The sequence below is a fragment of the Adiantum capillus-veneris genome, chromosome 6, assembly GCF_014529385.1.
Source record: "Adiantum capillus-veneris isolate H3 chromosome 6, ASM1452938v2, whole genome shotgun sequence".
NCBI lineage: Eukaryota > Viridiplantae > Streptophyta > Polypodiopsida > Polypodiales > Pteridaceae > Adiantum > Adiantum capillus-veneris.
Window position 1 is genome coordinate 163,309,676 of NC_140936.1, and position 72,089 is coordinate 163,381,764.

The 72,089-nt window shown below is 40.8% G+C and overlaps 1 pseudogene; it reads left to right on the forward strand.

Annotated features, from left to right (window-relative positions):
• Window positions 1-8,943: 8,943 nt before the first annotated feature.
• LOC147456641 (uncharacterized) lies at window positions 8,944-38,553 on the forward strand (annotated as a pseudogene).
• Window positions 38,554-72,089: the final 33,536 nt, after the last annotated feature.

The following is a 72,089-nucleotide window of genomic DNA, read 5'->3' on the forward strand; positions in this document are numbered from 1 at the left end:
TTATGCAGAATGTACACCTTTTCCAAATACCAAAACAAATTTGAGGCTCTGATTCCACCCGCATTCTTCACCCTATAGTATGCCTTCGTCCCAACTAGATTTCCAAATTCCCCCTTCATCTGGGAATCAATCACCTTCCTCCCCGTAGCCAACACAGGTAAACATGGAACTTTGAAGACTTTAGACACCAACCTTGGTTTCAAGCGTACATCCCCTGTAATCATTCCATCACTCTTCTTAATCATGTTCCACTGTTGCTCAGCGAACTCATCCTCTGCCCATGTGTCCCAAGGTAGAAATGCAAACTCATAAAGGCCTATGCGCTTGAGCCATACCTGGGTTTCCACCTCATTTGGGTCAAATGCTGCCACCGCCGTCTCCACACTTCCCTGATCACTCAGAGACTCAGCCTCATCACTCTCCACCTCGATGTGCTCTTCCTGTTGCCACGCCTTGAATAGCTCCTCCATCGCCATCTTCATCGATTTAGTGTTCGGCATCGATTCTGACGCATCATCCTGCATACCCGCCATCAACTTTCCCTTAATATTTTTAGAAAACATTTCACCCTTCTTCTCCGACTTAACAGTCAATGAACTGCGACATTCACTTGGATGTGATCTCCAACTCTTCTCACCACCTTATAATGATGAATTTTCTCCTTGATTCGGGCACGCCTTTCAGGATTCGCCCAAAAAATATTCGTCCTTAAGTGAGTCACATCAGCACTAAGCAATTTTTTAGCCTTAAAATGAGTACCCCCACTTATGAGTACCTCCGTACCCTTTTGCCCAATTCCATTCCTCTGACTTTCCTCTTTCTGGACTTCAAATCCCACAGTCCAAATTCCAACTTCCAATCCGCAATCCAAATTCCAAATCCCTTTACAGATTTTGAATTGCCACAAAAAATTGCCAATTTTGCCTCTGAATATTCCACTGCAATCCACAAAACACCAATTGTTAACAATTTACTACCAACATCTTCAGCTTTATTGACCATCCACTTGGGAACCTCAAGCACCTTTCCATAAAATTTCTTCAATCTGGATCCATTCACAGGTTTCAAAATCTTGGTTCCGAAGACATCTTTCAACAAAAATGTTCCTTGGCCCTGTTTTGATTCAATCTGAAAAGGTCCCAAATATCTCAGCTTCAACTTACTCGGATGTGGTCCCAATTTAGAATTATATAACATCACCCAATCTCCCTTCTGAAAAATTTTGAATTTCACCTGCCTAGACATCCATGCTTGTCTCCTCTTCTGCCCAACTTCCACCAAATAGGCACTCTGAATTCTATCCTCTTCCAATTTAAGCAGCTCCTTTTGTCTATGGGAAATTGATTCCTCCGGACTTAACTTATGCTGAACTGACAACCTCAAGCTTGGAATTACATATTCCATTGGCACCACAGCTTCAATTCCAAACACCAATTTGAAAGGTGTCATTCTAGTCTCGCCACCTTAAAAGCCGTCTGAAAAGCCCATAGTGCTTGTCATCCCAATTTGATTTGTGTTCCGACACAATCTTCTTCAAAATTCTCACTAGCACTTTATTAGAGCTTTCTGCCTGCCCATTTTCTTGCGGATGATATGGAGTAGATTTCTTATGCAAAATCATATGTCTAGATGTCAAGTCCTGAATCACAGAATTAAAAAAGTGTATCTGGAACCCATCCTCTTTGCCCGTGGTTTTATTGGGCCTAAAAATCTATTTCCCACTTCTAAAATGGTTCTAATGGCAAGACTGGATGATCCTGCATCCTATCCCCTTGTGTAGGGTGCCCCATCTTCTGACATTGAACACATTCCTTGGCATAACTATGTGCATCTTTCAATAACAAAGGCCACCAAAGTCCAGCTTGTAAAAATTTTTGACCTGTAACTTCCCTTGAGAAATGTCCTCCAGCTGATCCCCAATGTGCCTCCTGCAACACTGCTTTCTGCTCTTCATCTGAAACACATCGTCGTATAATCTGATCTGCTCCTCTTCTATATAATGCTCCAGCTATAATCAGAAATGGTCTACTCCTCAATGCAAACTTCTTCCTCTGATCCGGAGACATTGTCGAAGGTAAAACTCCATCTGTCAGAAACTGAACCATCTGATCATACCAATTATCAAAAAACTATCCTTCCACACGGAATAAATCCGCATCAGGCAATTTATCCGATACTCCTAGTAATTCCTCCTTATGTTCCAATTTGCTGAGGTAATATGCCACTGCATGCTGAGTTCCTGGAGTATGGACAACTGTATAATCAAATTCTTGCAACATGAGCATCCACCTTGCTAGTCTGCCCTCCAATTTTGTCTTCTTTACCAAAAACAATAAAGCCTGATGATCCACATGAAAAACCACTTTATTCCCTAGCAGATAATGTCGAAATTTTGCCAAAGCAAAAATCATTCCCAGAGCTTCCCTTTCCATAACTGTGTAATTCTTCTCCAGTGCTCTCAACATTCTACTAGCATAATAAACCGGTCTAAACCATCCCTTAATCTTCTCCTGCATTAAAACAACTCCTACTGCCATGTCGGAAGCATCAACATACACATGAAATGGCAATTCCCAATTTGGTGGTTGAAGTATAGGTGAAACCATCAACATCTTTTTGATAATTTGAAAAGCCTTTTCTTGTGCTTCTCCCCAAACAAATTCCACTTCCTTTTTGGTCAAATGACTAAGTGGTGCGCTCACATCCGCCAAATATCGTAAATACCTACCATGCCATTTGATATGTCCAACAAACCGCATCACTGCCTTCAAATTGTTTGGAGCTACAACTTTTTGAATTGCACTAATCTTGTCCCCATCAATCGACATTCCTTCTTGAGAGATGATATGTCCCAACAATTTTCCCTTTTGTACTGCTATTGCACACTTCTGAGGATTAAGTGACATCCGAAACATCCTACATCTTTCAAAACACTTCCTCAAATATTCCAGATGCCTGACTTTTTTCCCCAAAAACTGAAAAATCATCCATAAAAATCCTCATAAAATCTGTCAAATGTGGCTCAAAGGTTTTAAAAGCTGCCTTCAAAAATGATGGTGGTCCATTCTTCAAACCAAAGCTCATCTCACTGTATATGCAAAAGCTCCCCATTCTCTGATAAAAGCAATTTTTTCAATATCCTCCTCAGCCATTGGTATTTGATTGTACCCTGAAAATCCATCAAGGAAAGTTTACATCTGATGTCCCACTACATCATCCAGAACTAAATCAATAAAAGGTAATGGAAATGGATCTGAAACTGTTGCTGCATTCAATTTTTTTGTAATCCAAACAAACCCTTAACTTCCCAAACTTCTTAGGTACACGACAATTGGTGACAACCATTTCGCCTGATCCACTGGCACAATGAATCCTGCATTCAGCAATTTGTCCAATTCCTCTTTCACCTGCTTGGCATAATTTGGATTCATCTTATATCTTTGTTGAATCACTGGAACAACATCCGTTCTCAAATTTATATGATGCTTGTACACTTGAAGATCCATGCCTTTCAAATCAGAATAATCCCATGCAAAGACATCAATATACTCCAATAGTAATTCCTTCAAGTCATTCTTGAAGCCATCCTCCTTAACTCGAGAAACTTTCTTTATCATTTTATCATACAGAGCCTCCGCTCTCTGAATTTCCTCCTTTGGCTCCAATTCCAAATCCTCCATCACAGTTTCTTCTTGGATTTTCCTCTCTTCTGAATTTTCCTGTTCCACACCATCTGTATTCCTCTGCAAACGACTGATCAATTCCCAAACTGTTCTCTTTCACTGCATATTTGTCAATGATCCGCTCCACATCTACCTCAAATACCAGAACAATTGTTGGATTTGCTGCTAGGAAATATGCCTCTTCATCATCCTCCAATCCTTCAGACATGCTAATTGCTTGTGCCAACATTGGCTTCGGCGATTCTGACAATTCCTTCTTCAGCCCCATTGATAATGTAACTTCTCTCCTTCCTTTCTTAACCGTCACTTCATTTTTTCCCCAATCCTGTTTTAACTTAGTCGTGCAAAACCATGGCCTCCCCAACAACAATTTGAATCCTTCATCCTGATGACCACAAAGTTTACCATAAACTGCAATCCATGAATGATAATACTTTGCCTCGTTAACATCCCCACTATTTGAACTCTACTCTGATCAGCCGTACGCACTTGAGAATGGATCTGGTTCCAACCTGACAACTTGCATCCTTAAAAATTCCGATTCCGAAAGTATGTTGAGCCCCGATCCACCATCCAATAGAACATCGGAAAATTTGCAGTTATTAAATTCCAACGACAGTGTTGGTACTGAAAAATCCACATCCTCTGGGCTAATCTGGCAACTCTGAATTGTCTGCTGCACCTCATTCATACCCGGAACAGTCTTTGACCTTCTCATCACTGTATATAATTTATCCCTGAAAATTGGAACTAATGAAAACAGCTGATCCAAGGTAAAATATATAGAGGAATTAGTTAACTCTTCAAACAAGGCATCCGTCCTTTCTCTTTCCTTCTCCTCCTTTTTTACCCCTTTCTCCTTCGATTTCAGCTTGATCTGCTCTGTTGATCCTTTTCCATCAAATCTTCAGCTACCTCATCCCGAATCTCCTTCTGCTCCTCCCAGTCCAGTGGAGGTTTCGACCTTGCTTTTGACCTTGTTGTCACTAATAGATCTACTTCCTCTTGCAAACATTTAGAACAATCACATTCCGGCTGACAATCAATAGCCACTTCATTCACCCCTTGATCCTGAAACGATTCTACTACTATCAAACTACTTGCCAGCTCTTTGTTTGCTTCAACTGACTGTGTTGGTGGTGTTGGCAACTGCGGCACTTTCCCCCTTGGCTGTTGTTGATTCCCCCCTTGATAATTCCAAACCGAATGATTCCATCCTTGTGGTTGTGGCTGCCAACACTGCTGCTGCTAATCCCAATTTCCCCCCCATGGGGGTCTTGAATTCTGCCATCCTCCATATCTCGGTCCTTCTCCAGAATTGAAATTTCCTCTAAATGATGGTCCCCCTTGATTAAACTGTGGTCTCCACCCAGAATACGGTTGTTGGCTTTGCCAACCTTGATTATTGAACATCCTCTGCCTTCCTACTGTCTCTGGTAACACCCATGAGTTTGAGGTCCATGTTGCTGTATCTTTTGCTGAATCCTTTCTGGTACAACACCCCTGAAATTCGGATTAAACCAACATTCCTTTGTCCAATGCCCATCCTTAACATAAATTTCACAACGAGGGGATTTTGATTCCACAACTTTCTACACTCCCAACTTCTTCAATTTCTTTTCCACCAATTTTTCCACTCTATCATCTTTCTCTTTAGACTTTTTCTTCAAATTCTTCTTGTTTTTTTTCTTCTTATCCTCATCACCTTCTGAATCCGCATCATCACTGAAATCCTCTTCACTATCGGAATCCGTTTCCGTGTCTGAATCAGTACCAGTTTCCGAATCCGAATCGTTGTCCGAATTCGAATCATCTGACCTCTTCTTTTTCTTCAACTTGCTTTTCTTCTTTTCTTTAGATGACCTCTTGGCTGCTCTCCCATGAGAAACCCCAAACCTTTTCTTTGTCTGCTCTTTGAGTTGTTTCCACTAATGCTTGTAATCCACCCGCAACATCAACTCCAGCAATAGCATTCTTCAATTTCTTAATCCATTCAAAAAATACCCAGCAAGCATTTCATCAGTTGGCCTTTCTTGAGCAGTCAACCTTCTCACATTTTGGTTAAACTTTTGTGCATAATCCTCAATAAAATTTTTCCTTTGTTTCACTTCCCTAAGCTTGGTCAACACATCATGTGGAGTCTTTTCCCTTCTGAATCTATTCAAAAATGCTGCTTTTAAACCATCATAATCAGCAAAATGACCTGCTGGAAAATTACTGAACCATTGCATAGCCTTCCCATCCAATGTAGCCTCAAACTGACGCATCTTAGCTTGGGCATCGTACACTCTGGCAAATCCTCTAGCCTGCCATCTTGTCTCATATTGAGATATGTGGCAATCGGGGTCTTCCTTCGACTTTCCCGAAAAGGTCTGGAATTTGACGCGCATATCATGCCTAGCCGCCGCCATATTTGTAAGCCCACTTGGTTGTACAAGATTTCCTACACTAGTACTTCCCAACGGATCAAAAATCAATCTCCTTCTCGGCACTAATGCATGCTGAACAACCGCAATCGCCAACAGCCACGGAAATATATCATGTTCTTCATTCGCTACTTCTTCTTCCCACCTATCACTCAAATAATCTTCTACACCATCCAAATCCTCCACAATATCATCTGAATCTTCCCCTATAGAAACTCGGTGCATCCCAGTATAATCCAAACTTCCCTGCAGTTCCGAACACTGACCATCTTGCCCATAAAACTGCCAAAACCACCTAGCAACTGACCTTGTCCAATACGGGAATGTATCCTGTTCCGCTTTCTCCAGAGTGCAGCCAACCACCCATACCAACTCGCACTATTCTGAACATCCTCCCTCCATTCAACTAAACCTTTCATTGCTATAGCACTCACTCCTACGAGAGAAACTTGAATCCGTCCATGCTACGTGTTTAAGGCACAGACATTCAGAATAGAAAAACACGAGAATCATAATGGAACAGAATACAAAAACTGAAAATAGACTAATTCCGCCATAACTTCCGCTTTCACATTCCCAAGAAGACAGTGATCGACAGTTACATAGTTGTAGAATACTAATAGGCAATGCCTTTTCCCAAGAACACCCCTTGGGATCCCAAAAGAACAAAAGTTGATATTCCAAATTCCACTAAGGTAAAACATCCAAAATTTCCTAGGCTTAACAATCATAAATGTAGGTCATATATTTTTAAAGTTAGCTTTAAATCCATTTTTAGGGGTCCTGTAGAGTTATGGAGCTTCTACAATGTCTCAATAACAATTTGATGGAATTCAATACTCATTTAATCTCAAATTGGAATTGCAACATAGTGCATAACTTCTATTTTTGAAAAACATCCTTCTTTTGGGACCTTTAAAATCAAATATGAGTCTTATCTTTTTTCCACATATCTAAACTATATTGTCATGAATATTTCATAGTGTATACAAGAGTTATGATCAAGTCACCAAAATCGATCATAAGCTACGTGGTCGAAGCTATGAACTTGATCGAGGGGAATTTTTATACATATGTCCTAAGGTCTACGACTAACCTGGTCCAAGGAACTTTTATACATACATCCTAAGACTAGTGTTAATAGACCCCACCATTCTAACCTTTGGCTACTAAAGATTGATTAAGTTTCAAGCACTTCCTTAAACTACCAATTAAATAGGTCCTCACATACGACACTCTTTCTAATTTCTATAAAAGTTTATTGCACTATTAGTAGAAACTACGTGGTTCATGTCTGCAATCTAGATTTAGAAGTCCTTTTTATGGAAATACAAATAATGATCTTTCCTTTGTTTTATGGTGCCTTGTGACTTCCCTTTCACTAGCCATTATTGACATCCATATGACACTCTTTCTAATTTTTATAAAGGTTGATTGCACTATTAGTAGAAACTATGTGGTTCATGTCTACAATTTAGATTTCGATGTCCTTTATATGGAAATACAAATAATGATCTTTCCTTTGTTTTATGGTGCCTTGTGAGTACCCTTTCACTAGCCACTATTGACATCCATTTATGTACAAGAACATGCAGTCAACTATAAGAGTTCCTGGTGGTTGACTTGCACTTCAACATACATTTTTGTGGGGCTTAGAAAATGGGAAAACCTTTAGTATTTCAAGACAAGTGCACACAATTAACCACTAATTGAATGATAGCTTAAAGTACTTCAAAACAATGACAAAAAGTAGTGTAAGCAGTTAGATGACACTATAATATGGAAAAGAATACATTGTATTAATAAAGTACATGAGCCCACTGGCTAAGCATATGATTTTTCTACATAAATGTTGAGTAAATGGGAAATAGAGCTAGACTCTCAGGTCTCTCTCGTAGCACCGTTATGAAGGGGTCCTCTCTTTTTTGTTCTATTGCTCAACCTTTTTGACCCCTTTGTATTGCCTTTCATTTGTAGCATCTTTTTTTGTTTTAACTTGAGCAAAAACTTGCAATTGATTCTTGGATGCTGAGGGTTGGTTCCACTGTTGAATGTCCATGTGCTTGGTTGGTTCTTGGTGTGCAACTGACCACACTAAGTGATTGGTTATATCTCCCAAGGGTTTGAGTATTCAAATGCTGCAGGCATGAAATTGCACATAATTTGCTTTTGCAATACTCCTTTTGTAAATCAAACATGAACACAAAGATTTATATTATCAAAAATTAAATACAATGTGAGTCTCTTAAATCCACAACACTTTACCTCTTCCAAAAGTATTGACTACCAGCTTACAAATGACTGTTTTGGAGGCACTAGTACTAGTTTCCAATGTTGAATAATATATAAAATCTGCTAAAGAAGAGACGATTAATAAAGAATACTTCTAATTTCAAAAATAATCTTCAATAAGCCATTCATTTGAAATTACACTAACCCCACATGCTTTACAGGAACAAGCACTTACCTAAGGATCCTTTGACAACATTGAAAGCATATGACCCTTGAAAGGTCTTACATACACCCCTTGCATTTCACTGCATTGGCACCATGTACAGTAGATCTCTACTCCATTGTAATCCTTTGGTAGCTATGACCTAGTACACTCCTTTGGTGCCTAGTTCAGAGAGAGAGAGAGAGAGAGAGAGAGAGAGAGAGAGAGAGAGAGAGAGAGAGATGTTGCAACAATTTTGGAAAGAGATCTCAAAAGGGATAGAGAACTAGAGAAGGAAAGCTGGTGGTGCAGGTTATGGAACTTGAAAGAGAGGTCCAAGCTTGGGAAGAGAGTGAAAGTGGGCTAGGAAAACTTGGTGAATGAAGGAGATATTGGAGCTATGGAGAAAGAGGTTGTAGATCTAGAAGAGTTGGAGATATGGAGGAAGGGGTTGCAGATCTCAAAGGAGATGTTGGAGCTATGGAGACAGAGGTTGCAAATCTAGAAAAAGATGTTGGAGCTATGGGGAGGAAGGGGTTGAAAATCTCAAAGGAGATGTTGGAGCTATGGAGAAAGAGGTTGCAAATCTAGAAGAATATTTTTGGAGCTATGAAGGAAGGGGTTGCAAATCTCAAAGGAGATGTTGGAGCTATGGAGAAAGAGGTTGCAGGTCCGGAAGGAGATGTTGGAGATATGGAGACAAAGGTTGAAAATCTAGATGGAGATGTTGTAGCTATGGAGAAAGAGGTTGCAGATGTAGAAGGAGATGATGTAGCTATGGAGGAACATGTTGCAAATCTAGAAGGAGATATTACATACTTAAAATTATGTTTGATAGACTACTCTACAAAAAGGTGCCCTAGTATGTGTGTGTGTGTGTGTGTGTGTGTGTGTGTGTGTGTGTGTGTGTGTGTGTGTGTGAGAGAGAGAGAGAGAGAGAGAGAGAGAGAGAGAGAGAGAGAGAGAGAGAGAGAGAGAAATGTCAGGGCATTTTAGAGAGAGAGTGGGGACAAGTATTGCAGATCTGCACTTTTCAACATTAGCAGTTGAGGAGAGAGAAAGAGAGCATGGGTCACTTTTTGAGAGAGGGAAAGAAGAAGAGAGATAAGACAAAGAGGAAATAAGAGAGGGAAACTTTTAATATTTGAAAATTGAAAAAGTACTTTTAGGGGGGAGAGTAACTCCAACCAAATCTTTGCACATATTCTTTAAGAAAATTATCAAAAGTATTTTTATATATGCATGCCTAGGCTATCTACCCCACCATTCTAGCCTTTGGTCAAAGCTGGATTAAGTTTTAAGTACTTCCTTAAACTGCCAAATAAAGAGGCCTAAGTAGGACATCATGATTCAGGATCTAGAGCATTTCATGTATGTCTACTTGCTTGGTAAAGTCATCACAAGTTTGTAAAAGACGCAAAAGTGTGTTTGAAAGCTTAAGAGAAGTCCAAAAGTTACTGTGAGTGTTTCTGATAGAGCTACAGAGCATCAGGAGCATTTCTGTCAAAAAATAAAAAAAAATAAAAAAATAAAATTTTCAAGCCAGGAGACATCCTACGTGTAGGATGTCTACAGGTTAATCTGGTGGGAATTTTTGGATTTTGAGTTGACCAGTGTGTTCAGAAGGTGGGGTTTACCCTAATTTCATCTGGAAAGTGGAAATTTGACCATATCTTGACAGGATAAGGCTAGATAGACTGAAATTGCCAAACATCCTACCCAAATTGTGCCAAAACATTATTTTGAGACCAAAACCATAAGATGGCTGCATGAGCATGTCTTGCATGATATATTGAGTGACTGAAAGGGGTTTCATCTGATTTGGGTGAGAAAATTGGGTTCAAAGCAGACTTTAGCACTTTTGACTAAAAAAGGCAAGAACAACTAAAATTGGGGACTTTTGAAATCCAAACCAAAATCTAAGCATACCACTGGGTTGCTGACATCAAGGGAAAGATGTGGGTTAAGTCTGGGGTCAAACAGGCCAAAAAGACATACTACGCGTAGGATGTCTTCTGTGTGATTTTGGACTCCAAACCAAATTTTGAGTATACCAAAGTGATCAGCAACTCAAGGGGAGCCTGTGCTTTGAGTTTGAAGCCATTCTGATGAAAAAGACATCCTACGCGTAGTATGTCTAAAGCAAGAAATTGAAGCCAGACATTGACAGTGGGCATAGCAAGGTGTTGTATAGCCTAAGGCAAGCCTCCTAGTCAATTTTGGTCCAAATTGGAGTTGATTAGATTAATCAAGATCAGCAACAGGCTGTCAGAACAGATTTCTGACTCATTGATCAGCTAATAGGTGTCCAAATCAAAAAGTAAAAACAGTTGTGGGTTCAGCACATCAAGGGGAAACCATAGTGCAAAGATCCAGGCAAAACAAAGTAGGAGACATCCTACGCTATAGGGGCTTACTGAAGAGAAAATTTGATTGAGCTTAGACAGTGAGATTCCATTTGGCTTAAGGGTTCCAGAACTTCTTTCAGAAGTGAATTTGGACCTTGTTTATCCAATTGACGGAGCAAAGACTGAATTCAGACTTTTTTGTGTGAATTGACCAATGTACGAGGGAAGTACAGTTCCACAATAGAAGACCTAGTCCAGAATATCAGCATTGTATAAAATATAGTAGTGGTTGAGATTAACTCTCCGGTTATACCAATCATTACTAAGATAACCTCTAGCAGATAAATGCTTTGATTCGATTGCCGAAATTAAACGCTTGTATACAGGTATATTCAGCAACAAAGCAAGAAGTTGTGCAGAGACTGATCCTTTGCCAGGTGAGTGGTTGGATTTATGATAAATTGCATTGATAAGTTTGATGAATTTAAGATTAGGAAGATACATTGTTAGAGACCAGAAGGTGGTAGGTGACCAAGGTAGCTTAGTGTCCACCAAGGAGAGTGTAACTCACGCAAGGTTAGATCCGCTAGCATCGATTATTGAGGAAGGTAGTGATACTGACACTTCGTCAGACAAATCTTTCTTCATGATGGGTAGTCAACAGCCAGGAGGTTTCACCTATGATGGACCAATGCCAAGAGGAAGCACCTCCCAAAATCCTTTGAATGATTCCAAGCTCACTGTGATCTTCTTAGAGGGAACAAACTCAAGAGGAGCCCTAGTCTATTTTGACTATCGAGCACGCAAGTGCATTTGTATTGAAGAGAGGCCAGCACAGAGATTGGAGATAATCCGAGTCTATGATGATGGAGATAATTCCGAGACGAAAGGGAAACCACTATCTGATAGTTAGTAACCCTGAGATTACAATAGATATGGAGATAATGTAACGAAAGGGAAAATGGTTTCAGAAGCTTAAGAACCGCCACCAAACATTGATCGGCCCGAAGCTATTTTTATGTATGATAAGAAAACAACCAGGGTTCCAACTTATAACGAGAACGTGGAAATCTACAAGCATGAGAGTGAGGGTATAGTCACTTACTTTCGCAGCAAAGAACCATACGTAAACGAATTAAGCAAAGACAAGGTTCTTTACTTATTCTCTTATGAAACTGCTATGGGGAAGGGTATAGTTTTTGTTGATAGATACGGGCGAGAATACCAACGTATTCTCCCAGAGGAGGTAGAAAGGGCAATAGGTCCAGGAGCATCAACGTATGCCCCTGAAGAAGTGCCAAGAGCCACCTACACCCCAAGCAAGTCGACAAATCCTTTTTCAGAAGATTATGACGCTACCTCACATTCCACCCAATCGTAGGCATTCAACAACCAAAACCAACCGGCAAACCAGCCATCATTGCAGGCATGGCTTCGACAGAGTGCTACAATGGAACAAGACCAAAATCGGGATGGTTATCAAGCCGCGCGAGGGCTAAGAGATTTGCAAGAACCACCACTAAGGAGAGAGTAAGCCAAAGACTCAAGGCAATAAGGAGAGAGTAATCCAAAGACTCAAGGGTCAACAGAGCCTAGAGGACCACCCATAGAGCGAGTTCAAAGAGATGAACCATCTCTGGTGAGAATTGTTAGAAATTATGGCTTAGGAGCACCACTAGGAGAGGAACCAGCCTATTACAGAAGACCTGAGGAGGTATATCAATTAGGACGTGGAGATCCAATGATGAGGTTTGTAGACCATCGTAGAATTAGACCTTCTCAAGTGCAAAAATGGGTAAACAAGAAATACACAGGAAGCAGAGACCCAAGAGATCATGTAGCAGCCTTTGTGCGTGTAATTAGAGCCGAAGAGGTGTTAGACTTTCCTACCCAATTTGCAGGGTTTGGACTAACCCTAGAAGATGATGTTGCCACTTGGTTTGACTCTGTAGAGCGTAGAGACTTTGAGTCTATGGAGGAAGTGTTTGAAGAGTTTATTGAGGAATTCTCACAAAGAGGGATAGCTCATAATTCCGTCTCACAAATCCATAAATTCAAACAGAAAGATGTGGAATCTGTATGAAAGGCAGCCCTAAGGCTAAAAAGATATGTTAAGTTCTGTCCTGTGGAAGAACTGCCAACTCAGTCCAGACTCATGCTGATATTCATCCAAGGACTAAGGAATGTGGATCTCCAGAAAGAATTACATATGAAAAGGAGCACAACGTTGAATGAGTTAACCAAGGAGGCTCTTTACCTTGTGGACAATTGTGCGGTCTACAAAGAGGGGGAGTTCAAGGACCTTGATGACGATTCATCTTCACAACAAAGTGAAAGCAAGTCTTCTAGGCACCTAAAGGAGAAGTAGCTGTAAACCAAGAGCTGCTTGTAGTAGATGAAGTGCTAAAAAAGATTAACTTGTACGCCAAACCCCAAGTTAAACAGCCCAAGTGGTGTGCTATTGAACAAAAATGAACAAACCATGGGACCGAGGAATGTTATTATAACAATGGATATGTGAGGGAGAGACCTTACGCTCCCCAAGATCCTGTAGCTTCTCCTTAAGTTCCACCGATGCCTAGGTATCAGGCAGGCAACCTACCAGGACCTGTAGGTGTAGAAAGACCACAATCGGTGTTGGGGCAGCAACCACCCCTACCAGGATTACGACCAGTTGGTATAAGATACACACCAACCGTAACCGAATCAGAGGATAAGGCTTTGGTGCCTATGCATGCATATTATGAAGATCCCAATGGATATGTGGAAAACTCTATCTATTATCCACCAGAAGAACGCTCGACACCAGAACCATGGAGCATGATAGGAAGTACAGGACCACCAACAGCTGCACAAGCAGCAGGAGAAGGGAGATATAGCTTAGATGAACGAACATTGTTGTTCACATCCAACGGAGACATGGACGGACAGAGACATGCATACCAACAAAGAGGAGCTCAAGGAGCACCTCAACAACCCAAGGGACCCTTCTACAAGTGTGGTAGAGACCATTGGCTAAGAGACTATCCTCATGATGAAATCATTAGAGTCAACGCGTATTGCACTGAGTGTGGAGTTACTCATTTGATTCCCGATTGCCCTAAAAACCCGAGCAAAGGAGCAAAAACCACCTTGAACATGCTAGAAACAGTACCTTCCAATGGAGGATCGGAAAATGAAACAATCATACCTATTCAGGCAGTAACACGAGCCCAAGCTAAAAGAATGACGAACCAACCCATAGTTGAAGAGCCAAAAATCGATGCCCAAAGTTCAGAAACGAAAGATCAGAGGAGTACTTGGAAAGCTAGAAAGGCGCATATGAAAGCCAGGAAGGAATGAGAGCAAACAGCTCTATCCGAGGAGTTGAAACATACAAAGGATAGATTAGAGCGGTTAGAGGATCTAGCTAGCTTAAGTTCACACACCACGGCAACCATAGCACCCAAGGAAATGGCAAAGCCCAAGAGTGCAGGATCAGGAGGATCTGTACTGGCAGACAAGGTAAATGAGCAGTTGGATGCACTTCTAAAATCTTATGAAGCTAGACTTAAAAAGAACCAAACCCAGGAGCAAAGGTGGATGACTTATCCATATGCAGAAATAGAAAAACAAAGGTTGGAAATGTGTAAAAAGATGATCAAAACAGCTCAATCATTGATGGAAGACTCGCTAGGTAAACCTCCAAATTGGCATGAGGCACCAGCTCCAACCCCTATCCAACCAACTTTAGAGGAACATGTAGAAACAAAGGAAAGACTCACTAATGCCTATGAGTCCAGAGGAGAGCCTATCATAGTGCCAAATACAACAAATGAGGCAAGTGACGGGTTCCAGCCCAAAACATTGACAGAAATGGGTAAGGACTGTAACGGTCTAGACGATCTGTAGAAGCAAATCCGTGAGTCCAACGAGGCTAATAGGATGAGTAACAACATGAATAGCACGAGAAAAGAAAAGAATGTAACCTTACCTCCTATTGAAGAATTTGAGGCAAGGTCACAAATGAACTTTGAGATACATTCACAAGGGGGAGACCAGGGATCAATTAGTTTGGGGCACAGCCAACCAAACTCGCTGAGAACTTTACCCTCTTACCTAGGAGAGTATGAAGCCAGGTCGGAAGTGAGAGCAATCCCATCTCAAAGACTTTCGTCTAATAAAGCGATGGATTCACAAGGATTGATTGAGTTATTGTCCACACCTGTGGCATGCACAATCACATTAGCAGAACTCCAAAGGTTACGACCAAACATGTGGACCACAGTAGGAAAATGCCTAGAAAAATTTGGAGTGAAAGACCCCACCTTGAGGCTACAGGAAGGGATTAGAGAGTTGGACAGACCTCAATTAAACACTAGGCCAGTACCATTAAACAAGGTTGGAGAGTATTGCGAGGGAGAAGATGGAAACACCACGCTACCAGTAGAATTCCAAGGAGTAGTTTCCAAAGCTATTCTTGACAGTGGAGCGGGGGCTGCTATCGCCACCAAGGAAATCTGGAAAAAATGGGGAAAACCAGCTTTAAGAGCTACCAGAATGAAATTGCAACTGGCAGATGGGTTCATGGAGAAGCCTCTGGGACTCTTAGAAAAAGTGGTTGTTACTTCGTGCGGGATCGAGTATGAGCATACATTTGAAATAGTTGATTTCGACGAAAAGAACAATTATGAGATCATCTTGGGAAGACCATTCATGCGACAATTGAAAATGGTCCAAGATTGGGGTTATGACCACATATACCTCAGACATGGTGAGACAACAACTAAAATACACCTGAAAGACCATAGTTACAAAGATGTGAACCAAACACCTGTGGAAGAGTTTGATTCAGCTACAGTAGCAGGATCAAAACTCCTAGCATGGTTAGGGCAACAAAAAGAGCTATGGATGTGCGGAGCTTCGCATTGTGGAAGCTTAAGAAGAGAGGAATGTGTCTTATAAAGAGAAATTGAGAACAATGAGTATATTCCAGAACCTTTCCTTGAAGATGCCTTGGAACCTCTAGAATGGGAACACATACTAGCAACATTGGATGTCTGTACCATTACAGATAGTCCAACAACAAAAATTTGCGATAAGGATGGCTATGATATGCTACCCTACTACATGGTAAACATCTGGAAGAAAATGATGATGCAGATAATGAGTGTTCTGACACCTCAAGTGAGTGTGGAAGGAAAGCCGAGAATATAAAGTTTTATGATTTTGCTAATCAACACCCTAGACATCAGGAACGTTATAGGAGGAAACGAGCAGGAAACAAAGTGAGAGAGAACCTGATGCCCAGGATAAGAGGTAAACCTCACTATTTGATGCTTGTAAAAGCAGAGGATTGTGTAAAAGATCAAATATCAGGAAGATTCTCAAAAGATCGAAGGGAAAGAACGCGAGAGGAAATAAAACAGGTACGAAAAGCTAAAATAGAAACAAAATCACAAAAATCCCAAAAATAAAAAATAGAAACAACAAAAGACCAAGAGTGGACCAAATTGGAGCGTAAACAGAAATACCAAGAACTGAAACGGTCTTTACGTGAGATATGGACTACTGAAGAAGATAGTGATGGTAAAGGGGAGTCAGAAAAGGGAAACATGAATGTACCATCACACTATCGGAAATTTACCATCTAGGACAGAAAAATCATCATGACATCACCAATCAGGGAAAGAACCAACCAAGAATCTTACGATGGGCTAGAAAATGCAAAAAGGATAGACCTTGCAGAACCAGGTGAAAAACCTCATCCGGTCTACATAGCAAACGATTTAGAGCCTGAAGAAGAAGAACGGCTAACACAACTTCTCAAGAAGTATAAAGATGTGTTTGCATGGTCCTATAAAGACCTCAAAGGAGTTGATCCATCGATATGCCAACATACAATTCCTTTGAAATCAGATGCAAAACCTAGCAAACAACGTACTTATACATATAATGACACATTTGCTAAACGAATCAAAGAAGAGATTGATAAACTGATGGAAGTTGAATTCATCTATGAAATCGAACATACAGATTGGGTGTCACCCATTGTGGTAGTTCCCAAAAAGAATGGAAAACTGCGAGTGTGTGTAAACCTCAAAAAGGTAAATGCAACCACCATAAGGGATAATTATCCCTTGCCAATCACAGAACATGTACTTGAGCGGGTGGCCGAGAAACGGGCTTATTCCTTTCTGGATGGGTTTTCATAATACAACCAACTGGCAATAGCAAGGGAGAATCAACACAAAACAGCGTTTGCCACAGAATGGGGAATTTATGCGTATCGAGTTATGCCGTTTGGCTTAACTAATGTCCCAGCTACCTTCCAAAGGTTAATGACGCACGCATTCAAATAATACCTAAGAATATTCTTAGAAATCTACATGGATGATCTTTGTGTACACTCTCTTCTACGAGAGGAACATATTGACCATTTGCAAAAGGTCTTTGAAAAATGCAGGACATATCGAATCTGTCTTAACCCAAAAAAGTGTATATTCATGGTTAAGCAAGGCCGCATCTTAGGACACATTGTCTCAAGAAATGGCATAACCATTGACCTAGACAAAGTCAAATTCATAGTGGACCTACAAGTGCAATCCTTCATGGGACAGTGCGGATATTATCGAAGATTCACATACATGTATGCAGTTATCGCACAACCTCTGTATCGTTGCTGGTCAATTTTGATTGGACCGAGGAGTGTGAAAATTCATTCCAAAAGCTCAAGGAAAACCTTATATCAGCACCTGTACTTAAAGCACCAGATTGGGAAAAGATATTCCATGTTCACATTGATGCTTCTGCATATACAATTGGGAGTATTTTGGCTCAGCCTGGAGACGGAACAATGGATTTTCCAGTATGTTATGCAAGACGACAGTTAAACAGTGCGGAAAAGAACTACACAACCACCGAACGAGAAGGGGTAGGAATGATTTATGCTGTAAAGAAATTTCGGCATTATTTGCTCGTAAACAAATTTGTGTTCTTCACAGATCATCAAGCTTTTTTGTATCTGGTAAATAAACCATGCAATACAGGGAGAATTGTACGCTGGTTTATTATATTGCTAGAGTTTGACTTCACAGTGGTGGTCAAAAAAGGTAAAACCCATCTACGAGCGGATCATCTTTCAAGGATACACAACGGGGAAGCTCCTGAAGGAGTAGATGATGACATACCAGATGTTTATCTTTTCAATATTGAAATGATACCCAAATGGTCTCAGGAAATTGTTAGCATTCTTTCCTTTGTAAGTGGGTTTAGTAATATGGAATACAGATCCAAACAACAAACAATTCGACAAACAAAAAACTTCCAGTTGAGTAGCAGGACGGATGTATCATCTAGGCTCAGACCAAATCTTACGATTATGTATAAATCCGGAAGAATTCGAGTGCTACCTTGAAGAAGCACATGTCTAGGATTGTGCATTTCATTGTTCAACAGTGAAAACACACCAGAGACTGAAACAGTTAGGGGTTTATTGGCCAACTATGTATGCGGACACACATTCTTATGTTACCAATTGTACTATATGTAGTGCCAAACGACCAGTGGATCACGCGACATTGTTTCAAGTAAACATTGCACCTACATGGAGTCAATATATCATTGATTTCTTAACCACTAGGACATTCCCTGAGAACATCACAAGAGCACGGAAAAAAGCTATAGAGATGGAAGCTCGTGACTTTCATTTGATTGGGAACCAACTCTATAAGCAAGGAAAAGACAATCAACTTAGAATCTGTGCAAGTGAAAGCGAATACCTACTGATTCTAGAACATGCACATAGCGGAATAAGTGGAGGCCATTTTTCGGGTGATAAGACGGCAAAAATAGTCTTAACCGTAGGTATATGGTGGCCTACATTGCACATGGATGCTGAAGAGTTTGTAAAGCATTGTGATGCGTGTCAGTGCATCAAGGTGTCGATAAAGAGAGATGAGATGCCACTACGGCCAATGATGGGAGCAAGAGCATTTGTAAAATGGGGCATTGATTTTGTGGGACCATCTCACCCCCTGCATATCGCACCCATACCCAATATATCATTGTGGCTACGGACTATCTCACAAAATGGGTCGAAGCCAAGGCAACACAAAAAGCAAATGCACGTACCACTGCACAATTTTTATATGAGAATTTTTTTGTATGATACGAGTTAGCAATAGAAATTGTCAGTGAATGTGGGACACATTTTCTTAATGAAGTCATTGAATATCTGCTAGAGGAATTCATGGTCATACATAGGAAATCTGCTCCATACCATCCACAGGCCAATGGACAAGTTGAGGCCACAAATAAAACACTATGCACGATTCTCACTAAAATAGTGTCATAATCAAGAACAGATTGGGATCAGCAGCTACACTCAACAATATGGGCATACAAGGTAGCTTACAAAACATCAATAGGAACAACACCGTACAACATGGTGTTTGGCCTAAATGCCATACTACCCATAGAGTTTTTAATTCCAACTCTACGAGTAGTGAAACGCTTAGAATGGACAGGGCATGAGCTCTCTTTAAGAATAGATGATCTTGAAAAGCTAGATGAACTCTGCTTGAGAGCTGTAGCTTCAATCTATGCTAAAAAGAGAAGACAAAAAGAATTTTTTGACAAACATGTGCGCACTAAAGAGTTCAAAACAGGTGATTATGTACTTGTTTATACTTTGAAGCAACATGCCAAGAAACTTAAAAAGCAAGGGATGGGACCATTTGTGATTAGTGATCTATCACAAAGTGGAGCTGTTAAGCTTGCTACATTAGCAGGTGAAGAAATGCCGAACTAGATTAGTGGATGTCGACTGAAGAAATATCATCTACCACTCACACAGGATATGCTTCGACAAATTCATCAAGGAAAACAACGAATGAAGGAAAAATAGAGAGTACGAGAGGAAGCTCAAGCGGAAGCACAAGAATGCATAGCAAAAAGAAGACTTCTGCGACAACAACAACAAAGTGGAACACCATTGCGAATCGATGTCATTCGACTGACAAAGTTGGATGAAGACACAGTGGAGCCAATAATTGCAGTCAAAGTGGGCAGCAATCAAGTTGAATCGAAGGCATTGCTTGATTCTGGAGCTCAGGCAAATTTGCTCTCTTACGGATTATACCAACCGCTCAAATCCACAGGTCAACTTCATTCTACTCCTCAAGTGCTGGAAAGTAGTATAGCATACCCGTTGAAAGCATTGGGATGGACTATATTGCATGTACAAATACATCAATATATTTACCCACACAAATTCTATGTGGTGGAGGATGAAAGCACACAACACCCAATGATGTTGGGACAACCTTGTCAAAAAGAGTACAATGTGCAGATAGATTGGAATGCGAATGCAGTCAAAATTCAGCATGCACATGAACAACAGGTGATAGCCTTTGCTCAGCAATACCGGAATCATCAGCTGCTGCAAGCCAAGCAATCACTGGAAAAAGAGCCAAAAGCAAGAATGCCACCAAAGAACAACATGATACCCGAGACCAACAGACAGGTAAAAGCCAACCATGCTAATTATAGACATACAAAGTCACCGGCCGCAATGCAAAGATCTAGGTTACCAAAACAAGGGAAACAAGTATGGATGCGGAAGGATAGAAATGACATGGCAGACAAACAACAATGCAACAAAAGAATTCAACCGAAGCAGATAGTTCAACCAAAAACCAAGGGCATAAAACAGATATGGATCCCAAAGAAAATGCTGAGCCATAACCCAAATGTCACCGCATTTGGATACCAAAACAAAAGCAAAAGGAACTCCCTTCAGTACAAGCAACAACTGCATTTGAAAAAGGATAGCCGACTTATGTGGATGCCAATCAGCAACAAAACAGTGGCAACAAAGGAAGTAGCCAAACATCTACAAAAACCGGAAAAACAAAAATACCAATGGAAAGCAAAGGCAATACGGCCCATGGCCATTCCGGCCAAGCCAATCATCTCCATAGAAACAACTACGGCTATATCAACAGTAGCGGCAAAGCAGTTGCCTTTTGCAAAAAAGACAATTAAACAGAGAGCAGTACAGTTATAACTGTTACTTGCAAAGAAAACAGGAAACCTCGACGGCGAATGCCAATAAGCATCTTGCTTATTCCCTTCTCTTGCACAACATTAATTTTTCCATGCATTGACCGAGTATGCATAAAATAGGGCCACATTAATCAGCTAAGCATTAGCATAAAATTTTTCAACCTATGCACGGCACATACTCCAAGGCGATACCTTGTCGTCCGGGAGGACTCTGGCTAGGGGGGGGGGGGAGGCATTCCTCAAATGCGGAACCAATAGCAGAAAGAGCAAAAAAGGGCATAAATTTTGACTATTTTAAGGGTTGTTGTTTGATTGCAAAATTTTCTGAGTAACCCAAGTATATATACCCTTATACAACATGTATCTATAGGTATATGGGGCCAAACGCCAAATCAAGCCCCTAGGTGTGTGTATATAAGTAGAAATAGCCAATTTTTGGGAAAAATATTGGTAAAATGGAGAAATTCGGCCATAAAAATTGCATGTGAGTGTATATAATGTTTTTTGGTGATGTTTTTTATTTATTATGATTTTTGGGGATTTTTTGGGTTTGATTTGCTATTTTCCTTTTAATTTTGCTAATTTTCGGCAGAAAAACTTCAAAAATATAAAAAGCAGGTGAAAAACGATCATAATGAAAAACAAAAAATATGGGGATGATCAGTGACTATAGGATAACCTATGGTACAGTGGGGGTGCAATTATGAGACTGGAGTGGAAAGCGTGTTTTGGCCAGGTTTTGACCGAAATGCCAAATTTCTGGTAAACGGAGCAAATGGAGTCCAAATCAAGAAATTTTTGAGCTTAAACCGCATCTCGCAAGAAGATAGGAGCACATGTCAAATTTCATGAAAAGTGGTTCGGGGACCTCCATTATAAAAAATTTTCACCTCATTTTTAGCTCATTTTCACTATTGACTTTGTGGAGAGAGCTTGTGCCACCTAGAGTGGACGGACCTTCCAGCAGCTTCTACGATGCGCACGACTACCCGACGAGATTCAGACATGAGAGGTAGGCTCACCACCTTGAGTTTTTCGCACATGTTTGTCGTTTTGTCACGAAAGCTAGCGTAGGGTTCACACACAAAGTGGACGGTAGAGACCTACAAGTAGAGACGGCGACCTAATGGCTAACCCAAAAGCAACAAGACTCCATCGGCAACTTACCCTAGCATAGGAGACCAGTCCTGGATGTCCAAAGGCAGTAGAAAACCATCGAAAAAAACCCTAATTCCTAGAATCCTGCAAGAGGCCACCAAATGGGAAATCGGCGAAAAGGCGCCCAAATACTACCAAATTTCATGGGTAGGAGCATCTCGACATGCTCGACAAGTCTATGTAACCCGCATGACCAAAAAGTGACCCGAAGCGGCACTAAACTTCAGAAATGGCATCAGACACACAAAGCGTCAAAATTGCTGTCGCGGCCAAACCGCATGACCATTTGCCACCAAACTTCACGAGCGGCTTTCCTAGACCATCAACAACCAAGTCCTATGGTGGTAGACTACCACAAATCATTGAAGGTATGTAAACGCAACCACGAGTGCTTCTAGAGTGACAAATTGCCAAATGAAGCTCCGATGAAGCCAAAGTCGACAAAAACCATACGGCAAGGATCCCCAGGGGATCGGGAAGCTATGGAGATCAACATCAAGAAATTTCATCGCCAAAAATCACTCCAAAAGTTAGGAAACGGCTAGGAGGCTCTGAAGTCCACACAGGGAGTTAATTTCTATCCATTTGACTTTTTTGTTGAAATTAGGCTTAAAAGGGACTCAGGGGGACCAAAGGCAGGCACTAGGAGCACAATCCATGAAAAATCATCAGGAGACATCCTACGCGAGGGAATTTTTGGGCACAGAATCCAACATTTTTCATCATACACATTTTCCGAATGACCTTTACATGCTATCCACCAAGTCTCATCACAATTGGACCAAAATTAACCTCATATGAATGAAAAAACGCAAAGTTAGGGCATAGAGGCAATAATGGGCCATAGACCTACCAAATCTTGTCCAAATCACATGAAACTTGCACAACACATTCACCAACACATCACCAACCAATCTGTGTGGTCAGAAGCAAAAATTGGTGAAGTAGACATCCTACGCGTAGGATGTCTATTTGACTTTTTGGACCTGCAGAGGATGTTTGTTCATTCTAGATCCAATCCCATCATCATCAAGAGCTCATATATCAATTTTGAAGCCATTCTAATCATTTTTGACCCCCAACACCTTCAAGATACACTTTTGGAGCCCAAAAACACCACACAGGCTCTTACAAGCATCAATCCTTGTCCAAATCCAAATCCAAGAGCATAGCCATGTTCCATAAGCCAAGGACTACCCACAGAACAAATATCATGTCATTTTGATGAAATAGACATCCTACGCGTAGGATGTCTCCAGCATAATTTGGACCTTCTTTGCAAAGAGTGACATCATGGGAGCCAATACCATGGTGCAAAGAGCCCATATACCAATTTTCAACCCATTTGGACATCAATTACTACCTGTTATGGACTTTCTACCCAATTTGTGACCTAAAGCCTGAATCAGCCAAAAAAATCCACTTTTTGATATCCAAATCCATATCCAGGCACATAGCCATGTTCCATGAGCCATGCACTACCAACATATCAAGTATGAACCAATTCTGATGAAAAAGACATCCTACGCGTAGGATGTCTAAATGGAAAATTTTGGCCTGAATTGCACTGTGAGCACATGCACAGCTTCACAAGTTCCTTTTAAACTTTATTTTCAATTTTCAAGTCATTTGGATAGTTAAAACTCAGTTTCTCACAGCTAATATGGAAAAAACGCTAACTTCAGACTACTGAGTGCAACAGGATCTATGGTAGCCGCGAAGTCATCGGCAAAGAAGAAAAGAATGACCATCAAGGTTTACCTAGAAGAACTGGAACCCTTCGTCATTCCAGAAGGAACACTAAAGCCCACTAGCACATGGATCCAAGAAGATCTATTAGAGTCCAATGACCTAAAGATCTACCAAGGAGTATTCAAAGACACTGAAGGCAATGTGATCGAGCTACCAATGCTGCCATGAGAACTCAATGAGTTCGTAAGAAGCAAGATGGCCGGGTACTTGGAGAAGATTGATCTCCACAACTACTTTGAAGCAGTACCGGTAGGGGTGGACATAAAGAGAGTCTGGGAGTTTGTGACAACCATCAAAGAAGATGGAGTGGCCAAAGTAACAGATCTACAAGATAGACCAAAAACAAAAATAATCATCACTGAGCAGGTTGTAGCAGATGCACTAGACCTCTCCAACAAGGGGGATAGTATAACTAAAAGAAGGTATGAGGTCAAGGAATGAGAAGAAAGCAAACTACACCTTTGAAGATATTGCAAACCCAAGAGTGGCAATCATGAGCCAGTTGTACAACCAATACTTCCATATGTGCACGAAGCGGCCACAAAAGTACAGAATGCCACCAGGTGCAATTGCCACAACATTCACTTGGGCAATGACGAAGGGCACCCCAAAGATAATCAATTATGCAGCGTATATACATGACAACTTAGTAAAGATGGGTAACAAGAAGCCAACATATATTGTGCCAGGAGAACTAATCACTAAGGTGATTTATGGGGCACTGGATGCAAAAGGAAGATGGCATGATCCCCCGTCTCAGAATGACTGGCCGAGGCTGAAAGAAGACAAAGAGGACAAGCCACAAAGAGCACCAAGGGTTGCCACAAGACTGAAAAGACGGCTAGAGCCTGTTCAAGAGGAGCAGTCTGAGCAAAAGAAAGGAAAGAAGGAATTTTCCCAAGTGTCGGTGAAAGAAACAAAGTCACAAAAAGCGACAAGATTAGAGAGGCTGATGGAGAGCTTCAGAGCAGAGGGAGCCCTTAAAGGTGATTTGAGTGAACTCTGGAAACCTTCTCTAGAAGCTATGTCGGGATCATCCCGAAGAGTGCAAAGGGATAGATTCGAGGATTATATCAAGAATTTTGAGATTCTTGATGCCGCATCAGAGAATATACCGCATGTACCTTTCATAGAGGAGGAAGTGGAGCAAGGCAGAAACTGATAGATGAGCAAGAGAGCCAAGAGAGAGAAAGAAAAACTAAAGCAGACAGAGATTTAAAGGGAAAGCCTACATCTCTACCGGCCAGCCCTAAACCCAGCCCACCGCCCTCACCACCTCCTCACAGCCCTCCACAAGAAGATAAAGTGGCTGAAGAAAAACCAGAAGAAACGGGAAGAGGGTAAGCAAGAGCAGAGCCAGGAGCCGAAGCCAAAGGAAGAGGCTAAGCCTCGAAGTGAGCAACAAGAGTCGGATGATTCGTATCACACATTTCTGGACCTGCTAGCTGCAGGGTACACAAAAGAAGAGGCTGCCACAGTCGCATTCGACTTGGCAAGCACAGGGCCTAAATAACAAATGCAAGGCATCCGGTTAATAGAACTAAAAGAAATGGCCACAGATACAGTGGACCTGCACCCACCCTCCAATGACTAGGATGTGGTGATGACGAAGCTAACCGGGTTGAGAGCACAGTCAATGGCTTCTGAAGTGAGATGGCAGCTCTCAAGGCCACGGAAATAAAGATAAAGCTGGAAGTAGACTCTCTACAAGGACAAAGCCAAAGACAGAAAGAGAGAGAAGCTGAGCTACAGGCCAGCCTAGCAAGGGCATTGCAAAGATGCCAGGCAATGGAGGAAGAAAATCAGGCAGCAACACAAAGAATGCAAGGAATTGAAGAGGAATGTCAGTAGCTCAGCAAATCACTGATAGATACCGAGAGGGAAAGGAATAACCTGACCCTACAGCTGGCTGAGGAATCTAAAGAAGTTGAAGCCATGAGAAACGCCAAAGAAAAGGCGGAGATAGATCAAGAAGCCAGCCAGGATGAGGTCCTTGAGCTCAAGGACCAGCTCAAAGTGAAAGATCAGACCATCCAGAGGCTGCGAGCATCCCCTGCCAGAGTCAGAGCTACTAGCTCGACTCACATCACTACGGAGAGTCAACTTTATGAAGAACAGATGCAAGAACTTCAGAAGGAGCTGACTCTAGAGAAAAAGCAAAGATTGATGATGGCAGAAGGGTCTATTGTCATGCAAACAAGATTGGAAGAAGACCAAAAAGCCCTACAAGAGGAAGTAGAAAGTATAAAAAGAAAGCTCGAGGAGGCAGAGAGGATAAACGTCGAATTGAATGACCTCCTCCTGAATATGGGCGAAGAAGCTGAATCGGAAAAACAGAAACTCCTAAAGCAGATAGAGGAGCTGAAAGGACAACAAGCAGGAGAGCAAGAGGGCACAGGGCCAGCAGCCAATTAAGGCATTGATTTAGAGAATGTGGCAGATCCGGTGGACACGCCTATGCAAGAGGAAATCCTAGAAGGATCCTCTCAAGAGCCACAGGATCTAACACAGGAAGAGGAAGAAAAGTTGCGTAAAGCAATAGAGGTGTAGATCAGAGAGACAACAAAGGAAGCCTTGGAGTGGGAGCAGAGGGTTTTCAAGTCTATGACCATCCAAAAGATCGACGCCAACAACCTCACGCGCGAATGGCTTCAACCCTCTCTCCCATATCCATTGCTGAAATATGAAGTAGCCACCATCAATAAGTGGATAAGAGAAGAGCCGATTGTACCACTCTACAACGCAGATACCTCCCAACCAGAAGGGATCAAGCTAATAGTTGACTCTCAGCCCAAATGGAGGAAGGCCCGGCTCACAAAGTACCCACAATACCTAATCCACTTGGTAGAGGCACCAAAAAACATCAAATAACAACCTCAGCTTTTGTCCTCTACCAAGGATCAGGACGTGGAAAGCCCAGGAGATCTTGCAAAGGAGCCAACTTACTTGGCTGAATTACCCTAAGCTGCCGGGCTTGAAGGCAGGTGAGAGAATAAGTGTCCAATACATGGTGAAAACCCTAACGGGCGCCATCAAATTGCTCACTGGCTCACCTGACCTTATGTGCATCATGATGAAGAAAATCTGCAAAACACTTTTAGCAATATTTGAGACATTCAAGCCAGGCCAGGTGATAGACTATATCTTCTTCTTCCAAGATACTTACAGATGCGCTTATGATCTGTCTGGTCAGCCTTCCAAGGAGGTGATACATGCGTTGTATAAAAGATAATGTTTCTACCATCCTATCACCTCTAGGCCTTTGAAGAAGCGTTCTACACAGGCTTCTTCACAATAAACACAGATATTTTTGGCCCAACAATGATGAACCTGCATGCAAGATACGAATCACTGATCAAGATGCGTGAAACCATACGATGAAGAAGCGAATCAGCGGTGCCATGTCGGGGACGACATGAGCAAGGAGGGGGGGAGTGTTAGAAGCTGGACACACCCCACGGAGGCTAACTACTTGGAGGATTATCATTTTTTGTAAATATTCATTTATTGAGGAAACCTGATTTTTCACCTCGAAATATTGGGACTTAAAGAAGTTTCCAGATTGTATCCTAGTTTTGATAGATAGATGGAGTAGTTGGTTGATTTTGGAACTTTAGGGTTTGAGAATTGTAAGGTATATATACCACTTTTTGACCTTAATGAAAAAACTTTTTTTCATTTTTAAAAAAAAGTTTTGAAGTCTGAGAGTGAGCGTACTGTGTACGAGAGAGAGTGTGAGCTTCATCTTGACGCTACATGTGAATCGGTGGTCGGAATCAAGTGCGGAGAAGTGCAGTGTGTTGCCCCCGACGAGAGCTACTCGCCGATACCTACATTGCGCGCGTACGGTCCAGTTTTGCGAGCTCCTTCTACGAGCTTCATCTAGTGATTGGGTGAGCATACGTTGTACGATTTTGCATTGCAGCATATCCACACGTTCACATTGAGTAGAGCTACACATTAGGCACTTTAGATTTTGGAAACGAAGACCTGCAGATTTCGGCCAGACATCCTACGTGATTTTGTACCGGGTGTTTTTTGGGTTGGGATTTTGGTTCATAGACCTTAGGGAGAGCGACCTATTGGTAGTTAGTAGGGTCTCCTTCAAGTTCTATGGTGTTTCGAGATTGTTTGATGGGTGTTCGGCTCTAGACAGCGTTGCAGGAAGTTTCCTCTTATGCACTCTTGAAGGCTGTGACTTAGACAATTGGTAGAGACCTCTGTAGAAATTAGTTAGGAGTCGGTCGAGTGTAGGTTGACACCTTATGCTTGCTTCCACGTGCCTGCGGGTCGAGCTTCGTCCTTAGCTGACATTATATGTTAGGTGAGTTCTCGCCTGTGCGGACGTCCGTCGCGGCGTATCCGTCCAACACTTTTGCTCGACAAAGTCTATCTTTTGGAAGACAATATCCTTGAGATGTAAGTCACAAAACTTGTCTACGTATTTGTGGATAGACTCATGAGAGAGAAGCTTCAAAGTGCGACATTCGATAAGCACTTTGTCCTTTGCATCGCTTGTTGCAAGGAATTGCTTCATGATGGAAACTCATACAGGTTTCTATGTCTTTAGGGCTTCACCATTTCCACGAAGTCTAGCCCACCATTGATGAGCCGATTTAAGAAATTGCATAGCTACATGGTGTAGCTTGGAGGACTCCGTGAAGCCCTCGTCTCCAAAGGCCGCATCAAAATGCTAGATGAAGGCCAATATGTTTGGTGGCACCAAAGGTGATAAAAGAGATACTTTTTCCTTCCTTTTTGAACTTTTTGAGCTTTTGTGACCTTCGCCATGCAGGGTATGATTTGCAATTGCCTCCCCTCTTGTATTCTTTAAGAGAACATCCATAGCTTTCATCGAAAGAGGAGGAAGGTGAAGAAGAAGGAGAAGAGGGTGACCTCTTTCTTGCCCTTTTCTTCCTTTGTTTCCTCTCTTCCCTTTTGAAGTGATGCGGAGAAGGACTGTATGTTGATCAGTTCCTCTTGGGAGGAGTTGGCGATCATCTAGACCACCATCTTCATGGAGACACATCTTTAGAGGAACTTTAAGTTTCATTACTTTCTTGCTCATGGGATTTGTCCTCTCATATGGGAGAGAGTCTTCTATTGGGGGTCTCTTCAAGAGGCCTCCTAAGCTCTCTCTCCTCTTGGAGAGGAAGGGGAATCCCATAAGCGTGAAGTTGTTGAGTAACTTCGGCTTGCAAAGCAGGGTTGCCCATAGCTTACTGCAACTTGGTAACAAGATAATTGACAAACATGGGAGCATCATCATTAGCACCTTCATGTGCAAAATCAAAGTTATCAATGTTCATTCTACTCTCTTGGTTATTGTCAGCCATGTTAACAAGATTTGTGTACTTACTTAGTGTATGCTTTGGCAATTCAAAACCTTAGTTGCCACTCCTCTTAGCCTTTGAAAATTGGCACTTAAGTATCTACACCAACGACTGAAATTGGTTAATTATATAGAGTAGTGGACGGGGCCTGATATTGTAGAATTGCCAAGGGCTAGCTCCTTTTGAACTTCTTATGGCTCAATAATGATAAAACCGTAAGCAAGTCTAAAAAGACCCCATTATTAAGTCCAAATCTCCCGAGGAGATGGAGATCTTGCACTTTTCACTTCACACAATGAGAGTATGTGTGAGTGTGTGTGGTAAAGTACACCCCCCAAGCTAGCCCCCTTCTTGCTTTGGTCGACCCCCCCTTGTAGCTGAAGCTTGAAGCTCATTGGACCCCTGCAAGACTGGCCAATCACATACAACATGCATTACAAGAAACAACGGTAGTTTTGGGACAAGTGTCCCCCTTTCCCCTTTGAGAGAGAGGACTTGATAAATGCAAAGACAATTAATTAAATCCACTAAATTATCATCGGACCCCTTGGGAGGCTAACCAATAGGATTTAGGCACACATGACGGCAACATGAAGAGGATTTTGACAAGTTCCTTTTTTCTTTGTTTTGACCAAACTTGCCTTATTTGAGGGTGTGTGTGTTCTCTTTCTAGCCCCCTCTTGTAGGGATCGCCCTCTCCTTGTAGAGATAATTGTTGACTTTTGTGGAACACCTTACCCTCAAGCACCTTAGTCACCAAGCATGACAAAGCACCTCAAGCTTGGGTAATGTTCCCACAAGCATCTCAAGCTCCCTGGTCAGCAAGCACGACAAGCACCTCAAACACCTTAGTCATCAAGCATGACAAGTACCTCAAGCTTGGACCGGGTTCCCACCTCAAGCTCATCCCTAGCTTACCTAAGGCCAAAGGACTTTTTACCACTAACCTTTGGAGGTCTTTAATGAAGCTAACCCTAAGGTATTTTAAGCTCCATTGGTTGGCCTTGCTCTTTGATAGACCATCTCCTATTTGGAACCCTTTACCATTGGCCCCATGGCAAGATAGATTTGTAAGCACATGTCTATATTCTAACCCCTTGTTCCCGTTTATTCTCCCACATGAAATGATGAGTTTAATATGAGAAAATCATTTGGGTTGGTTAGATATTAGATTTTATGACAAGAAGTATCAGAACAACGAATATCATTCAGACCGTATGAATGAGTTTCTTAATTCTACTCGGGGAACGAGAGATCTAGAATCATGCTATCAACATTTCTTGACCCTTACAAATATGCTCCAGTCGGGATGACTCAGGAAGTCAAAATGGCACAATTTGTGTTAGGCCTCCATAATCCTTTAAAGACTAGACTTCAAAGCTTATGCCTTATAAATTTTACAAATGTTCTTGATGCGGGTAAATGGATTGAGCTCAAAATATCAAATGGTAATAAAAGACATCGACCAGAGGATGAGTCTAGGAGTTCGCAGACTCGAGAAGACATATTACATAGAAGGATAATTATAGATCACCTTTGCTTCAATTGTTTTGAGCCCGACCATGTGTCTCAAGATTTTTCATTTAATGATCCAGATAATTATGAACTTACAAGACAAAATGATGCTCGAAGTACGTAACAAGAACCTTAACTATTCACAATATGGACCTAATACAACCAGAGAACACCACAAAACCAAGAGAATTTCAAGCATGGGAATCCAATCTTTACAAGAAATGGACAATCCAATAGACCAGCTCATTCATGAGAAGAAATCAACAACCTTAAGGAGGAACCCAAGCCAATAGAACTTAGAATACTCGAGGTGGAGGAAATCCATCAAATGTTCATGTCCATGCAGCTATTGTAGATGAAGGAGAAAACAAAGAAATTTTGATGCCTTTTGGACTTGCTAATGCTCCAACTCTATTTAATAATGAGGCAACTAAAATCTCTCCAGAACAAGATTATAATTGGGAAATAAAATAGTCAATTTAGCCTATATCTATAGAAGGTTTTAGACTTACTCATTTGTTATTCATGTCGAGGTGAGGACACCTCAAATTTTTCAAGTGTGAGAGGATGTAAGATTCCCAATTTTTGGGTCTCTTTTAAAAATAACAAAATAGCTTTCAATATCTACTTTATCAAATTCTTGTTTAGAATGCTTGCTTGACTGTAAGATATTCCACATACATGTAGATGCTTCCAATTTTGCCATTGTGTGTATATTAGCTCAACCAGGAGACAAAAAAGTTTGATTTTCCTATTTCTTATGCTAGTAGACAGTTGAATGTGGCAGAGAAAAACTATACAACCACCAAAAGGGAAGAATTAGGAATGATCGATGTTATAAAAAATTATAGACATTACCTATTGGCTAACAAAATTGTGTTCTCTTGTGGACCACCAAGCCTTATTGTATTTGGTCAACAAGCCACGCAACACAGGAAGAATACTGAGATGGTTCATTATTCTTTTGGAATTTGATTTCACTGTAGTTATGAAAAAGAGCACTACTGACCAGAGGGCAGATCATTTATCAAGGATTATTTCAGGAGAACCACCAAAAGGGGTAGGCGATGATCCACCAAATGTATATCTGTTCTCCATGGAATGATACCCCGATGGTCAGAAAATATTGTCTCATTGATGACCATGGTTCAAGTGGATTCACAAATACCACTTCCTAATACAACCAAATTAATTGGAAAATCGACTATGTATCAATTACTAGTTGGAAGGCTATATAAAAGAAATCAAGTTTGAATATTTCTTTTGTGTATTAATCCTGAAGAGAAAAACCAATACCTAAGTCAAGCACATATTACCATAGTGGGACTTCACTTTACAAAAGACCAAACTATGCAACGGATCTTGAAACTTGGAGTATTTTGGCCAACCATGAGGAGTGACGTTCACTCATTTGTAAAAAGATGTCCTCAATGCCAGAAACAAGCACCCATACTTCATGTGACATTATTCCAAATATCACTTATTTTTAAGTGGAGTAACTATCTAGCTACTTACTTATCAAGCTGAACATTTCCTGAGGATAGGAGTAAATGCCGCCAAAGACCAATTGAAATTGAAGCAAGAGACTATGCTCTTATTGGAAACCAATTGTATTGAAGAGGGAAGGATCAACATGTGCGTCTTTGTGCAAATGAAGATGAATATGAATTCCCATTATAGAACAAGCACATGTTGGATTAGTTGGAGGTCACTTTTCTAGTGAAACCACCACAAGAGAAATCTTAATGGTAGGCATATGGTGGCCAACACTTTTTGCAGATGCCAAAGAATATGTTCAAATGTGTGATGCATTTCAACGAGAAAAAATGCCAACCCGTGTTGATAGCATGCCTTTAAGACCAATGATGGGGGTTAGAGATTTTGAAAAATGGGGTATAGATTTTGTCGGGCCAATACAACCACCGGCTTATAGAACCCAAGCTCAATATATCATTGTAGCTACGAACTATTTGACCAAGTGGACAGAGGCTAAGGCAACACAAAAGAATGATGAGAGAACCACAACCTCATTCTTGTATGAAAATGTGTTCACAAGATATGGACTGTCAATAGAATTTGTCAGTGATAGGGGGACTCATTTCCTCAATGAGGTAATTGAGTATCTACTTAATGAATTTATGGTCATCCATAACAAATTGGCTCCCTATCACCCACAAGCAAATGGACAAGCTAAGCACACAAATGAAATTCTTAGCTCGGTATTGACTAAAGTGGTTAGTTCAAGATGGACTGATTGGGAAATGAATCTCCATGCCACTCTATGGGCTTATAGAGTTTCATTCAAGACAGCTTTAAATGCTACACCCTTTAATCTTGTTTATGGTCTTGATGTCATATTGTCGATAGAATTTCTATTGCCGACACTAAGGGTAGCTAAGGATCTCAAGTGGACTGGACATGAATTGTCAGAGAGGCTTGAAGATTTAGACAATCTTGATGAGAAAAGGCTAACAGTTGTAGCTCACATCTATGTACAAAAGAAGAAACAAAAACAATTTTTTGATTCCCATCTAATCACAAAAATCTTCAAGAAAGGGGACTTAGTTTTAATCTACTCCCTTAATTAACACATTCCCAAGTTAACAAAAAGGGAAACGGACCATTTATCGTTGAAGATGGATACCCAAGTGGAGCAGTTAAGTTGTCCACTCTAGATGGTGAACCAATGGCTAATTGGATTAGTGGATGCCGTTCAAAGAAGTACAATTTTCCACTAACCAATGAATTGCTAGAAAAGATGCATGCAACAAAGCAGAGAAAGATTAAATGACAGCAGGTCATTGCTGAATCATAAGAGGAAGCTCAACTTCGAGTACTCAAAAAGAAAGCTGCTCTCCAAAATCAACAAATACCTATTTCCATCAACACTCTGGAACTAGATGAACGACTATGGAAATTACAGAAGGATGCAGTGTTAATAGATGATGAATGGTTAGATGGAATGGACCTTCACATCAATGTACAACTGAACAATCATAGCACAAATGCATTGGTCGATACAGGAGCTCGAGTAAACGCAGTCAATTATTCCACGTACAAGAAAGCAACAAATTAGTCTTTAACATAATGAATATCGGCTATCAAAGGATGCAACAAGAACTCAGCACCGGCATTGGGACTCGTCAACTTAAATGTGATAGTACATGGATTTTCATGCCCTCATAAGTTTGTATGCTTACCAGATGAACACATGAATGAAACAATGATTCTTGGAATCTCATGGATGTGGACGTATAAGGTAGTACCATATTGGGATACCAATAAACTCAAGCTATCAACTAAAGATGGAAAACTCATTGTTCCAGTTGCACCAAGCAAAGACGAATGGAAAAGAGATTACTAGCACAAGAAACCATGAAGCAATCAATCTTCGTCATCCTCTAGACAAGCAAATGCTACAAGTAGCATGCAAGGAGTCAAGCATATCTGAGTACCAAAAGCACAACTCAAGGACAAACTGTTTCAAATTTGGGTGCCCAAAACATCATCTACTGGACCAAAGAAGGTTCCAAAGTTAAAAACACAAAGAAGAGCATCTTCGAGCAGGGAACTCAACACAAGATGGATTTGGAGAAAAAAGGAGCTAACTCCACAAATTGTAAAACCAATGAGACAATGGAGAATTAAGACTCAAAACACTCAACCACAACAATTTGTCAAAAAAAAAACCAAGATATGAATGGCGAGTTAAAGCTCAACAATCATCATCATTGATACTGAAAATTGAAATCAGCATGTCGAAGCATCCTGACAGTACAATAAAGCAAAGAGCACACAAGCTACAAGATTTTCTCTTTGGGAAACATCAAAAGAAAATCTCAACCTCAAAAACCCTTGAGTTAATTACTCAAGACCCAAATCTTGCACAACATAATGGTTTGAATTGCATTGATCTTCAAAGCATGGTAGAGCCAACCAAGGCTATGCATAGACATGATTGCTCAACCCATGCACACGATCGTCGTGGAGTACACCATCTAGGAGGGGTGACAGGAGACTAAGTAATAAGGGCAATGTTGAAGAGGGAGGAAAAAGTTGGATATTAACGTGTGTTTTTTTGCAAAATTATCTTAGAATGCCCTTACAAAATCATCAAATATACTATCAAAAAATCATCAAAAAATGGTTTTTTTTGTTATTTTTATCATTTTTCTTGACATTGGGACTTAAAAATGGATAAATTCACCAAAAAACAATAAAGCAATGTTTCTCAATGAATTTTCTTAATTGTTGATTTTTCAAGTTTCTTTTTTAGTGCATTTTATTATTTTCTTTGATTTTTTCAATAAACATGTCAAAAAATAATAATAAATAGCAAATGAGCTCAGCTGGAGAAACTGAAGATACGATGATGATCAAAAGTACAATGCACATAGGCACAAAAAATCTCAATCAAGTCGACAGATGGAAGCGAGAAGTTGATGGCCTACTTTCGCAAATTCTTGGAGAATGAGCTAATAGAGTTTAATTGAAGAAATTTTTGAGTCTAACATAGATTTCATGGCCTAGTAGGACTAACAGGGAAATTTGGTGCAAAAATAGTTTGGTAAGTCCAAGTATAGATATCCAAGGTAGCCCAAAATCATTTCGTTTCCACTAGTCACTCTTGGAGGAGAGAGCTTTTTGCCTTCTTCGCATGCAATTTTTGGAGTCTACAGTCATCCATTTACAGCACTGTCTCACACGAGACATGAGAGGTAAGTTCTAAACTTATCAAAATGAACACTTCTATATGGCTGGGTATCAAGTCTAGGCTCTGGAAAAAACCCTAGAAACCAAGCTGTGCACGAAGTCCTACAACACAAAATTGACCATACCGGCCAGTCAGCTCAACCGAATTGGACGAGACTTGAACTGTAGCATGCCCCAATATAATAGAACACTTTCATATCACCAGATGACCATTCAGTGGGTCCCAAGTAAATACTCTAGGTTTTTGCCATATGCCAAAATTGGATTCTGACTCCATAGGCAACTTATAGACTAGGTCTATACGCAATGTGCGTAGATGGTTTCATGGAAATAGTCAAGACAAGCTTTCGAACAACAAAAAATAGCTCGAAGGCTACAAAGCGTCAAATTTGACATATGAAGTCAAATTGACTCCAAATGGGCCAAAACTGGATGGGTAGCATCAGAACTATGTAGTGGACAAGTCCATAGCGTCAAAAGTGACTAACCAACTCTATAGGCCATCTATTCACAAAAATTGGTGATTTCAGAGTCGACAAGAGCACGAAGTGATACCGACACAACCGAAATTTACCAAATTCATTTTAGGACTTGTTTTAGATGTATTAAATATGTTTAGGTCATCAGATTGTCAATTTTTATAGAAAAAGTGACTGTTGTAAATAATCACGATTATTTACTTTTGTGCTTGTTTTGCTTGAAATTTGATCTCTTCATTTTACCTATCACTTGTACAAATCTATTACATGCCACATGTCAAGTATGAGCCAAAATGATAAAAAAAAACTTTGAAGTGGTAGAAAAAACGCACCAAAGTCTTTTCAATCCAATTTTTTAGTTAACTGTCACATTTTTTTTATCCAAGTCACCCCATAACTCACACATAGACTCTACATCATGCCTAGCACCAAGTTGCAACAAAAAATGTATAATTTGATAAAAAAGTTAATAATCGTGATTATTTACCTTTTTGCCAAAATGGGTGCAATTTGCAACTTTGACCTTATGGGACCAAAAAAACATGATATCCCAAGTCCACTAATCAAGTTTGAGAAGGTTTGGATCTCAAAAACTCAAATCTCTTTATAATTGTTGTTTCAGAGTCTGAAAGACTAAATCTGGCACCATTTCCACCCAGGGTACTCAAATGAGTCCACACTTCACTCAGAGTCCCTAAATGCCATATGGTTCAAGCATATGATGTCAAAAATGAAAAAAGTTGGAAAGAATCCCAAGCTATAAATAATTGCGATTATTTACTTTTGTTGCAATTTTTGCCAGAAATGCAAGATTTAGATCTCTACATGTTTTTTATGCATCTATTCATGCTCTGAAATTGATTTGAAGCCAAATGGACATCATTTGTCGGCAATTCAGAACTAGGACATTTCAGAGCAAAATTCACATAATTTTCTAACTTTGACATTATATTTACTTAACACGAGCAATGCAAAGTGACCAAGAAGGCAAAGAAAAGGGTGTCCCAGAAAGAAAAGCTACAAGAGCTGCCTTTGTTGTCTTGACTGAGCTCGGATCTAATTGGTATGGAAAGCATATGAATTGCTATCCTCAATCAAGGAAGATGGGTCGGCCCAAATCACTGATCAACAAGGGCAAAAAGTTGAAGTGGTGATCACTAAATAAATAGTGGCCGAAGCATTGAAGCTATCAATAGAAGGTATGACTACGCGGGCAAGAGATAGAAAGACAATAGGTACTTTTACCAGAGATACTTTTGCTACCACGTTCTTTGATCTCATACAAAGGCAGTGGAGGAACCAACTCACCTCTACCATCACCATTTCCACTTCCTCTCAAAGAGACCCCCATGGTACACAACTCCAAACCATGCGGTTGCAACTACTTTTGCTCAAGTATTGAAGTTGACAACCACACAAGAAATAGATCATGCTGCACAGTATGTGCTTACAACATTGAAGTACATAAATAAAGAGGGAAAGATCACATATCTGGGCGCTCCAGAAGTGCTAACAAGAATAGCATATCATGCTATTGGAATGGCTGACAATTTGCCACCATCCCCAAATCAGAACACCTGGATTGTATCAATTCAACCTTCTCCAAGGACCATTCGATCAACAAAGATAGTATACAAGTCAGATGAGGAATCTGCAAAAAGTTCCCATGAATCCCATAGCAGTGAAAGCTCCAACAACGAAGAAACCAGGGCAAGGAAAGAATCAATGAAAAAGAAAGCAGTGGCAGCTCACCAAGAGGAGCTACAACAAAAGAAGGCTAGAATTGAAAGAGAAAAGCAAACATATGAAAGGAGCCGCCAAGCTGCAGGTAAAGACCCCGAAAGATGGAGTCCAAGAGATATAAAGGGACCAAGAACAAAGAACCCTGCAAGGAAAGGACCAAAGGATCCCAAAGATTTGCTTGAGTGGATGTATGCGAAAGCTGGAGCTTTAAAGCTAAAGGAAGCTCTAGAAGCTTAAAGAAAAGCAATGGAAGAAGCGGTTGAGCAATAGAGACAAGCAAAATGTGCTAAACAAAGTGAGTCACATAATGACCACAAAGAGATGTCTCCACGACCCTTGTCACCAACCACGGAACAAGAAGATCAGCCCATGCCAAGCCCAAGGCATTCACCAACAGATAGATCTTAGGAAGAAGATGCAGCAAAGGATAAAGAGCCTGAACAATAGGAAGAGGCAAGTTTTGAACAACCCAAGGAAGCTAAAACAGCAAGCAAAAGCAACAGAGGCATCCATGAAGCCTCAAGAACAAGAAGTAGAACCACCTCCATGGCCACAGCCAGAAGCCACTGCACCAGCAAAAGAGCCACAAACCGACACAACCCAAACTTCCAAATAACCCCAAGTCAAGCCTAAAGATAGGGAAACAGATGATGAATTCACCATGCAAGTGAATGAATATGCAAAGCAAATGCAGTTGCTGACAAATAAGATGCAAACAACAGCACTTAGCCATAGTGCCAAGACTAAGGAGCTAGAACTAGTCATTGATGCTCTACAAGGAGAACTAGATGACAGAATGAACATCATTGTAGATCTTCAAAGACATATTAACGAGCTAGAAAATGAAGCAGCAATACACCAGATTGCAAAGGAGAAACAACAAAAAGAGATGGAAGAGCTGGCTCTTAACAAAGTTATCTGATGCATGCAAAAGCAAAGATCAACAACTAACATAAGTAATCAATGAACTTTTAACCACTACTCTATCAGTAGAAAAGATCCAATTGCAGCTCAATGTAGCTAATGCTTCTTTGTAGTACTCCGAGCAATGGATCAATGATCAAGCTGCATTTATAAGATAGATATGAGAAAACCCAGTTGTAGCCTCAATCAAGGGAACTGATGAAGTCTACAAGAATTTAGAAAAGAGGAACAAGGACTTTGAGCTTGAGCTGAAGCTGGGAACAAATGCAAAGACGAGACCTTGCATTGATGTGGGTCCAAAGAGAAGAGAAATTGCTCAAGGAAATAGAGGAATTAAAGAGAGTCAATCAGCTGCTAAGAAAGGGACAAACAAAAACACAGGATGAAGCAAGAACCTCTGAACAACCAACCATCGACATACCCTCACTCTCTTTTGCTGATATGGAAACACATCCATCAGAAGGGCTTGCAGGAGAGTCAGATTTCCAAGTACCAATCACTGAAGCCGAGCAAATGCCAATGGTTTAGCTTTTTAAAGATAAGGAAGATGCACTGAAAGAGAAAATTGTCCAAGAAGCAGATGCTGAATGGAAAGTAGCAATGGATTGGGAGGTGAGAGTTCTCCACTCAATAAATGTAACTCAGCTCACTCCCAACCAAATCAATGCTCAATGGCATCAACAATCACTACCCTACCCATTGATAAAAGTGGAGCTACTACATGTAACATTTAATGGCCTAGTAACTTGTGTGTAGTGGAAAATAACATGAACATAGTGAGCATTTCATTAGAAGATATTCCTAATGAGAATAACAAGAGTGCTTGGGTGGACAGATCAACAAAAAGTATAACACCTAGTTAGATAGAATTAACAATAGTTCAAAAGAGAGAGAAATTAAGCTATTGACAATAGTTGAGGACCGGACTTACATGAAGCCAGTTCCCCCTCCAAAATTCTTTGTATTATGGTTTCTCCCATCAAGAGAGACATTTTACAATACAATTCTTTGTGTTCCTTCAATACTAGCTAGTGAAATGAAGATGGAAACTTCATGCACTAAGCAAAACACTTATCAAAAACAACATCAATCCCCTCATGGTCTCAGACCCAAGACCTCACACACCTTCGAAGATGGTGAGAGCTAGCGGGGTATGAGAGTAGATTGAGAGGAAGAAGGAGTATTCTTACGAGAAAGGTGCACATCTCCTCACATAATCACTCATATTATCATAGCTTAGCTTAGTAATTAGCACTCATCTTCCTCTCAATCTACTCTCATACCCTGCTAGCTCTCACCATCTTTGAAGGTGTGTGAGGTCTTGGGTCTCAGACCGGGGATAATTGATGTTGGTGTAGTCCTCCCTTCTCACAAGCTTGGAGTAGGTGGTAAGCTTTCCATTAAAGCTTGAGAAGGAGAGAGAGAGTCTTCTTGCTCCACACATGAGATTGTGTGAGTGTGTAAGTGATAATACCTTGAGAAAATCAACCCCCCCCTCTCTCTCTCTCTCTTGGTTGACCCTTCTTGCTATTTGCTCATGCTCACACCCTATTGGCCCATGCCAGGCTTAGACAATGAAATTAAGCAGCATAAGTGATAGCCTTCTGACATGTATCCCCCTTTCCCCTTTTGTGAGAGATTTAAGTAAGTAATAAATGCAACTAAACTCTCATTGGACCCCTTTGCCTCCTAGCCAATAGGAATCAGGCAAGCCATTGGGCTGTTGAATGCTCATTGGACCCCTTGGGAGACTGTCCCAATAGTCTTCTAGAGAGCTTAATTCTTATTGGTTGTTTTATTAAGTGTTTTTAAATTAATTAAACTAGATTTACTCTAGCCTAATTCTCATTGGTCCACCTCCATGGCCATCCAACGGGAATTGAGTACACCTTGTGGGCATATGGGCTAGGGAGCTGACATGTGTCCCTCTTTCCTTGTGTGTAAAGGAAGCTTGTGGGTGTGTGTGTGTGTGTGTGTGTGTGTGTGTGTGTGTGTGTGTGTGTGTGTGTGTGTGTGTGTGTGTGTGTGTGTGTGTGTGTGTGTGTGTGTGTGTGTGTGTGTGTGTGTGTATCTCTCTCATCCCCTACCTCTTGGGTTTGCGCCCTCCTTTGTAGGACTTGGGAAGACTTTTTTACACACATACAAAGCATCCAAATTTCCTAAGTCTTTGACCATTGGACACAACCTTTGAATTTTGGAACCTTAGCATTTTTGAAGTCTTAATAAGATGAACCTTAGGGTCTTTTAAGCCCTTTGTTGAACATTGCTCTTTTGCAGATGGCCCCCCTTTTGAATCCCTATTTTCCCTCCTTTGGATCCCTACCGTGGCCGGTCTGCCAGCTTAACAAATATTTTGGCTTTTTTCCCCCGGCACTTCTCGATATTAAATGATCAGTTTAACATGAGAAATCATTTAGGAGAATTAGATATTAGTTATTATGACACTACACGTTAAAGAAGGACTTTACAAAGATATGTAGGCAGAAGGCATAGATGATATCCACGCAAAATGGAGAAAAAACTGGTTGAACAAGAACTCTAGATACCTCATTCTCTTCACAAGAGCACCTACAGCCCTACAAAAGGACCCAACAGTCTCTCATGTACCAAAAGTAAGGACATGACAGCCACACGATGCACTGAAGAAAAAGAGGCCAATATGGATAAATTACCCACGACTACCAGTTCCAGAGCAGGGACCACCAATTGAAGAATACATGGTGAAAACCCTAACGGGTGCCATGACCTTCTTCAAGAGTCTTCATGACCTCTCATGTGCCATGCTTTATAAGATCTACAGAATGCTTCTCACCTGCATTCAAACTTTCACAAGCCTGAGTAAGCAGGAGCACCATGGATGTCTTTCCTTGAAGGCAACAAAGGTCTATGTTATGATTTAAGTGGACAGCCTTCAGAAGAAGTCCTCTACGGCTTCTACGTCAGATGTATGTTTTTGCCGTCTAGCAATATGTTGGCATTTGAAGAGGCATTCTATAAAGGTTTGTTCACATGGCGAACAAAGATATCTGGGCCAATGATCAGCAACCTTACATCAAGGTTTGTTGGCTATTCAACCATTGAACTTAAAAGCAGAGTCACCATGCAATTTTTGCAAGTCCTAGACAAAGAAAGATGAATCAGATATGAAAAAGCCCTACATGCGCTTAAAGACCACCTTGCCAGTCGTCGTCAATCCAAAGACTACTTCAGTCCATGAAGCTGTGTCAAGGGACGACACAGTCGAGGAGGGGGAAATCTTAGCAGCAAGCTAGCTAGGATAACATTTTTCGGAGCTTTTATTGTAAAAATACTTATTATTTTGATAAATCAATAATGTTGTAACTCCTACTTTCCAGATAAACAGTGTAATTGATGAGCCAAGGCCACAAGCTTCCAGATTGTATCAACCTATCTTTCGTTAAAGCTCCCAAATTATTAGTTTTGACCATAGAAACCTTGGCTAAAGTATAAAAGCCAATTTTTGTAAGTATTTTGTTAGTTTTTGGATAATAGAACACAGTGTGAGCTAACGGGGCTCACTTCTCTCCTTCTTGCGCTTCCTGCTCCCTTCTCGGTTGTCACATTGTAGTGTCATCTGTTGTGTTGCAACCACAGGTAAGAGCTCTATGCGTTGACATAATCATTTCACGATAATCTGCATCTTTTGGCATCGCCGACTTGCCGCCTAATTTCATCATAAGTAGGAATTTAATCTTAAAAATCATAAAATAAGTATAGGCAGGGTATTGTGGCATCATTGCTAAGCATTTAGATGCATTCTGGGTTGAAAACGACTAGGTCAAATACTTACTGCTGCTGTTAATAATCGTAATTTTTGCACTTGACCTAAAGTGAGAATTGAGACCATAAGCATATATGCTTAGGTCTTATAAACATGTCCTAGAAGTTTCATAATGTTTGGATTGAGTCTTACCATGCACTGAGCGAGTTTTTCCGAGCAAAGACAAACCCGAGCAAGTGTTTGTACGCAATATAGTAAATTTTACCCTCAACAGAATATTTATTGTTTGCTATATATTGATTGTTTGCTATATATTGATGCACTACAACAAAAAGAGTTTTCAATGGATAGACTACCTCCTAAATTCCAAAAGATCAAAATTTACTTCTAAGAAAAGTAGCACAATATTTGAAAATATTATTATGCAATGAAATAACATCTGTAAGAGTACCATTAACTGAAATTCTAGATGACGTATGATCGATTGTTTGTGAGAAGATATTTTAGAATACATTTTTTTACAATTTTGCAGTGCAGCGATCAGCATCATATCCAATAAGCAATGAATTATTATGATCTTTGAATGTATGCTGGTTCTAGTACTACTTGTAGTCATCTGAAATATTGGCGGCTGCAGGAATCATATCATAGTAGTGCAAGTTGTTGCTCATTCCTCCTAGCCTTGTTGCTACAGTATTGGGTATTGTACGTGCAAGTGCCAGCTCCGATCGCTCAACCCCAGTCAATCCCAATCCGTCTTCTTGCCATTGATCGCAATCCTTTGTCTTGCCATTGATCAGGATCTTGCCCCTGGTCTAGTGTGTGATTGCTCTACATTTTGCATGAGTTGATGAATAGATGAGCAAGAAAGTGCCCGGGGTCAAACTCAAAATCACAAGCCCAGAAATGGCGCTCAGATCCTCTATAGCGTCTCCTCCAGCCTGGCTCCCATCTTGCAAACCTCAGAGACCACGAGGCCTGATGCCCTCAAGAGATTATGGGACTACATCAAGATTCAGAAGCTCCAGAGTAGTGCCGAGAAATCGTAGACCTTATGTGATCCTCACCTTAAGAAGGCATTTGGACAAGACAATGTTAAGGTGTTAGAAGTGCTCAAGTGCTTGAGTCCCTGCTTGTCAGCACATTTTTTTGTTGATGCTATCAGGTTGTTGGCGATGGAGACGGCAGAGGACCTACGTTTTTGGATAAAGAAAAGTAGACGAGAATAAAATGCGGATTCTGCATACAATGAAGTAAAAATGAAAAGCAACAGGGGGGCAACATTCGTTGTCACTAGCAAGGGGAAGGGGGGAAGCGTTTGTTGTCGCTAGCAACGAAGCCCTAGCCTGGTGCAACTCACCTGCACACCTCAAGCATGCACAACCGGGCATCGCATGGTGATCTTATTTTTTAAATATTGCAGGCAAATTTTCTAGACAACGTTAGCACGTTGATTTGATGGTGCAAGGAATGGTCCTGAAGTGACCATTCCCCGTTATAAGTGACCATTCCACGAGGTCGCACTTATAACGGGGGAATGGTCCTGAAGGGGAAACGGTCACTTCAGGACCATTCTCGACTGACAAAAGTCCAGGGGTGGAGGGCCATCAACAATGTAGGTTACAGTGCCATCAATAATGCAGGGAGTGAACAATGCAGGTGACAGTGCCGTCAACAATGTAGATGATAAATTCTAGGCATTAATTTGGCATGCAATTATTGGTCCATCTTGCACAAAATTATGGCTGCAAACATGGCATGCAATAATTGCTTCATCCTGCAAAAAAATTATGGCCTATCACTTTCAACATTCCGTCCGCTGATGTGTCAGCACTACCGACCGTTCCATGGGCTGATTTGTTCGCAGGACAGAGATTGTAGGCTATATTGTCTTCCATGGTTCCGACTGCTGAGTTGGCAAGCATCGGCAGCATGGAGCCTGAAATTACGCCTTTTAATCGACAGTAGATGTACTGCTGCAGGTTGTTGCCCTCCGACCCTGGACTTTGACGGATAGTGTTGAATGGACAAGGGCAATAGATCTTGATGTCTCTAGTTCAAATCCGACCAAAACCTAGGTTTTACCCTGCATTCTTGTGAAGACTGCAAGGATTTGGAAGCATCCATGAAGATTCGTGGCAATTGAATTAGAGTTGAACGAGCAGGTCAAAATCATCTTACCAAACATACCTTGCTCTTCCCCAATATTACAAGGGAAAATCTCCTCGTTCTCAAGTTTTTTTCGAGCACTGCTCGTGACGTTTACATGTTGCCCAGTCTTGCAGACCACATTCCTGCCCCCGAGGTACTCTCGTGTTGAGATGTCGAGCTCTACACCTTGAGCTGGCATCCACTACGGGTCTTGGCCGCTTACGACATTTACTCACTGGCGCGTTAGGTGACCGACACGAAGGATCTCTGCCACTGATTCTACATCTGGACTACACTTATAGTGCCAGCCTAGTACGCTTCTAGCATGTTCACACTTAGTGACCGCATGTACATATGTGCTACTTTTCAGCTTTAGCACTTAGTCATTTTGTACTCTCTTTTCTGTGAAGAAGAAGAAGAAGCTTTCCATCTCTGTGTGCTTTGTGCTTGTCTTGTGTAGCTCTCTTGCATCCTCATTCTTTACATGGTATCAGAGCCTAGTGCAGGCAAGAGAGGCTAAGAGAGCAAGAGCATCACAATCCCTTTGTTTGCAATCCACGAGCAGATGCCGAAGGCGCCTCACGCAGCGAAAATTTTTTTAGGGGTTTTTCGCACAAGTTTCTGAACAGGTCTCCAAAGTGTAGTATACAGAGATTTACTGTACAAGTACAGTGGTTGTATGTATGCTTGATTGTGGACACTCGTTGAGTGTAGAAAGCGTTACAGGTACCATGATAGCAGGTTCAACAGATTTGCGGGTTTTTGCAGATTGCATCTATTTTGTCTTAGTGCTTCAAGATGTCTGACGGTTTTAGTCAGCTTGTTACTGAGAAGCTTGAGAAAAATAACTACCCTGCATGGAAGTTCAGAATAACAAATTTCCTAAAAGGAAAAGGTTATTGGGACTATGTAGAAGGAGACAATGAAAAGGAACCAGATATTCGCGAGGCAAATGCTATAGTAGAACAAAGGAAAGCTTTGAGGGACTGGCAACAAGGCCAGAGCAAAGTGATGTATTGGCTTTCTATGAGCATCACAGATGGCATGATGGGCTATCTACAGGATGCTGAAACCCCCGCCATTGCATGGAGAAACTTAGGCAGAGTGTTCGAGGTGAACACCAAGGCCAGGAAGCTTCAACTAAAGTCGGAGCTAAATCAGGTTAAGAGGAACAACCTCTCAATCAATGATTATGCCTTGAAGATCAAGAGTATCATTGAGGCTCTTGGATCTATTAAAGTCTCAGTGGAAGACGATGACATTGTCCGTGCATGCTTGGATGGTCTAGGAGATGAGTATGTACATTTTAGGTCTTCCATGAATACAAGAGACGACATCCCCGTATTCCAAGATTTGATTTCTATGCTTATTCTTGAGGAGAAGAACCTTGAAAAATCTTCTTCTCATGGCAGAAATAATTATGAACAGGCCTTCTATTCTAATTCCAACAGAGGTAGAGGTAGAGGTTGTGGTCGAGGCCCAAGGGGTTGCCAGGGCCAATTTCTGGAAGGTCAATCAAATCAAAACAATACAGGTGGCAGGGGAAACCAGTCTCAAGGCAGGGGGAGTCAAAGAGGTCGTGGTGCAGGATCAAGCAGGCAGCAACATACTCCAGATAGCAGAGAATGTTGGACTTGTGGTGAAAGAGGTCACATGTCACGTGACTGTCCAAAGGGAAAAGCAAGTGGAAAGAGAGAACAGGGCAACTATGCATCTACTAGCAGAGATGCAGATGACAGCAAAAACGAGCGCATGTTTGTTATGCAGCATGTAATGAATACAATGACTGCAAAGAATTCCACCCAAGATGATGTTTGGTATGTGGATTCAGGTGCCTCTAATCACATGACGTCTCGTGGAGAGTGGTTTAGAGATATGCGCAAACCAGATGTGTCAGGCTATGTGCAGACAGGAGATGACACAGCTCACCCCATTGCTCATGTAGGGGACATACCTCTAAATACGAAGAGTGGGAAATCAAAGTACTTAGCAGATGTACTTCATGTCCCAAACATTACAAAGAATCTTGTTTCTGTTGGACAAATGGTTGAGCAGGGTTTGCAGGTTCGCTTCAATCCAAATGGCTGTTATGTAGAAGATTTCCAGAATGGCTGTAAGCTGATCACAGAGGGCAAATGTGTGGGTAGAATGTTTACGCTGAATGTAGACATGCCTGAGGTAAAAGCTGCATTATTTGCACAGGGCACAGGTGTTGTGGCTGATGTTGACATTTGGCACAAACGCATTGGCCATGTCAATGAGCAGAGATTGCGTAGCATGCAATCAAAACAGATTGTAAAAGGTTTGCCCAAATTCAAGGTGGATGGTATGCATAAAGTGTGTGCAGCATGCCAGTTTGGAAAACAGTCAAAGGGCTCATTTCCACATGAGCGCAATGTATGTAAAAAGCCACTTGAGGTGGTGCACACAGATGTTTGGGGTCCAACCGATACTGTAAGTATACATGGTTGCAGGTATTATGTCTCTTTCATTGATGACCATACAAGGAAAGTATGGGTCTACTTCATGCGTAACAAAAGTGAAGTGTTTGGTCACTTTCAAGACTTCAAAGTCATGATTGAGAAGGAGACAGATATGCAAATCAAGACATTGAGGTCAGATGGAGGAGGAGAGTACTTCTCCAATGATTTTTCAGATTTTCTGCGAATGCATGGTATACGCAGACAGTTTACATGCAGATATACTCCACAACAGAATGGGGTCGCAGAAAGGAAAAACAGGTACATTGCAGAGGTTGCACGTGCATTGATGAATGAGAAGAACATGCCTCATCATTTCTGGGCTGAAGCCGTAAATACAGCTGTGTACATTATGAACAGGACACCTACAGCTGCGGTGCATGATGTAACACCTGAGGAAAAGTTTACAGGTATAAAGCCTGATTTGGCACACTTGAAAGTGTTTGGCTGCATAGCTTACGTGCATGCACCAGATGAGTTGCATAGGAAATTGGATCCTAAAGGAGAGAAATGTATTCTTGTGGGATATTCCCTTGAACAAAAGGGGTACAGGTGCTACAATCCTACTACACGAGAATTACGAGTGAGCAAAGATGTAGTCTTTGATGAGATGAGCAGCTGGTACAGTAATGCACATGGAACTATTGGGGCTGATGTAAAAGATGATGTGGTTGTACAAAATGTGAGGCCACAGTCACAGGTTTTGAGTGGACCACAAGAGTCCTTTTCTCGTGGCTCTGTTGAGAAACCATGGAATGGTAGACTATGTACGCAGGTTACTCCAGCAACAGGTACAGGGAATGTATCACGAAAAGGAAAGGAAAAGGTTGATGAACCTCCCTTTATGGCTGATGCATCATCAGGTTTTTCACATGTAGACATGGATTCAGATGGTTCTGAACAAAGTCTTGATGAGGAATTTGGAATTCCGGCTGTCAGGACACCTGGTATAAGGAAAGTACAAGAAGATGCTAGAGAGCAAAGGAGTGACCCTGGACCACGCAGATCTAATAGAGTCAGAAATCCAGTTCAGAAATTGACTTATGATGGGTATCTAGCGCATCACCAAGCCTACATGGCTAAGGTGATACAGGATGTGGAGCCCACATGTTTTGAGGATGCAGTTGGAAATGTGCATTGGGATGATGCAATGAATGAAGAGATGGCTGCATTGGAAGCAAACGACACATGGGAGTTGGTGCCATTGCCAAGTGGCAAGAAAGCTATTGGCTGTAAATGGGTGTATAAAACCAAGCATAAGGCTGATGGTAACATTGAGGGAAGATTGTGGGTAGTCTAATCTACTTGACTATCACGAGGCCAGACTTGAGCTACACAGTAGGCTTGGAGAGTCAGTTCATGCAGCTTTCGAGGAAGCCACATTTAGATGGAGTACGATGCACACTTAGGTATGTGCAAGGTACTCTTGACTACGCATTGTTCTATGCAGCAAATGCACCATTAGCATTGTATGGGTATACAGATGCAGATTGGGCAGGTAGCATTGTTGATAGGAGATCTACGAGTGGCTTCATGTTCTCTTTTGGGAGTGCTGCTGTTACTTGGAGCAGCAAAAAGCAGCCTATGGTTGCTTTATCGAGCACAGAGGCTGAGTACAAAGGTGCAGCAGTTGCGGCGTGCGAGGTAGCTTGGCTACGCACATTACTTGAGGACTTGGGAGTGCATGTGGACCAGCAGATTTTCATCCATTTTGATAACCTCAGCAGCATGCAGTTGGCTAGGAACCCAGTGTTCCATGCCAGGACCAAACACATAGAGGTCCATTACCACTACGTTCGAGAGCGAGTGTTGGCGGGCGGCATCGACTTGGTCTACGTCAGCACAGAGGAGCAGATAGCGGATATCTTTACCAAGCCCCTCGGAGCTGAGAACTTTGACATTTTCGGACTATGCTTGGACTCTGCGACATGCAGAGCTCAAGGGGGAGTGTTGAGATGTCGAGATCTACACCTTGAGCTGGCATCCACTACGGGTCTTGGCCGCTTACGGCATTTACTCACTGGCGCGTTAGGTGACCGACACGGAGGATCTCTGCCAGTGATTCTATAGCTGGACTACACTTATAGTGCCAGCCTAATACGCTTCTAGCGTGTTCACACTTAGTGACCGCATGTACATATGTGCTACTTTTCAGCTTTAGCACTTAGTCATTTTGTACTCTCTTTTCTGTGAAGAAGAAGAAGAAGCTTTCCATCTCTGTGTTCTTTATGCTTGTCTTGTGTAGCTCTCTTGCATCCTCATTCTTTACATCTCGCACATCTGCGCCCGTCCTCGCACCTCCGTGTCTGCTCCCGCCTGTCGCCCCCCCCCCCCCCCCTCTCTCTCGTTGTTGAGGAGCCTGACTTCTGTGTAGCTAGCGGACCAGCCTATGCGGACGTGGTTGCGTGCAAGAGAGCAATCTCTCTCTCTCTCTCTCTCTCTCTCTCTCTCTCTCTCTCTCTCTCTCTCTCTCTCTCTCTCTCTCTCTCTCTCTCTCTCTCTCTCTCTCTCTCTCTCTCTCTCTCTCTCTCTCTCTCTCTCTGAGGCTTGCCGCTGTTTTGCACACACGGAGCGGTTGTTGTTGCACCTTCCCTGGCTCAGGGGCTCACGAGAGGCAAGACGTGGAGTAAACATCAAAGGGCAGAATAGCTAGAATCGTCAAGTAATAGCAGATTGTGTGAGGGGAATAGTGGCAGAGATGCTCAATGTCGAGGGAAAGGCAGTGCAAGTCATGGTCTAATGACCTTTGGCTTCAGTCAGACTCCTCGTCCAGCTCTGTTGAATTTGATGAGGCAAGCATTTCGGAACGATCTGCAGACAAACAGAAACATTTCTCTGTTTGATGGCAATAACGAAGCTATGGCAAGGCCTCACTCTCCCTCCTCTCTCTCTCTCTCTCTCTCTCTCTCTCTCTCTCTCTCTCTCTCTCACACACACACACACACACACACACACACACTCAAAAGATAAACGCTCTGAAAGGGCGCGCGCCGGCGTGCACTCTTTTGAAGAGTTTATTTTTGACAGAGAGAGGGGTAGAGAGAGAAGTACGATAATGCCATTTATAGACTCGAGCTGTGCTTGATTCGGAAAATTGATGCATTAGTCGGAATCTTTTGAAGATGTTGCAAAGGTAAAGACGCACGATAAAGGTGCACGACAAACGAGGAGAGGTAGGGAGGGGTGGACGAGCTTGGACACACACACTCAAAAGAGAAACGCTCTGAAAGGGCGCGCGCTGGCGCGCGCTCTTTTAAAGAGTTTATTTTTGACAGAGAGAGGGGTAGAGAGAGAAGTACGATAATCCCATTTATAGACTCGAGCAGTAGCTGTGTGATTGATTCGGAAAAATGATGCATTAATCGGAATCTTTTGAAGATGCTGCGAAGGTAAAGACGCACGATAAAAGTGCACGACGAGCGAGGAGAGGTAGGGAGGGGTAGAGAGAGAGAGAGAGAGAGAGAGAGAGAGAGAGGGAGAGAATTGTGTTTATTGTGGGTCAATTTTGGCGTGCCACCCACAGAGAATTGGGTGGAATTGGGTACATTTCAAAGAAATGCAAGTTGCAACCCGCCAATCATTCATTTCACTAAAATTTGTTCATTTGTGTGTTTTCTTAATTCCCTATAAGTATTGTGCATGGCTTGTCATCTACATTTGCTTGTCCCACCCACCCATGTGTATGTGTGTGAGTTTATATTATTCTGCACAAGGACACCACATGAGGGCAGATTTGCACCAGCCGGGATTCTACCCCTATCGTACCTTGATTCAGAAAAATGATGCATTAGTCGGAATCTTTTGAAGATGCTGCCAAGGTAAAGACACACGATAAAGGTGCACGACGAGCGAGGAGAGGTAGGGAGGGGTGAGCGAGCTCGGGCAACCTCAAGCTCCATGACCCGGGGGGGGGACAAAACCGGATGCTGAGGCATGCGCAAAGTTTGTTGGCTTCTTTTAGAACTTGATGAATTGATTGCAGTACTAGCTCAACGTCTTGGTGCATTTGGATAGGCTTGAGACTCTAAAGTCCTATACGCTGAGGGACCTTAGTTCGAATCCTCTCTAGTCCTTTTCAATGGTAAGGTCCTCATACAAGGGAGCATGTGATTTGCAAGAATCTTTGGTGAAATGAATATAATAATGAATATAAGCAGTAGCTGTAGCTATCGAATTTGACGGTGTTGCGGCTTCTTCCTTCTCTCTCTTGTTTTTGGTTCATTGCACCATCCTCCTCTTTCTATCTCTACCCAAGTTGCCAAAAGAATACAATCTCCCTCTCACATTTGCAAGTCTCCATGCTCTTGTTGGGTAATTACCCACCTTCCTTCCTTGTCGACACATTCGTTCATGCATCCAAAATATTCCTTGATCGGTTCATGCATCCAAAATATGATGAATATTCCTTGATCGGTTCATGCATCCCCCAAGTCAATAAACACATTGGCCGATCAATCTCAGCACAGGGAAAAGTGCTAACAAACACATTGATCAATCTCAGTATAGGGGACTAATTATGCAAGAGTGAGAATCAATGATAATGGAGGCATGGATAAGGTCATGAAAAGCAAGGGGATTACACAAGAAGAAAGGTCGAGGTACTCAAGAGTTTAACCTTTCTCAAGAAATTGCATGCCCACCTCTCAAGTTGTCTGGAGGTCTCCTTTTGCTGCCTCTAGAGTATACTGATCTCGAATAGAAGTTATGAACTCTTGCCCCTCCTCCTCTCTCTCTCTCTCTCTCTCTCTCTCTCTCTCTCTCTCTCTCTCTCTCTCTCTCTCTCTCTCTCTCTCTCTCTCTCTCTCTCTCTCTCTCTCTCTCCTCCATCTCTCTCAATCTCTCTATAAAAAAAATTCCACAGCGACGCAGGCTCTTTCTGAGTCTTTTTTTAAAAAGAGATTGAGAGAAAGCGAGAAGAGAGAAAGAGAGGGGGAGGGGCTTAAAAAACAAACCTAAGTTTAATGTAATCCCACCTGCAAATTTTGAGATTTATCTCTAAATTTAAATTTGAAAGTGAGAAAACCTACAAAATTTAGAGAAATTTAGCGTCACTTGGTGTAAAAAACTTGAAATTTAGTCAGTTTACCACTAAAATTCTCATAGGTAGGTTTGCCAAGTTATCAGAACAAAGTTTTTTTTAAAGCAGTGGACCTTTTCCGTACGTGAAAGAGTCCACGTCTCTTTCAAAGAGATTTTTTGAAGGGTTTTGTTTATACTGTATAGTTGTTGAAAATGACGACGGTTGAACTTGAGGACCTTCTTGCCTCATCTATTGTGAGTTTCCTTGCCCAACTCCTTCAAAACCAACTTTGTCAATGATTAAGGACTCTGAGATTTACCTTTCCTAGCCAACACAGTTGTCTCAACGTGGCACAATGTTGTTCGTTGTAGCACAACCAACCTCCTAGTTACCCCTTGGAGGGGGTTACCTTATGAGGCGCTAAGGACCGAGTCCTGGGCCACATCATTCTGCAGGATGACAGATGCAATGCTAGACTACCGTCCATTTGAATTGCTATGAGGCTTTGATGGACGTACAACTCCCAAACAGTAGATAGAGTACAAACCAAAATGGAGGGCTAAGCCGCATTAGGAAAAGCATTTCAAAGGACTAAAATGATAGTCAAACACCATGGCTCTATGAAGTGTATTTAGCATAGGGGCATCACATGTTCGGTGAGTAATCTGGGTCGAGGCATGATGGACAACTCATGAGACTAGGAACCCCGAGCAGTCTAGGAACTTTGAGCTGTGCTCATATAAACATGGAAAATTTAAGAGAAGGGTTTTACACTAAATTTCTCAAAAGTTTGTAGGTTTATTCACCTGGTGATTCTGCTTTGAATTTCGAATATAAAATCTCAAAATTTATAGGTGGAATTACACTAATCCTAGGTTTTTATAGATATGGGTAGTTGAAAGAGACCTAGCATGTGGACAAAGTTGTCATAAGAAAATTGTTCATAGCTTTATCAACCTTGCATACTCTTCTATCAAAGCACTCTCTATAATCCCCCACCATTACCACCTCCCTTGGCACATTTGTTGCCACCACCTTTGGCAACACCACTAACTCCCCCCCCCCCCCCGATAGAAGGCTACCTATGATGGTGTGATCCAAACTTCAATAAATACCATGATGTGGATTTTCTCAAAGAATAGCCTCATTGCAATAATAAAATTATTTTCAAGTTTCCATCGTTTTCTCTAGAGTAACCTAAAATGCATAGTATGTTATCGTACATCAACCCACAATAACTTGAGGTAGAGTAAGACAGAGGAGAAGAAGAAGAAGAAGAAGAAGAAGAAGTGAAGAGAAGCTCAAGCTCCCAGACTCTCCTTATTCATGCGATTTGTTCGAGTGGCAACAACCTTACTCTTTTAGTGTAAGTCTCGTGTTCCTACATGTAGGGATGTAGGAATAGGAGATTTATATCCATTGGAATCATGGTGCCACTATTCCCAACAAGGATCAATGGTGGTAGAAATGAGCTTGCAATATATGAGGGCAACTAGTGCCAAGAAGAGGAATATCAACATGCCATTTTATGGGTTCCATTTGTTCTAGCCCATCAAAGGCAACATTATACCAAACCCTTGTTCAAGGGGTTTTTTCTGTCAAAAATTTGTGGTCATTTTACTATTAAAATTAGGGGTAATCTTGTTTGATTATTTTTTGTTGTGCTTGAAGTCACCTAAAAAATCTTGTTTGGTTTTTTTTTTTGTATAGTATGCCTTGGCCAGTCTTGCTCGCTTTAGGGATTGCTCGGAAAATCTTGCTCGAGATTTGAGATTCCTCGTTTGGATTCATTTGATGCTGTAACGGTTATGATTTATTTGCCGATTAGCAACTAGCTTTGGTGATTTTTGTTATTTGAGTGTAGCTTGAGTTAGATGCGAGCTGTCTGTTGATTTCCAAGATATTGACAGTCTCTTGTAGCCTCTATGCACTAGTTGAGTCAGTTTTGTCCCATGGATTGATAATTATATTCGTGGTTCTCGCTATGTCTGCAATCAGATAGGAGTGAGGTTAGACACCCGTCCTAAAGAGACACTCTATTATAGATGTGATGAACCCTGCATCAAGGAGTGGACTGACTGCAAAAAAACTGTACATTTTTACATACACAGAGGAGAGAAGTATCCAAGTGGTCATAATGAATCAACATGGCTAAAAATGCTCTCCTATGGACCGTAAGGAGCTAGAGTGATATACATATATTGGGGGACCACTCCACCAATACTAATGTAAATTCAGAGGAAGTTAAATCCACAACTACTCAAACGAGATGAGAAACTGGGTATGTAAGTCCAGTAAGAACCAGAGTGGAGGATTCATTTGGACACCAACGATTCCCAAACACAGGGCCCATGGGATCAACGGGGTCTAGGGCTTCTATGAACATACACAGGGACAGTGTAGAACCTGATTTGACTTACACAACTAGAAGCCCTCCAACTATTACACGAGATCAAATAGAATGAATTGATGAACGTATGGTAGAGAGGATACCAATTTTAGTGCCAAGGGGAGAATATGAAGCTAGAGAGACCGCATATCAGGAGGACCAGGGATGGTTAGGATGGTTGCGGGGTCTAGACGCATGCGACCGTCTCAAGTGGCAAAGTGCATACCCAAAAAGTATAGTGGATCGGGAGACCCATATGCTCAATTAATAGTAATGGTGGGCAATTTTCTTTTATTTTTAACACTAAAAAACTAAAAAGGAAAAATAACCAACAAAAATTAATGAGTCCATCCAGGAAAGTCAGAATTGACTTCTGAGAGCAAACGTCGAATCTTCAAAGCAAGGGCTTTGAACATGGCAAACATGAAAAGGTTTGGCACAAGATGGATTTTGAGCCAACTTTTGAAGGATCAAAACTACAGATCAAAGGCCAATTCTTGACCGAATATCAAAATGAAGAACAGTTCAAACCACAGGTGATATGAACAGGAAGATATGATCAATGGAGGTAAGTATCAATGGGGCATTCCGGAGTAGGTAGGGAACATATAGTCAAACTGGGGCAAAATAAGCTCATTTGCATTCACTAAGAAAGAGAGAGAGCTAGAGAAACTTAGAGATTCTTGTTGTGTTTCTGCTTGTTGCAACCACCTCAGTAGCTCTTACTCCACCAGATTTGACAGGTATGATCATTAACCCTACAAGAACAATTGTATATAGTCTACACTGCACCAGCAATACCAAAACAGAAGATCAGATCAAATCCAATACGGAAATTTTGTAAGTTGTCAGAGCTAATGGGGGAGTTCAAACCGTGCCCAAAACCAAAATCCTTTCTTCAATAGACACCTGTCAGATAGCAAAATCACCCCATGCAAAAACAATTGTTGCAAATGGGGTTGGAACATGGATCGTGGTCCATGTTCCCCAAACCCTAAAATCAGTAAAAGTTGCACAGTGAGTTCCCCATGAGCTTAGGAACGAACTCCACTAATTGGATTTGCAAAACCCTGTCCAACATGGATTGTGATCCATGTACCTTGATGACAAAATCAAGACAGAAGTTGATCACTATCTGGAGGATGCAAAAGGATAACTGACCAGAAAAAATAGTCACAAAAGGGGTCTTAAAATCATTAAAACCTAACGATTTTGTACTTTCGATCTGCAAAGAGTCATTTTTGAATTAATCAAGGCTAAATGGTTGTATTTTCAAAAAAACACTATGGAATAGGGTTGGGATGGGAACATGAAGCTAACCCACCAACCAGAGTAGCTTTTGGAACTTCCCACGGCTTTATTCAAAAGCAACCCAAAACAAAAGGGAATCCGAAAGTGAGTAAAATCCAAGGATCAAGAAGAAGAAACACTAAAGGTCTAGGGGCAAAGCAAAGCAAAGAGATACCTACAAAGTGGTGCAAATTTCCTACACCAATTTCCCTCTTTAGATGGATTCAAAAACTGATGAAATTTGGTGGGGAGTTGGGCAAAACAGTGGTTTTCAAGCATAAATCATTAGGAGTCAATGAACTATCATATGTCAATCAAAGGAAGTTCTCAAAAGTGGATCCAAAAACTAAATATGGTCAAGATGAGAAAAACATGACCATAAACTAGAAAATTGAGTAAACACAAGAAAAACAAGTCCAAACTTGAAAAAATTTCATCAGTGTGATAGGAAGATCTACAGGAACATGTGTGAAAAAGGTTGCCCCAAAACCCTTTCCAACATGGATCACGATCCATGTAACTTTTTGTCCAATCAGAGACAAAATCACATCATTTGGCTCAGAACATCACACAAAGCCTATCCATGAAGTATCAATTCATTTGGATCCCAAAATCCAAACCAAAATGCCCAAATTCTCTAAATCTGAAGAAAATTACTAAGAATTGACCTAAGATCCTAACCAATGGTCCAAATCTCATAAATTTTTGGATCAAGGCATCACCTTGATGAGTGCTACCAGATGGTATCATCAAATCTTCAAAATCTGGATCACGATCCATGTACCTCAGAGCCATATTTCATATGTGACCTCATGCCTTTGTGACTATAGTAATCTTAGATGCACTGGTGAAATTTGGTCAAATTTGGGGTAGTTTTGACAAAGTTATACTCATTTTTTATTTTATGGTCAAAGTTTTCATTTTTTTAACTTTTCGACAGTTTTTTTTCATTTGCTTAACCCTATTTTCAGCCTAAAACTAGCCTCAAGATGCCCCACAAAAAAGCACAAAGGAAGTGGGAAGTGGCTCCATATGAGATCACTGATATCTTCTCAAATGAGAAATCTCACATCAAGGACAGAAACAATATCTACAAACATATTCATCAAGAAGTTCAAAGCAACAGATGGAGTGATAGTAAAGGCCACCCTTTTTCCAAGGGAACTGTGGATGCTCCACCAAAGGCCCAAAGTGCTAGAAGGGGCCATATGTCTAAAACTAGACAGTTTTTAAAGACTACCTCCATGGGGAACAGACTTCAGAAGAGCCCATGAACTTATTAGCTCTATTCAGAACAATGGGGAAGCCACCCTCACAAACAAAGCTGGAGCTACTGTCAAGCTCAAAATCACTGCAGAGATAATCAACGAAACTCTCCACCTACAACAAGGAACACACAATCTATTGCAAAAAACCAAGGCAATAGATAATCACAAAGCATTTCTAAAGCAAAGAGGACACAAGCTAACCTATCAAGACCTGATATACTCAGAGACAGAACTACCACTACAACTAATATCGCAACATTTCAAAGTACAAAAGACTTCGCACTACATAAAACCACTTTTGCACATGGAAGTGGTGACGGGAATGGGGTTAACATAAGGAAGAGTAGTCAACTGTGATTTGGGCAACTACCTCCTTGACAATATAGTGGAAGCAAACATCAAAGGAAGCCAAAAGAGAAATTCATATATGAATGATGGACCAATGTTGATTATAATTGCTTACCAGGCATGTCATAATAATCAATATCTAATTCTCCTAAATGATTTTCTCATATTAAACTGATCATTTAATGTGGGGAAGGCCAGGGGAGAAAAAGCTAGAATATTGGTTAAGCTAGCAGACCGGCCACAGTAGGGATCCAAAGGAGGGAAAATAGGGATCCAAATGGGGGGGGGGCCATCTGTAAAAGATCCATGTTCAACAATGGGCTAAAAAGACCCTAAGGTTCATCCCATTAAGACTTCCAAAATGCTAAGGTTCCAAAATTCAAAGGTTGTGTCCAAAGGTCAACCCTAGGGAAAATTGGATGCTTTGTGTGTGCCCTAAAAGTCTTTGCACATCCCTACATGGGAGGGGGCGAGCCCTAAAGGTAGGGGATGAGAGAGAAATCCACACACACACACACACACACACAGGCTCCCTTTACACAAAGGGAATGAGGGACACATGTCAGCTCCCTAGGCCAGATGCCCACAAGGTGTGCCCAATTTCTATTGGATGACCCTTGAAGTGGACCAATGAGAATTAATCTTAGAGTAAATCTAGTTTAATTAATTTAAAAACATTTAATAAAAGAAACCAATGAGAATTAAGTCTCCTAGAAGACTATTGGGCAGTCTCCCAAGGGGTCCAATGAGCATTCAGGAGCCCCATGGCTTGCCTGATTCCTATTGGCCAGGAGGCAACGGGGTCCAATGAGAGTTTAGTTTAATTATTTAATTACCTAAAGCTCTCACAAAAGGGGAAAGGGGGACACATGTCAGAAGGCTATCACTTATGCTACTTAATTGTAATTGGCTTGACTTGGGGAGGGCCAATGAGGCTTCAACAAGAGCAATTAGCAAGAGGGCTCGCCCAAGAGAGAGAGGGGGCTGATTTTTGCAAGGCATTATCACACACACATTCACACAAGCTCATGTGTGAAGAAGGAGAAGACTATCTCTTCCCAAGCTTTAATGGAGAACTCATCACCTACTCCAAGCTTGTGAGATAGAAGCCTACATCAACACTCTCTTGGCATGTGGATGCAAATCCAACCAAGAGCCAAGCTTCAACGCATGCTCATCTCCTCTACCAATCTAATTACTAAGCTAAGCTATGCTACATATGAGTGATTATGTGAGGAGATGTACATCTTTCTCGTAAGATACTCCTTCTTCCTCTCAATCTACTCTCATACCCTACTAGCTCTCACCATCTTCGAAGGTGTGTGAGGTCTTGGGTCTGAGAATGGGGATAATTCAAGTTGTGTTTGTTAAGTGTTTTGCTTAGTGCATGAAGTTTCCATCTTCATTGCACTAGCTAGTCTTGAAGGAACACAAAGAATTGTATTGTACAATGTCTCTCTTGATGGGAGAAACCATAATACAAAGCCTTTTGGAGGGGGGACCGGCTCCATGAAAATCCGGTCCTCAATTGTTGTCAATAGCTTAATTTGTCTCTCTTTTGAAAGTATTGTCAATGCTATCTAACTAGGTGTTATGCTTTTTGTTGCTCTCTCCACCCAAGCACTCTTGTAATTTTCATTAGGAATCTATTCTAATGAAATGCCCACTATGTTCATGCTAATTTCCGCTACACATAAGTTATTGACCATCTACGAGGCAAGAAAACAAGGCAAAGCTCAAGGAAACACGACACTGATAAAAACAAGAAGACAAAATCAAATGCGCCAAACAACAAAGAAGCTAAGTCAAAGGACGGAGAAACTCCTTCAGAGTATCACTTTTTAGATGAGGAACACAAAAGTAAATTTACAATTAGACACACAAAACTAAAGAAGAGGCCAACCCGGGCGGCAGAGGCAATCCCCATCACACAAGCATGAAGGACAATGGAAGAAGCACACGCACACAGGGAAAAACTTTGCCAACAAAAGCATGAAGAAAAGAGAAGTATTGGAACGGAAGCAGATGATGAAAGAGAGGGCGAGGAAGATGTGCCTCTACAATACAAAATGTTTGAAGCTTTGGAGATAATCAAACAACGTAAAAGAAAAGAGGCAGCGGGGAATCTGAACATTGTCAGTGAAATGTGGCAACGAATTCAGAATTAAGTGTAAAATGGAGAAATAGAAAGAGAGGATGCCAAACGTCCAAGCATTGATGATGTTGAATCATTCGACAAATCTACCAAGGTAGGGGAGAAAGTAGAAGGCCAAGAAGAGGAAGGTGGTCTAGAAAACCTTGACAATCAAGTAGAAAACTTGCCATCATCGAAAGAGGAAAATTTACCTTTAGAGGCGAAAACAGAAAGAAGAGAAAACACCATGGACCCTCCTGGACGAATGACAGACAAAGTGCTGTCACCAAAGTAGATAGCTCAGGAAGAAGAGACAGCACTACCAAAGATCACTACAATTACAGATGCTCTCATGAAGTACAGATAATAGAAGAGAAAACGACAAATGAGGCTGGTACTTTGGACCAAGGACAAGGAAGTCAAAAACAACCAAGGTTGCCTCATTCGTAGGCTGTCGTAGATGAAGGAGCACAAATGATCGGGTCCTTTGACATTGATGCACATTAAGACGAGATCAAGCTCCAGTTTCAATGCCAAAGAGCACTCTACAACCTACGTGAATTAGAGCTGGAGGACACAAACAAGGAGACAACAAAAGCGGCTGAAAACACACTGAAACTGCAAACCAAAATTGAGGAGTTGCAAAAAGTACAACTACAACTCCAGTCAGAATTACAGAGAGAACAGGAAAATGTTGCATATTACTACAAAGAAGTCCAAGTATTTAATGAATCCAACACAATCTGTAGGTCGAGCAACAGAGACTAGAAGAAGAGCTAGCCAGGGAGAAGTAACAAAATGAGAGAAGCTACAAGATTCTTATGTAGTCGTCAACAAGACTCTTATACAACTTTTAACCTTGCAAGAAATGTCAAGTTCAACAAGCACATCAACTAAACCAACCTTGCTAAAAAAATAGGTCTAGGATCTAAAGGATGCACTTGCTCAAGAGCAGTACGACAACAAAATCATGATAGCTGAGCATAGAGCTTTTGCAAAGCTAAAGATAAAGAGATTGAAAATCTGAGGAAGCAATTGACAGAGGCAAAGAAAGAATTGATTTCTCAGAGGGCAACACAGATGAAGCCAATGCAAACAGACCCTGTAGAGGTCACACAAATAGAAAGACTGGAATAGTTCAAATTCAAAGCTCACCATGTAGATATGCCAGGTACAAGCACAAAAATTGCAATGCACAAATTTGAAGATCCAGCCATGGCATCAATCTTTGACACTGCAAAAGATGAAATTTCAGTGGCGGGTGGATATCAGAATTCACACAAAAAGTGTTTGCAATTCAAGCTCAAGGTGTTGGAGTCATTTGCCCTACTCATGATCGCTCTTGATGAAGTGGTAAAAATCTCGGGCATGAAATGATTTCACTCCCACTAATGAGGTAGGAGGCTCTCTTATGGAAAAGAAAAATGCTACGTGCCCTCGAGCCCAACCAAAGAGGAGATTACAGAGATGTTCTTGTCACTACCATACAGGTACAGATGATCATCGACAATCAACCAACCTAGCAAAGGAAATGGTTTGAGCAATGGACAACAGACAAAACCTATTATAGAAATGCTCCATAGCATCTTCAGATTGACCCAACCTCTTGTCCCATCAATAGACGGCGGTCCCAGGAAAGCTTTTATTCATGGAAAAGAAGGAGACCAATAGTTCTAAATCACCCAGTCATAACCAAGCCAAGTAGTAACCTCCTCCCCTTAGAAAAGTATATGCTTCACACGCTCAAATGAGTCTTCAACATGATGAAGGAAATACTAGACTTTGCATGCCAAATCCTTGTAAAAATTGCCAATATGCTAATCACCTGCATAACGACATTCAATGATTTAGAAGCAATAGAGCATCCTTGGTAGGTATTTATGAAAGGCACGAGAGGACTATGTTGGAATATGGAAATAGAGGTTCCTAGGAAAAACATCATCATGGGATTGTATGCGAGAGTCATGTTTTTGCCCTCACATTACATGCAAACCTTTGAGGAGGCATTCATGACAAGATTCTTTGAAGTCAACTCCTCCATCTTTAATCCCATGACCAAAGGTTTACTAGCTCAACATATTGCATATCAAAGCACTCTCATCAATAATCTTTTCATATAGTTGGCGACAAAGATGGAGATAGAGGCAAGGAAAAAAAAATCAGGCGACTCACAGGGACGCTGGAAAAGAGACTAATCAACTACTAAAGGTGACAGTCAAATCCAAATTTCACGAGGACGTGCAATGAATAGGAAGGGGGGAATGTTTGGTGGATACAGCAGAATGTCACTTAACAGCCGAATACACACCAAACTTTGTTGTATTCAATCATTGTTTTGAAAATAAGTTGTGTAATTTTGTTGTTGATGATTCTCAAATTGTAATATAGTCTATCATTCCCTCTTAGTCTCTCTGAGCCTAGAAACTGTAAGTGGCCAAATGGCCATGGGAAAAGGGTCCCAAGTTTTTAATTCAAAACCCTTAGTTTTGTGGAATATACATTATCATTATCTTGGGAATTTTTGGACGTCGACTAAGAGCTGCATTACTGCTACAAGTTGTAATCAATCTTTCTCCTTGTCTGGTAATCAAAATTTGATTCTAAATAGCACATTGTGTTCCTTGTCTGTGTAATCATTCTCAATTCTATTGTAGTTTGCAACATCTTGTCTATTTGCTAAATGCATTGATTTGAGGTCTTAAATGGTTATTTTTTAATATTTTGACCTTGGAAGAGTGTTTCTAAGCTTGAAGGAAACCTTTTCAAGTAGTTGTGTTTTAACTTCTTTTTTTTTGGGATGGATTATGATTTATATACCTTCCCAGATGACTATAGAACTTTGTAAGAATACTCCCTTGGTGTTGTAACACCTCTCCTTAAGTTTTGTTGCATTCAAAATTCGTTTGGATGCTGAAAAGGTGTGATGACCTAGGGCGATGAGATTGAACATAGATCGATTTTCTGACTAGGAAGTGGTTGATTTGCTATTGTAGACATATGAACAATCATTTAGGTTAACTTTGGTGAGATGGATGATCTCATTGAGTCTCCATGCCCCATCTCGAGTCACTTCCTTGCATATTGACATTATGTTAGTACCAAAAAGCTATGTTACAGGCGTCCATCGTGGCAACCCGCTAATAGTTTCTGTATCCCAAATCAAGGTAGGATCAAGCTTCAAATACAACAGGAAGCTCATTATATACCTATTGCAGGAAATCCAAGATACATTAAGACTTACACTACTGTAATGAAAATTTTCTTTTGGCAAGGAATAAAGCATGATGTGTTGAAGTATGTTACAAGAAGGTCGCTCTGTAGTTTCATCTCATCCAGCATTTCTTTGGATGCTTGAACTCGTACAAGAGGATCTATCCATTTTAGTGGAGTAAGACACTCTTGTCCATACAACACTTGAAAAAGAGACATCCCAATTGAGCATTGGGATGAATAATTATACGCACATTCAACCAAATATAATTGTTTGGTCCATTTACCCTGGTCATGGATATGATAAGCTCTTAACATTTCTTCAATGATTTGATTTGTTCTTTCTATTTGTCCATCAGTTTGAGGGTGATAAGCAAGACTAAAGGCCAAGTAGGTTCTTGTAGTAGCTGAGAAATAAATCTTTCTTAAAATTTGAGGTGAACTTTGCATCACGATAACAAATTATATGACGAGGTAAAACATGATATGTTTCATGAAGACTTGAGCTATGTCCTCAGCCGCCGTAAATTTTGCCTTTGTTCAAGATAGAAAAAAAAGTTATGCTGACCCTAAACAATCTACTAGACTCTTTGAAGAAGGAGATATGGTGTTTTTTGAGAGAGCAAGAAAGGAAAATCAAAGGATTTCATGTTGAAGATAATGATCTTTACTTCAATAATCATATTTGTATCCCAAATCAAGGTGGGATCAAGCTTCAAATACAATAGGAAGCTCACAATATACCTATTGCAGGACATCCACGATACATTAAGACTTACACTACTGTAAGGAAAAGTTTCTTTTGGCTAGGACTAAAGCGTGATTTGTTGAAATATGTTACAAGATGCTTAATGTGTCAACGTATTCAAGTTGAACGAGTTTGATACCCTGGTAAGCTCCAACCTATTGATGGACCCCAAATTAAATGGGAATGCATATCCATGGATTTCATTACAGGACTTCCTACATCTTTGGGATATGACTCTATTTTTGTGATTTTTGATATGCTTTCAAAAATCACCCATTTGTTTCCAGTCCAGGAAACATTTACAGCTAAGGATATAGCTTAAATCTTCATGGAAGTTGTCTTCAAGTATCATGGTTTATCTTGTCATGTAATCTTTGATCGTGATGCAAAATTCACCTCAAATTTATGGAAAGCTTTATTCTCAGCTACAGAAACCCAGTCGGCCTTTAGTACTGCTTATCACCCTCAAAGTGATGGACACACAAAAAGAACCAATCAAATCATTGAAGACATGTTAAGAGATTATTGTATGCATGAGCAGGGTAAATGGACCAGATATTTATATTTGGTTGAATTTGCATAAATTTTTTCATTCCAACGGTGAAGTGGGATGTCATCTTTTCAAGCGTTGTATAGAGAAGAGTTTATTACTCCATTAAAATGGACAGATCCTCTCATACGGGTTCAAGTATGAAATGCTGGATGAAATGAAACTGTAGACTGGCCTTATACGACAAGATATTAAGACTGCTCAAGATAGATAGAAAAGTTATGCTGACCCTAAAGGATCTACTAGACTCTTTGAAAAAGGAGATATGGTCTTTTTGAGAGTGAAGCCCAAATGTAGCTCTTTATCAATGGATAAATGTAAGAAGCTCTTTATCAATGGGTAAATGTAAGAAGCTCAGTGCCAAATATTGTGGACCTTTTGTAATCACAAAGAGGATCAATGATTAAGCTTATAGACTCTTGTTACCACCACACATAAAGGTACAGGAAGTTTTTCATGTCAGCTTTCTCAAGAGATATGTACCTCATCCATATCACATTCTTGATGATTCTCTATTATCTATCTCTACCGATGAAACTTTTGAAGTATATCCTGAAGTGATTCTTCAAAGTAGAATTAAGTCTCTTCGTAATTGCACCAATATTGAACACCTTGTTAAATGGTCAACACATCTACAGGAAGATGCTACTTGGAAATGGGATGATGTAATGAGACTAAATTACCCAAAATTCATGTCAAAGTAAAGACACCTTGAATTTTTTCAAGTGTGGGAGGATGTAAGATCTTCAAATTTTGGGTCTCTTTAAAAAATAAGAAAAATAATAGATTTCAATATCTGATTTACCATATTTTAGTTTACAATGATTTCTTAAAAGTATTGTAAGGTTCTAAAGTGAAAAGAAAGGTTGTTTACGTCTTCCAGTAGGACAGACGGATGTTTGCTTCAGTTTTGAAAAAATCTATTTTTTTACCTTTTTCATGCTTTTTATGGTTTTTGGTGGGGTTGAACCCTTAATCTACGAGTTTTGAGGAAGCTATAGTTTAATTTTATGAGAATATACTTTTCAAGCATTTTTCATGCTATTTTTAGCTTTTCATGATTTTTTGGTGCTTTTTAGTGAAAAGCAGGTCAGCTTTCTTATTCCAGTGGACGACAAGAACCCATGGTTCAATTTTAGATTTTTTTCCTTTTTATGCTATTTTTAGCTTTTTGTTTCTTTTGAGTGTTTTAAAAGAACCGTGCTTTTTTGGATGACTCAAACATAAAAATATTATTTTTAGTCTACATTGGATTCAAAATGGACCACCCAGAGAAAAAAATAAGATTAAATGGAATTTTTACGGGAATTGTTTTTATAAAAGGTAGTGTTGTAAATATGCCAAAAGGCAGTACCAGAAAGTCATAATTATGTCAAGACATCACGGTGCGGCATTGTTTAGTCTCGGTTTCAATAATTGTACGAATACTAGCCGGTTGGTCAATTTTTTTTCTAAAAAATTGAATGGTAACTGGGAGAGTTGACCACCAAAAAGCAGGCCATGATTTTAGAAAAGTCCCAAAAGCTGTGCATCTATTCCTAGAGGAAGATGTAGCACTACCTGTAGCTTGGGGCATACTCCGATCACTTTGGAACAGTTATAAATTGATATAGAGATCTCAGTTCTCAGTGCCGTCAATTGCATCTACTATTGCAATGCAATACATACCTATTATACAAAGTGGTGCAAGATCTTCATCATCATCTCCATAAGCTCTTCCCTCTTGTTCAAGGGAAGAAGAAGAATACTCTCTCTCCCTACTTGCTTAATATCTCCTCTTTCGTTTCACTGTGTACCATCATCTCCATAAGCTCTTCTCTCTTGTTCAAGGGAAGAAGAAGAATACTCTCTCTCCCTACTTGCTTAATATCTCCTCTTTCGTTTCCGAATGGCTCTCCCGGTGAAAACCTCTATGTAGCTCTCATCACCTCCTTCTTGTGGCAAAGCAAGAAGCCTTTCAACAATCCTTAATCAATTTTAAAGCACGATGAGAAGCTCTAAAATCCATAGCCATCATCTCCCTCTATCTATGTTGTTTTTCTGAGTAGTTACCCTCTTGATGGTTGCGTTTTCATATACAAGTGCATGTATCATGGACTTGCCAAGTGCGTATGAAGTTTCTTCATACATATTTTATCATGTTTATCACGTTGATTTATGCACATGATGTGTTTATGGTGACATGTGTATATAGAAAGTGTTCTTTAATTCATGTCACGTGAGTAGCAGGAACACTGTTTTGGTCATAACTCACAAACCGTTATGAAACAGCCCAAACCCTTTAAACCAGAGATAAAACACATCCATTAGAAAAAATTATCTCCTAGTTGTCATATGAAAATCACGCACGAGTTAAGAGTTATGGTCAAGAAACAGCTTGCTACCCACTACATAATCAAATTTTTGGACCCAAGGCTCCTTGGAGAACCACTATATAGACTCACCGGATGAGAAAACCCACGTAGCCAACTAACAGTCTTTATTAAACTTGATGATAATTGTAATTAGGTCTCCGTCATCACTTTGGGAATGGGAGTTATTGACTATTCTATAACCGGGTTTACCTTCATGTGTAGGGTTGGGGTGCTACCAGAGGGGGAGTATCATATGACGTTGTGAGTTGACCAAGTTGTTTATATATGATTTATGGTTTGCTTTGGTGAGTTTATTTCAAGTATTAGATGTCCATAAACTTATGTGAGGGTGTATGGTTAGTCAACTTAAACCGTACCGACAGATATGAATAAAGTGGCTTTCTTTCTATTTTACCATTTGTTGCGTGACTATTATATGAACAAGGTGATCTGAATTATGGATCTAAGCTTGATGCATTGGTTTGAATTTAAAAAATTCATTTGCATGTTATGTATGCACCCAAAAATGGAAAAAAGTTGTTTTTCACATATATGTGAAGTTATGGTTTTGCATAATGTTTATGTTGATGGAATAATATCGTATGATGTATGGAACTTCATGGATATATGTAGATGCAAAAAAAACATTTTGCATCATGTTTCTGTTGATGGCCGAGCATCAAAGAGGTGTGGTGCCTAAAATGGTATGGTTGGTGTTGATACCCTACCACATGCAGGTATTTGGAATCGTTTCAGAGCTCGCATTCATGCAGGGAGGTGAAGCGACATCAGCCTATGCCTGGCTCAGGTAGGTAGGAGGTGTTCTGGCTCGCTCCCGACGAAGTGAAATTCTCTCTATCCATAGTAGAGTGGAAGTGGATGGGTGGACCGGTCAATCCTTACACAGGGTCCGATGCTCTGCTAGATATTTTGTTATTCTATTGATGTTACGGTATATCCAGATTTTGTTATTGCATTAATACATGACTGCTTGTTTCACTTAGTTGGGAAATTTATAGATTCTCTTTTGTCATTCTCTTGTGTCTCTGTGCACTCTTTTTCACCCTCCATTATACTCTCTCTCTCTCTCTCTCTCTCTCTCTCTCTCTCTCTCTCTCTCTCTCTCTCTCTCTCTCTCTCTCTCTCTATTTTTGATAATGTGGTGTACACTTATATTCACCCTCCATAATGTTGTTTTTCTTGAGTCTGCTTTCATTTATAAAACCCATTTAGTAGACGTAGCACTAGTTGCTAGGTGCCTCTGGATGGAGTTTCTCTCATGGCCTAAACTCCATACTAAGTGGGGTGTTGAGCACCCCTCTCCTATGCAAATGCTCTCGCAACTCTGATGTATATTAGAAATTGTATAATGAAAATTGTATATGGAAAAGTTGTATATAAGTGTAAATTGTGTATTTTATGCATAGACCCCTTGGGGGGAGGGGCATCTCTCACCTGGTATCAGAGAGTATTCTTAAGGTTATGGGGATAATCTGAAGCTTGATACTAGTCGGTTTGGTTATGCAACTTGCATGCATTCGAGTTGTGCTTTTGGTACCCAAATTTGCTTGACTCCTTGCATTCTACTTGTAGAATTTGCTTGTCTAGAGGATGAAGAAGATTGATTACTTTGTGGTTTCTTTTGTGGGTAACCCCTTTCCATTCCTCTTTGCTCGGTGCAATTGGAACCCCTTTCCATTCCTCTGCTCGGTGCAATTGGAACGATGAGTTGTACTCCTTTAGGTGATGGCTTGAATTGGTTGGTGTCCCAATCTGGTACTACCTTGTACATCTGTATCCATGAGATTCCAAGAATCATTGTTTCATTCATGTGTTCATCTAGTAAGCATACAAATTGATGAGGGCATGAACATCCATGTACTATCTATCACATTCAAGTTGACTACTCCCAATGCCGGTGTTGGGTTTTTGTTGCATCCTTTTATAGCCGATATTCCCGATACTAAAGACTAATTTGTTGCTTTCTTGTATGTGAAATAACCGACTGCATTTATGCGAGCTCCGATATCGACCAATGCATTTGTGTTATGATTGTTCAGTTGTACTTTGATGCGACAGTCCATTCCATCTAACCATTCATCATCCATTGACACTTCATCTTCTGCAACTCCCATAGTCGTTCATCTAGTTCCAAAGTGTTGATGGGAATAGGTTTTATTTGATTTTTGAAAGCAGCTTTCCTTTTGAGTAGTCAAAGCCAAGCTTCCTCTTGGGCTTCACCAATGACCTGTTGTCGTTTCATCTTTCTCTGCTTTGTTGCATGTATCTTCTCTAGCAAATCATTGGTTAGTGACAAATTGTACTTCTTAAATCAGCATCCACTAATCTAGTTAGCCATTGGTTCACTATCTAGAGTGGACAACTTGATTGCTCCACTTGGAGATACATCTTTAATGATAATCGGTCTGTTTTCCTTTTTCTTGAACTTGGGAATGTGTTCTTAAGGGAATAGACTAAAACTAGGTCCCCTTTTTTGAAGATTTTTGTGACTAGATTGAAATCAAAAAACTATTTTTGTTTTTGTTTTTGTGCATACATGTGAGCTACAGCTGTTAGCCTTTGCTCATCAAGCTTTTCTAAATCTTCAAGCCTCTCTAACAGTTCATGTCTGGTCCACTCAAGATCTTTTGCTACCCTTAGTGTCGGCAGTAGAAACTCTTTTGACAGTATGGCATCAAGACCATAAACAAGGTTGAAGGATGTAGCATTTAAAGCTGTCTTGAATGAAACTCTATAAGCCCATAGAGTGGCATGTAGATTCATTTCTCAATCAATTCGTCCTGAACTAACCACCTTAGTCAATACGGAGCTAAGAATCTTATTTGTGTGCTTAGCTTCTCCATTTTCTTGTGGATGATAGGGAGCCTATTTGTTATGGATGACCATAAATTGATTCAGCAGCAGATACTCAATTACCTCATTGAGGAAATGAGTTCCCCTATCACTAAAAATTTCTTTGGAAGTCCATATCTTGTGAATACATTCTCATACAAGAATGTGGATGTGGTTCTAGCATCATTCTTTTCGGTTTCCTCAGCGTCTGCCCACTTAGTCAAATAGTCCGTAGATACAATGATATATTGAGCTTGAGTCCTATAAGCAGGTGGTTGTATTGGCTCGACAAAATCTATGCCCCCATCATCGATCTTAAAGGTATGATATTTACCTGGGTTGGAATTTTTGCTCGTTGACATGCATCACATCTTTGAGCATATTCTTTGGCATTTGCAAAAAGTGTTTGCCACCATATGCCTGCCATTAAAATTGCTATAACGGTGGTTTCACTAGAAAAGTGATCTCCAGCTAATCCAACATGTGCTTGTTCTAGAATGTGGATGTATTCAGCTTCATATGCACAAAGATGCAAATGATGATCCTTTTCTCTTTGATACAATTGGTTTTCAATAAGAGCATAGTCTCTTGCTTCAGTTTCAATTGCTCTTTGGTAGCATTTACTCATATCCTCCAAAAATGTTATGCTTGATAAGTAAGTAACTAGAGAGTTACTCCACTTAGGAACAAGTGAAACTTGAAATAATATCAGATGATGTATAGGTGCTTGATTTTCGCATTGAAGACCATTTTTGACAAATGAGTGAACATCACTCCTCATGGTTTGCTAGAATACTCCAAGTCTCAAGATCCGCTGCATAGTTTGGTCTTCCACAAAGTGAACTCCAGCTATGGTAATGTGCTCTTGACTTAGGTATTGGGTTTTCTCCTCGGGATTAATGCACAAAAGAAATATTCGATCCTAATTTCTTTTGTATAACCTTCCAGTTAGTAATTGATAAATAGCCAATTGCTCAATTAATCCGATTGTAATAGGAAGTGGTATTTGATAATCCACTTGAACTATGGTCATCAATGAAACCATATCTTCTGTACAACGGGGTATCATTTCCATGGAGAACAAAATATAGCTGGCAAATCATTGTCTACCCCTTTTAATGGTTCTCCTGAAATAATTCTCGATAAATGATCTGCTCTTTTGGTGTCCTTTTTTACAAGTATGGTGAAATCAAATTTCAAAAGAATGATGAACCATCTCACTATTCTTCCTGTGTTGCATGGCTTGTTGACCAAATACAAGAAATCTTGGTGTTCCACAAAGAACACAAATTTGTTGGCTAATAGGTAATGTCTATACTTTTTTATGGCATAGATCATCCCTAATCCTTCCCTTTCAGTAGCTAAAGAGGCGGCAAAGCAGCAAAAACAAGCAGAAGAAGAAACCGCAAAAGGAGAAGCCTAGCATGACAAAGGTGACTTGTCTCCCCGACCTTCTTCACCTGCTACAGAACGGCATGATCACCCCATGCCAAGACAGCCACCATCACCAGCAAATAGAACCACAGAAACTAAGCCCACAAAACAAACAGAGCCTGAACAGAAAGAAGCCACTATACAGGAGCAAGCCAAAGCACAAGAACCAAAGTCGGAAAGGGTAGCGAGTCCTACACCAAAGGAGACCACAAAGTTTAAGCAAACAAAAGAACAGGATTCAAAAGAAACCCCTTCTACCTCCACATAACACGGCACGGCTGAGGCATACACGAAGCCTCAAGAGGACAAAGCAAAAGAAGGCCAACCACAACCTCAAGGTCAAGAACAACCAACAGCCACGGCCCCGTCGAGAGAGTCACAAGAGACTATAGAGATGTGTAGGCAGCTCTCACAAGAAATGAAGATTGGTAATCCAATGATGATGTAATCCTGCAAGTCAATGAATATGCAAAGCAAATGCAAGATATGACAGAAAGACTCTGTTAGCCGTAGCACAAAGGCTAAAGAACTGGAGATGGTGATTGATGCTCTCCAAGGAGAGTTAGAAGACAGATTAAATGTCATCATCGATCTACAAAAACAAGTGCAGGAATTGAAAGCTGAAGTTGAATAACACCAGCTAGCACGAGACAAATAGCAAAAAGAGATGGAAGAGTTAGGTGAACTTCTTATGAAGTTGACAGATGATTGCAAAGCCAAAGAGGAACAGTTGATAGAAGTTACCAAAATGAACTTCTAACTACAACTCTGTAAGTTCAAAAAATTCAAGTGCAGTTAGATGTAGCGAATGCCTCCCTGCAATATTCAGAACAGAGGATCAATGATCAGAGGATCAATATTCAGAACAGAGGATCAATGATCAGGCAACTTTTTTGCGATAAATACAATAAAATCCCACGGTTGCCTTGATCAAAGGGATAGACTAAAATTGGAGCAGTCTCAATGCAGAGACCTAGCATCAATGCAGGTGCAATGAGAAGAAGAGATGCTAAAAGAAGTAGCCGAGCTTAAAAGAGTCAACTAGGTACTGAGAGATGGACAACAAGACACACATAAAGAAGCAGGAACTTTAGAACATCCACATATAGATATCCCCTCAGTTTCATTTGTTGAGATGGAAATATAGCCCGTAGAAGGGCTAGGTGGTGAAGAGGATTTCAGAGTACCACTAACCGAGGCAGATGAAGTGCCAATGGTTGAGCTGTCAAAAGCTGAGAAAGATGCACTCAAAGAAAAGATTATACAAGAGACAGATGAGCAGTGGAAAGCAGCCATGGATTGGGAGTTGAGAGTTCTTCACTATATCAATGTTAACTCATTCCCAATCAAATCAATGCACAATGACATTAGCAATCCGTGCCATATCCTTTGATAATAAAGATGGAGTTGCTCCAAGTCAAAGAGAGATTTTATAAATACATGTAAGTAGAAGGTGTAGATGAAGACCACCCAAAGTGGAGGCTGAGCTGGTTGAACTAGAATCCAAGATACTTGATTCTGTTCACAAGAGCACCTGCGACACTTCAAAAGGATCCCACTTTT